The sequence below is a fragment of the Lacerta agilis genome, chromosome 5 (genome assembly GCF_009819535.1).
Source record: "Lacerta agilis isolate rLacAgi1 chromosome 5, rLacAgi1.pri, whole genome shotgun sequence".
NCBI lineage: Eukaryota > Metazoa > Chordata > Lepidosauria > Squamata > Lacertidae > Lacerta > Lacerta agilis.
Window position 1 is genome coordinate 45440100 of NC_046316.1, and position 72089 is coordinate 45512188.

Consider the following 72089-nt stretch of genomic DNA (forward strand, 5'->3'; position numbering starts at 1 on the left):
AACTGTTTCTGAAGTCTCTTTTATGACCAGGCACTGTTGTTTTCAAATTCCTGTTAAGCTGGAACTATTATTATTTGTATGTGAAAACTGATATACACCATGAGTATGTACATAGTACCTTTTCCTCACCAGTAAGTCATTCCTACAAACTTCTGCACATCTGGGAAGGGCTTCGAAGCAAGTGTAAACCATGCCACCTCTTCTTTAAATAATAAAGCACACATTTTTATTTAATACATGCACAGTGTATGTGTGAAGTATGTGGATCCAGAGTATTTGGATCATATATTTTATAAATACATTGGTGTTTTGAATCTTGGCAGATAAGACCCTTTTAAATATGCCGGTTTTACTCTCCTAGAACCAGACAGACCTGCTAGGACTAAAAAACAATCATCAAAAGACTGCCTTTGTTGCTTCCATAAATTTGCAATATTAGTATGAATTCCCTCCTTGTAAAAAAAAGGACAAAGACAAAGTAATAAAGGGGCAAATCAGAGATAAAAGAAGTAATTTACGATCATTGGATGCTCATTACATCCTGCTGCCTCTTTGTTCTTCTGAGAAAGTCAGCTTTAAAGTTTGAATCTAAGCAGAGGATCCGTTTCAACATCCATAGCAAATGTTCTGCACATCCCTGAACTACTGCATTGCAAAACATTTTGTACAAGAGACCATAATTAAGCGAGAGACAGAGGGTCAGATCTATCTCCTGCTGACACTAACAACAGGAGTTCTGATATCTAAGCTCTACAGAAATCCAAGTTGAATTAAAATGGTTGACCCATGTTTGCAGAATTTTACAGCCCTGAGCGTGCTCCAGGTTACTACAGACCGGTCAGAATGACAAGGAGAATGTGAACTCTGTGATTCCGTTTATATAAATATTGTATTGCTTTTATTTTAAATATTTAGTAACTGCTAGCTGGGGCTGATGGGGATTGTAGTGCAAAACCTCTGAAGGGCACCCAGCTGGGGAAGGCTGATTCCCAAAGACACAGGAATGGATATATGGAGCTGCTCAATACAGATCTCCGTCTCTCATCCCCCCTGGTTCTGGCTAAGTTGTCAGCTGTTTTATCAGAGCTGTATGAGAGAGACTGTCTTTATTTTCTTAATGAAAGTATGTTATGCAAAAATATCCAGCGTTTCATTTTTCAGGAAGACCATAATAGGCAGCGTATGTGTCTCACAGGTGCAAAATCACTGGTGTTTTAGCCTTCCTGTGTTTTCTTAAGTGTTTAGGGCAGGAAGGGTTCAGTGGTGGTCACAGTAGTACTTAAAGGGGAGGGGAGGCCATTGTCATTCTGCAATTAGACCTTTGGGCAACAGCTGACATTTTACAAGCCTGCTGCACTGCCAACACTTGCAATCAGCTGCACCATCAAGACAGTGAATCATATGCTGCCGTCTGAGACAAAAGGGTGGACTAATCAAAACCTGCACAGGGCTTAAAATTCCAGGAAACTGGCAACCAGTAAAGGAGGAGATTCACCGCTGAGTGAAAAGCTTAAGCAGAAGATGAACATTTAATTATGTGACTCACTTGTTACTTTGTTCGATGTTGACGAGATGTTTAACGATAGACCTGAAAGGCATCCCAGTGCACTGCAGGCAGGAGCAAGGGTACATGGCAGGAATGACACCTTCAATCTTTCACAAAAGGCACGCCCTTCTAGGTCATTGCCATCTGCTAATATTGTCCCAAATCATCAGACACCCCCCTCAAGCATCCCCAAGCATGACACCACTTAGCATAGTCCTTTGCACAACTTGGAGGCATGTACAGAGATGCTGCTTCTGGCTGCCCTACCCAAAATAAGTTCAAGAAACAGGAGAAGCCTTGGCTAGCAGGCTGAGGGACCAATGACTTGCAAACAAGCTCTCCACACTAGTTGCGTAAGAAAGGGAGCTATTCCCAGACCCCCTTTACTTGTTGTAAAAACCATAGCTGCTGAAACCCTGCCCTTTTTCTGGCTACCCACATAGTCACAGAGCAAAACCAAAAAGGCTGTAGTGAAAATGTTTCTCAGTCCATCATTTGAGCACCTGGCATTAGTCAGGTATGCTTTTATCATAAGCATCTTATTAAATGCATCAGAGTTTATCATCCCTTATGGAGCAAGCACTGAGCCAATATTTAAGTCACTTGTTGAAACTGTTTTAAGATATGACGTGTTATATACAGTCAGTGTTTAATCTCTACTGGCATGATCCAACCAAAGCATTTCATTTCAGTGGAAGAGAGTTATAGCTTAAATACCTCCCATTAAAATCAATGAGACCGTAGGCCTGCTTTATTCTGACTGACTACTGTGCCTTAAATATCTAACATACCTGTGCGTGACTGGAAGCCCAACCTCTGACCAGAATCCCCTGTCTCTGGTCTCAGATCTTGATGTTGTAGGCAGTCAGCATTCAGTGGCAAGGGAGGTATTCCTTGCACATGCTCAGAAATGCTCTTGCCGGCTCTGTATTTCAAAACATGCTATATAACAATATTTGAATAAATGCTGTTTATATACATTATACAAAATGCGAACAATATTTAATTCCCTAAAAGAAATATGAACACAACAATATACATGCTTATTTGGAAATAAGTTCCATTGGGTTGAATTACTTCTAAGCAGGGTGGCCGGGTGAAAAATGGAGAAAGGGCTCTTGTATCTTTAATAGTTACTGAAGTTCTCTCTTTTATACAGCTATTAAAGGTGCAGGTGCCCTGTGTTCTTTTTTACCTCATCAGCCTGCTTTCAACTTGCACAGAGTTGCAGCCTAACAGCACACTCCTATATATGCCTATTCAAAAGCAAATTTCTAACTTTGATGAGACTCTGAGGTAAGTGTCTATAGGAGTGCAGCCTAGGACCTGTATATTGATGCCCCAATATCAGTATACAATAGTTTAATGAAGATTAAATTCTAATTCTCCTAAAATGCATTTTTACTTTTTTTTATTCCTCACATTGTCTTCTAATTTTAATTATGACCTAGACTATAAGTGCGCACTCTTGAGTTGGCAGAATATACTGGGTACTTCTACATTGTTTCCCAATAACAATTCTGAATGAAAATGTGCTAATATTAAGAAGAGTATACTAAAGTACTGAGGGACGTGGGTGGCGCTGTGGGTTAAACCACAGAGCCTAGGGCTTGCTGATCAGAAGGTCGGTAGTTTGAATCCCCACGACAAGATGAGCTCCCGTTGCTCGGTCCCAGCTCCTGCCCACCTAGCAGTTCCAAAGCACGTCAAAATGCAAGTAGATAAATAGGTGCCGCTCCAGTGGGAAGGTAAACGGTGTTTCCATGCGCTGCTCTGGTTCTCCAGAAGCGGCTTAGTCATGCCGGCCACATGACCCAGAAGCTGTACGCCGGCTCCCTTGGCCAGTAACGCGAGATGAGCGCCGCAACCCAAGAGTCGGACACGACTGGACCTAATGGTCAGGGGTCCCTTTACCTTTACCTTTATACTAAAGTACTAGCCAATTGTTTTGAAAATTGAGGGCTTTGCTGCCACAGAGCTGCACCATGGCTCTGGGCCTGTTGTTGTTGTTGTTGTTGTTGTTGTTGTTGTTGTTATTATTATTATTATTATTATTATTATTATTATTATTATCACCTCATTTCCCCCAAGTAATGGCTTTGTAAAACACTGCACCATGGGATTTACCTGCAACATTAAAATCAGTTAAGGTCTTTGCATGACATTTTATGCTTACAAAAATAATGATTCCATGAGAATACTGAAGCAAGGGATCAAAGAATAACAGTTTGTGTCAGAGGATTCCATTTGGTGTTTTTATTTTTTATTTTTTACAGTATGTCCATGAGCAATTTGTGTTTTCAAAACTATTTATATGTTTCAGTGATGCCATCTGGTGGCCACTGCTAAGTCTGTCTGATGAGCCAACTTGTGTTGCACATAGAACACAAGAAGGATAGGCATTTGGAAGCACGCAATATAATTCCTTGGGAGGATGTATAAGAAACCAAGTTATTGCTAGGGTGGTCCCTCCCCACCTCCATTCCAGAACTCCTGTGCCTTAACAGCTGCTTTGTCCAAACCATCTAAGGGTTGCCGTATGTCCGGAATTTCCTGGACATAGCCAGAATACTGCAAAAAGTGTCAGGGCAGAAACTGACTAAATGTCCAGGAAGATTTTGCCAGTGAAAAATGGTGCTTCCCCCATGTGCTGCATATTTACAGTGAAGATGGAGTATTCTGATATCACTGTGCATTCACAAAGTTGATATGGGGTTCCTTAATGCACCATATGAGGGACCCAGGTGGTGCTGTGGGTTAAACCACAGAGCCTAGGGCAGGGGTCTGCAACCTTTAAGACACAAAGAGCCACTTGGACCCGTTTCCAAAGGGAAAAACAACAACTGGGAGCCGCAAAACCATTGCAACATTTAAAACAAATATAACGCTGCATATATTGTTTCTTACCTTAATGCAATAATAATAAATAACGTATAGGAGCCAATGCAAAGTATAATTAGTAAAAACAACAAGAATAAGTTATTACTTTTTTGCATTGACTCAGGGGTGTACCCAGGATCAAAACTAGGGGGGGGGCAAGTCATGGTCGTTCAGGTTGTGACATTTCAGCACGGAAAGGCGAATGAAACCAAAATTTTAGGGAAATTATATATAATTATAGCAGTGCTTTATTACAGTAGTTATTACAATTATTTGCTTGGTTTTTAATTTTTTTTATTCTAGTTACATGTCTTATACCAGGGGTGGCCAACTCCCAAGAAACTGTGATCTACTTTCAGCAGTGATCTACCCCCGTTTTTTGGGGTTCAGCTCAAAGTTGTTTTTTGGGGGGTGTGGTGGGTGGGAGAGAGGGCTTCCCCCTCTAAGATAGGTTGGCAAGCGAACTAATAAAGAAAGAAAAAGGGGGGTGGGAATGGAAAAGTGGGGTGGAAAAATATAAATTGGGAGTGGGGTGGGGTGGGGAGAATATCTATTAAAAATATGTAGTAGTTTAAAAAATAAAAATAAAGGGGGAAAATCTTTTTCTTCTTTTTCCTTTTTTTGAAAACAAAAACAAAAGGGGAAGAGAAAAGAAAAAGGGGGTATAGAGGGAGAAAAGGGTAATAATAAAAATTCAAATAGAGTGGCTGCAGCAGCTGTGGGGGGGGGTTGTTTGTTTTTCGTTTGTTTGTTTGTTTTAAAAATGGGATTTCTCCCCTTGGATTAAAAAAGGAGGGGAGGAAGAAAAAGAGGGGGGGTGGGAGAGCAAGGCAAAAAGCCAAAAAGCAAAAAAACAGGTTTGGGGGGGAGGAAATCACGCCAGGCACTGCAGCGCGCCGACCTCGGGGCTCCGGGCCCCCGAGCCGCCCTTGGGGCCGTCTTGAGCATGTACACCGCCCGCAGCGAGCGCTGGCGAAGCACCGGTTGGCGGAGGTTTCAGAAGCAGCCCGGATGTTTTCGCTGCCGCCGCCCCAAAGCAGCTCTACTTCATCCTGTCGGCGACCATCACCGCCCTCCCGTCACGGCGACGCCTGGCCCGCCCGCTCCACCCTCCGCGCGGCCGCTCAGAACAGGGGCCGCTCCAATCGCCGCCGCCACCTCCCACCGCCTTTATTATCCCAACTCTTTTCTCTCTCTCTCTCTCTCGATAACTCACAAAGCCCAGCTCCTCCTTCTCCCCGCCCTAACGCCACCCTCATTGGCATGTTCCCCTCAAACAGGAACAGGCATCCCGGCGGCTCATTGGCCGGACGAAGCATCGCTCTCCCGTGCCCGCCTCCCGCCTTCATCCTCAGTGGCTACCTTGGCGGTAAGGCCCCGGCTCCGAGCCTATGCACCAAGGCGGGCGATCTGTCCTGCCAATCGGCACGCCGAGGTGGTAAAAGCTCAGCCCTCCCCACACGCTTATTGGTGTGAAGAAGTCGCTTCCTCTCTCTGGGAGTGGTCAAGGTGGACATCAATCTTGGGTCTGTCCTCGGGAACCCCGAGAGGGCTGAGAAAGACCACCCAGCTGTTCAACGTTGATGCGGATTATTCATGGGTTTTTTGGCCCTTTTTTTGGCCGATAACCATTTAATTATTATTGAAAGGGCATTGAAAGGGGGCATGCCGGAGCCGCGGGAGACCTGTCAGAGAGCCGCATGCGGCTCCGGAGCCGCAGGTTGCTGACCCCCGGCCTAGGGCTTGCTGATCAGAAGGTTGGCGGTTTGAATCCCTGCCATGGGGTGAGCTCCCGTTGCTCGGTCCCAGCTCCTGCCCACCTAGCAGTTCGAAAGCACATCAAAGTGCAAGTAGATAAATAGGGACCGCTCCGGCGGGAAGGTAAACGGCGTTTCCGTGCGCTGCTCTGGTTCGCCAGAAGCGGCTTTGTCATGCTGGCCACATGACCCGGAAGCTGTCTGCGGACAAACGCCGGCTCCCTCGGCCTATAGAGCGAGATGAGCACCGCAACCCCAGAGTCGGACAAGACTGGACCTGCTGGTCAGGGGTCCCTTTACCTTACCTTTAATGCACCATATAACAAATTATGCCTACAATGATGCACTGTACAGATTTTTTTTAATGGACAATAGACTTGCCTGCAGGCATATGGTATAATATGTAAGACTTTGCACTTCTTCATGTGTGCTTTTAAGCTCACACTTTATGAGTCAGCTTTGGGCACCTCAAGAATAGCCAATGAGATTACATCAGGGATGCAGTTACTGTAGGTGTGAAAGCAGATAATGGTTTGATGTGGCCTGAAAGCACTCTTACAAAGGCCATAGCTTTGGAATTACAGTGCAGTTTGTTGTTGCCGTTTGGGTGAGAAAACAACTTCTCTCAAAATTAGAAAATATTGCTATGAGATAGTGAGGCTGCTGTTCCTGCAGGAATCGCTCACTACCGTCCATCTTCCCTCAGCTATTTGGCCATGTACCAAGAACAAGAGAAATTTTTTTATGTGCCTTCTGTAGCAGGACTGGAGAAGGAGGAGACCAGGTCACTTCACCACTTTCAAACTATGAAAATAGCAGGAGGGGGGATGTGTTTGCCTTCCAGATCATGCCACAAATTCATTCTTTAAATCAGCAGGTTCTGAATAATGTTTGTAGCAGGCCCTCTACTGAATTGGAAAAGAAAAGGCAAGTCTGATGTCCAATGAATGTTGAAAGATACAGGACACATTACAGAAAGTGCTCCTTCATGCTGGGTGCAGTTAAACTATGGAACTTACTTCTGTGGGAAGCAGTGGTGGCTACCAACCTTGGATGGCTTTAAAATAGGATTAGACAAACTCCTGGAGGAGAGAGGGCTATTGAAGTCTACTAGAGCTGGACCATAAACAAGGCTGATCGACAAAGAATGGATGCTTTTGAATTATGGTGCTGGAGGAGACTCTTCAGAGTCCCATGGACTGCAAGAAGATCAAACCTATCCATTCTTAGGAAATCAGCCCTGAGTGCTCACTGAAAGGACAGATCCTGAAGCTGAGGCTCCAATACTTTGGCCACCTCATGAGAAGAGAAGACTCCCTAGAAAAGACCCTGATGTTGGGAAAGATTGAGGGCACAAGGAGAAGGGGACGACGGAGGATGAGTTGGTTGGACAGTGTTCTCGAAGCTACTAACGTGAGTCTGACCGAACTGCGGGAGGCAGTGGAAGACAGAAGTGCCTGGCGTGCTCTGGTCCATGGGGTCATGAAGAGTCGGACACAACTAAACAACTAAACAACAACAGCCATGATAGCTATGTTCCGCTTCCATGGCCAGAGAGGTAGTCATGCTTCTGAAACCAGTTGCTGGAAACCACAGGAAGAGAGAGTGTTCCTGTGCTTGAATCCTGCTTGTCAGTTTCCCACAGGCATCTGGTTAGCTACTGCTGTGAGAACAGGACGCTGGACCTGATGGGCCATGGGCTTGATCCAGCAAGCCCATTTTATGTTTTCATGTTCTTAAGGCACATATACAGTTTTTCCTAATGAAAACTCCAAGTTGTTGTTGTTGGCATGTGTGTTGTTTTTTTTAATGGAACCGAGTGAGCACAGGCCTGAAAAGTCCTTCAAAGGTGTGAGCATTGCAACAACAACAACAAAACAACGACAACTTTTGTCCATATACCAGAAGTTGCATATTTGTTCACAAATAGGCTCACTATATTTATTTCCTCCCTTGCTAGTGGGGGGAAAAATCCTGCTTTGTTGCTCCTTTCAAATAGCCCACTTCTGCCCTCCTGCAGGGATCAAGATAGCTGGTTCATAATGGAAAGTGCTATAATTTGAAACCTTTGCATTCTTCTCCCTGGTGCTCGCTGGAAGGCTCCAGTGTGTTTGCACAATGATCATAATGTGTATTTATTAATGGAAGCACACAAAAAATGAATGCTCTGATAAGACATTGGCCTTTTTATAAATGCTGGTCAAATGGCTATGCTCCAAGATGTAATTTGAAAAAATAAAGGCAGTACAGCTGGAACACTTTCCATTTGGACAATTGCATGCTGCACATGCTTTATTTGCAATGCTTTTTAATTGCGTCATTTGGACATGGACAGACAACAATGCTGATGTCACCAGACTCTTTTATGTTACTAAATTGGCCAAATCTATGACATGGACATACTTTAATAAGCCATGCTGCAATCTATTTGCTACCAAGCCATAAATAGGTTTTCATTACATATGATGCAGATGTGATAGATACTGTAGTGGCAGCCATAGAAAAATGATTAAGACAAGCTGATTTAAAAAAAAAAATATGAATACATCCACATTTTGAAATTTGATGTTAGTTCTTAATTTAAAATTTATATTCACTATGTGTACTATGTTGGAAAAGATGGAGGGCACAAGGAGAAGGGGACGACAGAGGATGAGATGGTTGGACAGTGTTCTCGAAGCTACTAACATGAGTTTGGCCAAACTGCGGGAGGCAGTGAAGGATAGGCGTGCCTGGCGTGCTCTGGTCCATGGGGTCACGAAGAGTCGGACACGACTGAACGACTGAACAACAACAACATGTGGCTTACACTTCAATTAATCAAGGGGTGGGGGTGGGAGATTTGGCTAATGAAAACAAAGCACTTAAGAACATATGCTGCAGGAATTTTGAGCTAAGTAGCAGTAGATTTGGAACTGAACAAGATACTGATTTAAAATATTTCGTCAAGGACCTACCTGGAATAATTTTCAAATTATAATTTAGAATCTGTTGTACCATAATAATGTGAAATGAAAGCACAAAATATAATTCAGCAGATTGGATCCAAAGAGAAGACTTGCCTTCCACTCATGAGAAGGCATTTCAGGGTTCAAATGCCAACTTGGCCATGAAGCTCACTGGGTGACCTCAGGCCAGTAACTTTTCACTTTTTAAACATATTACATACACAGCCACTACTGAAGGAAATGGTTTAATTTCTTGCAGACAGGATGCTCTTTCTTAAGACAGCTCCCTGTTTATCAAATGTTGGGACCGTACCCAAAGTGGAAGCATAGTTTCCACCGGTTGAAGTTGAAACGTGGCATATAGAGCAAATCAGAAACTCCTAGTTATCAGTATTGAAGTATGTTTCTGCAGGACAAAACCACCTAAAATGTGAAAGCCTTCACCTGAATTAACACTGTTGGCCTTGTTTACATTTTAGTCTCTCAGTACTTGACCCATTGTTTGAAATGAATAGCAAGGCAAGCTTATGGAAGAGTAGTTACTGGTAGGTAGCCGTGTTGTTCTGCCGTAGTCGAAACAAAATAAAAAAAAATCCTTCCAGTAGCCCCTTAGAGACCAACTAAGTTTGTTATTGGTGTGAGCTTTCGTGTGCATGCAGATAGAGTAGTATGTGCCATCTAGAAGCACAATCCTCTAAACATGTGGTTGTTTCTTCAGACCCTGTGTCACATATGGCAATAGGCAGCAGTGTCAACACTCACTTATTCTTTCCGCAAGTCAATGAGTTGCTCCTTCAGAGCACTCAGCATGGAGCCAGCCAACAGCCAACATAGCATAAAAGCCAAGCAATTCTGCTGAAGCGGAGAATCAAGTATCATCAGCTTTTAGAAGAAGCTTTTCTTGATTATCTTGTTTCCATGGAATTGCGGATACATTCAGATGATCTCCCTCCACCCCAAGACATAATCACTTTTACAAGAGCATTTTGCTTCCACTACATGAAGATGTTTACAGCATACTTTTATTTGTTCATTTGCAGCAGCCCTTTATTCTTCACACAATCTCAGGCCAAGGAACAACATTAAAATACAACAACATAAAATATTTCATTTAAATACAACTTAATGTAAAAAAACAACAACCCAACACCAAGCAATGTGCTAGCAACATAACCCCATCAGCCAAGAGAGGGCACTAGTCTAGTGGCTGTGTGAATAGTCACATTTTTATGTGGAGCTGAAACTTTATTATCATGGGAAAGGAGGGCATTCCAAACTGGAATGCCACTATTCAGTGTGGTTCCCCCCCCCCCAAAAAAAAAATATGTTTAGGGGTACTCTCATTTTCTTACTCATATTGAAATACTGCCCCTCAATGAGGCCAAACTTAGATTCACAAAATATTTAGGGGTATGTGTACCCCTGCGTACCCCCAGAAAAAAGCACTGTCACTATTGAGAATGTTCCTTTCCAAGCCAATATCAGGCTTTGACACAGCTCTGTTAAGTCAAAGAATATATTCTATTGTACGTTGCTGGTGTCTTCCTGGGAGGAACTATCCTCAGAATTGTGGTGATATTAGATCAAGTTCCATTCTCTTTCATTTCCACATTATTGTGAGAGACACTTCAAACCGTTGAACATGCTTGTTTGACATTTCTGACATTAGAGCTCAGTGGAAGAGCACAGATTTATGTACAGAAGGACCCAGGTTCAATCATGCCTGAAACCCTAAAAGCTGTGGCCCATCAATTTAGATAATACTGAGTTAAATGGGTCAATTGTCTGGTTCAGAATAGGTGTCATGACCCCTTTGGTTCCACCAGGATGTGTCATGGTTTGGCTACCCCAGATGGACAAGGAGAAAGAGCCGATGGGGGGCTGGAAGGCTGGCACAAAGAGATGGAGAAGGGAAGTCCTCTGCTTGTGACTCTAAAAGTCAAAGAAAGAGAAGCAGGTGGACCAGCTCTCTCCCCTGCCCCTCCAGGGAGTACCAAGCCTCATCAGGGAGCGGGCAGCACTTCAACCAGCCAAAGAGAGGGGCAGAACAGGAGGAGATGGCAGTGGAGCTGGAGGAAGAGGGACAGGATACGGTCTTGTCACTGAAAACAAGGTGCCACCTTCTTTGGTGGGTTCAAATGCACCCAGAGAGAGCACATGTTTGCAAAGCAGGCCCACAGAACAAGAGTGTGTCATGAGGAAGCTCAGCCTGCCTCGTCTTTAAAAGTTTGGCAGGAGGGACGTGTTACCTGTCAGGACGTCTTCGAAGCCTCCATTAGGTTATGGATCTCTTAGAATCTAGACTTCTGGACCTTGGGCTTGCTGCTGAGCCTATACCGCTATTAGTCTTTCTTAATTTTATTATTTATGTGCCACCCAACTGACTGGGTTGCCCCAGCCACTCTGGGTGGCTCTCAACAAAATATTAAAAACACATCTTAAGTGTTCCACACTTCTGTTTGTCCTGTGCCTAGAAAGCACGAGTCCAAGTGGTTTCCCCCTTGCCCTGCTCCTTTCCCAGAAAAAAACCTGCTCTTTTATGCTAAATTGCAGCAAACGTCCATCTGGAGAAAATCCCCAATTGCTGAATGAGCGCTGGACATTCAGCGGTGGTGTTTGGGGTATGTGAGTCTGACAATAAGGCAGCTTCTGGTGCGCCTATGGCATTCCATCTCCCACCCACGCCTATTTTCAATTTTCCCTTTCCACTAGGTTTAGTTTGTTTTAGTGTTTCCACGCCTAAGGTTTTTTCCTAAAGGTTTTCTTTTGTTTATCTGCAAGCCTTGGGGTTGCACCAGGTCTATTGATATCTCCTTCTTCTGTGTGTATGGTGCTGTTTTGGGGACTTAAGGGTCCATACTCAGTGCCACTTCAGAGGGGCCACCCACATTTACATCTCCAGAGTAATTTCAAGACAGCTTCATATTTACCTACGTTTTCCTGGAAGCACTAGTTGAGCTTTGGGTGAAATTGTGTGCATTACTTTTCAGTTATATCAGGGCAAGCTTAGAGGCATTGTAGAGCGTAAGTAAATATCAGGCAACCTGAAAGAAATTCATAAGTCACTCCAAACAGTGCTGTTATTTTGGAACAACAGCTGCCAAATGAAACTAAAGATTAAATACCTAGAATGGTGTGATGCAGGCATAACCTTTATTAGTATTGTTTTGCATACGTTAAAGCATATGATAAATTATTCATTAATTCCTAGCAATCAATCATTATTGAGGTTACTGAAAGCCTGTTTATTTAAATACTCTTTGCTTAAACTATAGGAAACAAACATAAAATAACTGCTTTTATTGGACAAATGTCATTAACAGTTTGCAAAAAGATCAGGAACTCAGAATGTGGATTTTTATTTTCTCACTTCTTACCAGGGGTGTGGTGAGTGGGTGGTTTAGCAGGCCCCCTCCAAGACCCACATCTTTTATGCTGGGCCCTAGATCTCTGGACTCTTTTACCATTAAAAACAAACTTTTAAAAATCTGCTTTGGCTTCCATTGAATGTAGTGCTAAGGAACTGTCCCACGAGCACAAGGATTTCTGCTTGTGCAGTGGGACTTTCTTCCCTCACAGGCCCCCTAAATCTGTTCTTGGGGTATCCCCAAGACTCTGGGGCAGATTTGGGGAGGGGCACACATGGGGGGAGGGGGCAAGTCCCATTGTGCAAGCATAAATCCTTGCACTGACAGGGCAATAAATTAGTGCAATGTTGGGGGGGGGGCTTTGCTTACAGGACATGCTGGGGATACTGTGAAGCACAGTGGCAGAGAGACCCCAGCCACACCATCTTAATTCACTCAGACACCTAAACTTGCAACTATACATATAAATTAGCGTATGCACATGTTGTACCAATTTGTGGAATGGGCGTGTGTTGTTAATCTCTTAAGTACCTAGCAGTGCTCCTGCTTCTTATACAGGGAAAACCAATTAGCTCAACTGTAAAAGGAGTCCAGCATAATCAAATGATACATATTGAAGAACTGCCCACTTGTACTGAAGCAGGGTTTTAAAAGTCAGAGCAGTGACCCTACCAGGAATACTTCACTGACACGAGAGCCTATATACCTAGTTCTGCACTACTGAACTTTCCGACAATCAAAATGTACTTGTATATAGGATCTGTGTGACAAACAGAATCAAACTCACTTTCAAGACCAAGTGTAAGCATCATTTGGGAAATATTCATGCATTAGGATGACAACACTTTTCTGTGATCAAGTTTCATTGATTTAATCTTTGTAACAGCCCTGCTATGAGATGGTGGTACAATGGTACCTCTGGTTACGTAATTAATTCGTTCCGGAGGTCCGTTCTTAACCTGAAACTGTTCTCAACCTGAAGCACCACTTTAGCTAATGGGACCTCCCACTGCTGCTGCGCCGCCAGAGCACGATTTCTGTTTTTATCCTAAAGCAAAGTTCTTAACCTGAAGGGTTATTTCTGGGTTAGCGGAGTTTGTAACTTGAAGTGTATGTAACCTGAAGCGTATGTAACCCGAGGTACCACTGTATTTCACTGTGAAAATGAAAGAGGTTAATGAGAAGGCACCAGTTTGTTCAGCCAAGTTATCATTGGCAAAATTTGATATAAGAATTTAAAGTGTTTTTCAGACTGCAATTTTACAGAAACAGTGACAGTGCATGCCCAACTCTGCCTCTCTGAAAATATTATAGTAACTGCAGCTAGAACATCATATCAGATTAGTTGTGCACGCAATGACTGCTAACTCAAAGCAGGTGCATGCCTGGGGGGAGGAATCTTTGCTGTTTGCAAGGTGAGTTTTCATTATGTGCTTTAATAACAGGAGTACTGTACATTGTTGTGAAATAAAGGTTCTAGTGATAGTACTGAAGGCAATAGAAGAAATGCATTCACTATGCTTATAAAGAAAAATTGCGGTATTTATGATTTTGGGTGGCTGAATGGGAAATTATTGGGTTGTTTGGGGTTGTTGTTGTTGTTGTTGTTTGCTCTCAGCCATGTTTCATTTCTCCAGCTCTGGAAGCATGAGAATCAGTTGGCCCTTCACCTCCACATTCCACAAAAGCTATTAGTAACACACACACACACACACACACACAATTCTGAACACCATCCATTATCAGCAGAGCATAATATATAGTTGAGCCATTAAAAAGAAGATCAGGATGTGTGAGGAGTGCTTAAACTCTATCCAAGTGTTCTCTGCAAAGTAACAAACAAAGATTGGACATATGCAGGAAAATTTGACATATCCCTCTCACCCACATGTATTTTCCAAGGAACACATTATGAAAAGCTTCATTGGGGCGGGGGGCGGGGTATGAGACTTTGTTATTCATTCAGTGCCTGGCAAACCAATTCAGTCTTCTCTCTTGCACCAGGCCCAGGGGTGGGAGTGTTCAGTCACTTCCACCCAGCTCTCCTGGCTAAGCTAGCCTCCAGCCTTCTGCCACTGATGAAATGTTGCAGGTTTCATTCCATTGATGTTATTACCCTTCTGCCTACGAAATGTGCAGGTGTGCAGCAGTGCTTCCTACGGGATCTCCTCTACCCTGAAATGGAGTATTTTGTAGAGGAGGGAAGCTGCCCTAGGATCTGTTCATCCTGAGCCACTGCTATTGTGTGGTGGCACTGGGCCCAGTTGAAGCATCAGCTCCAGGCTGGCACAGCAATTTTGCTGCCTCCCTCTACCTTCCATGTCAGCTGCTATGTGTGTCGGGGCTGGAGATGTGGCTGAGGCCCTGTTGCTTGATAAAGCCTTGCCGCTTGGCAGCCAGGATTAGGATTGCACCCTAAATGCCACACTACTCAGTATTAGGAGCAAGTTGTGCCAATTAAAAGGCTTTTTAGCAGAGGCAGCCAGAGAAAAAGAAAGGCATCCACTTGGTGACAGTGGTGAAGTGGCCAAGAAGGGGTTGGTTGGACTGGTTTAGTTGCCTTCCTTCTCTCTCTCATGGGGCAAGCTGCAGCCTAGGCTGTCATGGTGCTTTTCATTAGCCTTGGTTGGTTTATTATCTGTGGCTTCTCCTGCACAAGGCTAGTCTGGCCATAGTTGCCCATGCCCTGATAACCTCCCAATTGGATTCCTATAATGTGTTCTATCTGGGGCTGCCTTTGAAGACAGCAGTTTGGAAGCTTGAGCTGCTACAGCTGCCAGGATTTTAACTGGCACAGCCTATTCAGGTCATATATCATTAAAAGAGCTCAACTGGCCGGCTGCCCACTTCTATGCCCACTCAAAGTGCTAGCATTGACTTTTAAAGCCTAAACAGCTTAGGATCCCGGGACTTGCAGGAGTGCCTTCCTGCTTGCACTCTCAGATCATTAGCTAAGGTTCTTTCCTGTTGTTCTTTATTTTCTTTAGCAAATTTCAAAAGGAAAGTCCCACCTAAGTGCTGAATGATACAAAAAGTTACATGAAACAATATAAAATTCAAACGTGAATACTATACTGTCAGTCAAGTAACTAAGAATACAAAACTAGTCACATTTCAGGAAAGCTTGATTAAACAAAAGATATTTGCTTATAAGTTAATAGAGATGGAGCTTGCTTGATCTTCTTTGGCAGGGAGTTCCATAACATCAGTGCTGCTACTGGTAGAGGTTTGTCTGTTAGGGCAAATGGGCAACTGGCCCACCAACCTCAGATTGCCCTCAGATTGTCCACTTTCCTACTGCCGACCATTCAGGGGATGGCCTTGCCTGGCAGTGGCTTCAAATTGTTTAAGGCTTTATATACATACTAACAGCAGCACCTTAAATTTGACCTGTGAGTCCAGAATTGGCCTCCACAGTTACTTACGGACACACTGTTAAGACCATATTCGGCTATGAGTGATTGCCAAAGAAAGAAGAAGAAGAGATTTGACCCAGTACCATATTGGCTTATTGGCAGATTTTTCAAGCCTAGGAAGATACCTGAGTTTCCAGTGACAGACACCTGTAGGAACATCCCCCAGTCTGCATGCCTGCACTTTCAAAGGTCATGCAACCCTTCCAGAACAGACAGCTGGCCTATCTTCTGACCACAGAAACCACTTGCCCACAGAAGCTCTGTTTTGCCAGGATTCACTCAGTTTCCTAGCCTTCATCCAGCCCACCAGAGGATCCAGCCCAGAGCTTATACAGCCACTCCTGGTTCAGATGAGACAAAAAAAAAAAATGACCTGGGTGACATCAGTGAAGTGAGTGATAACTGGAGAGGAAGCTCTCTCAGCCATGGTGCCCCATTCATGGAATTGCATCCCCCAGGAAGTTCACATGGAAGTAATGTTGCCATCTGAAACTGCCTTGGTTACCCTGGTTGATAACCATCTCTAGGAGAGACAGAGGGAATGTAACATGGTAGGTTCTTCTGGATTTCTTCTCAGTGGTTTTCAAAGCCATTTGCCATGCTTAGATCAGGGACAGCTGAGAGAAAACCAGCTTCCACAGGAACCTCTTCATCCGCCAATGTCCATCAAGGAGTTCCTGCTGTTATGGATGACCCCTTAATTGCAGATTCAATTGTCTATATTTTAATGAAATTGTTTTATTGCACATTTTAATTTTGGATGCCTATATTTCTATGATTCTGTATTTTTTTTATATACCTGTAAACCACATTGGAGCCTTTTTTGCACCAAGTGTTATATAGCTTTATTTATTAATTAATCAATCACCATCATATTTTAGGTGCCAAACAACCCCCTTTTTATTATCCCAGGCTTTTAAATTTTAAGCATTTTGAAATCTTACCAATTGTCTGTTTTATTTTGTTATTTCAATTGTGTAAACTTACATGGAACCAATTCCAGTAAGATGTGGTATATTAAAATTGTAAATATTTCATTGTTATTATCAATTATTCTAGCTAACCACTGTCATTGCCAATGGAGGGGAGGGGAAACAAATGGTGGATATGTCCACACAATTGTAAATATTCATATTTAACAGCGAGGCACCTTCTATATTACCTAGTGTTCCAAATAATAGTTTTGTTCCATCAGTTTTACTCCTTAAAGGGGAGGAATGCCCCCACTATCATTTGTGTTCAGCTGCTACATAATCATTCCACTAGTTAACAGCAGATCCCACTGTCAATGAAAATAATCACCCATCGTGATTTTCCATTACTGAATCAAAGATGGAAAAACAAAAGCATTTGCAATAGCCTGCAGCAGCTGCTCATCAACATGAGTTTGGAACTGATGTTACTGCCTCTCCTTTTAGTTAGATGGACATTCTTCATACCATTTTTGGTGGGGTATTTTTCCGTCCAATGCAGCAGATCAACTTTTTGTACAGAGAAATAAGCCTGTCTTGTCCCAGCTTGAAAGCGATGATGACGATTTCCATGCCGACCACAATATAAAATGACAAAAACAAAAAGAAGTTGGGGTGTTCCAGAGCAACGTCACCAAAGCCAATTGTTGTTAAGGTGATGAAGCAGAAATAGAAAGCGCCTTCGAAATTCAAACGGCTTTCCCAACGCGGAAGGATGGCGGCAGCACAGGAAATGTACACAAAGACAATGAGCATCATCAACCAAAATGGCACATCCAGCTTTTCTACTCTTTTCCCTATATTGTCAATATTGTCAATCATGTGGTTCATCATTGTCCCTGAATCTAGTTCAGGGCATGAACTCCATCGTTCAAATTTGCCAGATCTTGGTGGTGCAAGGAACTGGTTCTCCCTGGCAATAAGTTGTTCAAATATTTCAACATTTCTTTGCCCAGGTTTTATTTTCAGTGAAGAATGATGTCTTAGCACTTCTTTGATATTTAAAGGTTCATGAATGACTACTTTGGTTTGCCTGAGTGCTAATGATCCAGATTTTGAGCCTCTCTTCTTCTTCCAGCAGGATGCAAGAGAAAGTCTGGCTAATATTTTTGACTGTAGTTGTCTCCCTTTATTGTAAGATGTGGATAATATAGATGAGAGGATGTCTCCCATATCAGTGAGAACTAAGAACATTAGAGGGATGCCAAATAATGCATACAGCATACACAAGTATTTCCCGGGTCTTGTCACAGGGTAGGTATGACCATAACCTGAAACCAAACAGAATTAGAGAAGCACAATTTAAATTCCATTTGATTTGTTTTTTCACTGGTATGTCAATTAAATCCAAGCTGAGGAAATATGCAAAGAATTTCTTCCCTTTATCCAATATTGCTTCCCTGCCACCCAGAACATGAAGTCTAAAAACAGACAGCTCTACTACATTCATGTATTTCCATTGTATGTGACAAATAGTATGCAGAACTTAGTTTTCCTACCTACAATGCAAGACAAAATGGTTTATTTATGTCCCCTTTTGTGCATTTTTAAAATTCTTTGGGAAAGGTTGTCACCTTTTGTAGAGTTTATCCTTAGTTTCTTCATGCTTGTGTGCAAATAACAACATTCTTCCAGTATATAACTTGGGTATGTTTTGCTCAACTAAAGGTTGACTATTGCTAATCCTTGGTTAATTTTTCTTTTTTTAAGTGCTGGTAGGTGATTTAGCAAGATGTTAGCATACCTCAACTTCATCTCATTGTAATACACTGGTTGAATACAACACAGGGCCAGCCCAAGACATTTTGCTGCCTGAGGCAAAGGGAAAGATGACACTTCTCCCATTCCATGCACAGAAGTTGATCAAACTTGTACAGTTGTACCTCGTGTTGCATTCGCTGCAGGTTGCGAACGGCATGGGTTACGAACGCGCCGAACCCGGAAGCAACGGAATGGATTACTTCTGGGTTCAGTGGGTCATGCATGCGCAGACATGTCAAATGACATCACGCGCATGTGCAGACGCGCCAAATTGCGACCCGCGCGTGCGCAGAAGCGGTGCTGCGGGTTGCGGACTGCTCAGGATGCGAACGGGGCTCCAGAACAGATCCTGTTCGCATCTAGAGGTAGAAGAAGAAGAGGAAGAGTTTGGACTTGATATCCCGCTTCATCACTACCCGAAGGAGTCTCAAAGCGGCTAACATTCTCCTTTCCCTTCCTCCCCCACAACAAACACTCTGTGAGGTGAGTGGGGCTGAGAGACTTCAAAGAAGTGTGACTAGCCCAAGGTCACCCAGCAGCTGCATGTGGAGGAGCGGAGACGCGAACCTGGTTCCCCAGATTATGAGTCTACTGCTCTTAACCACTACACCACACTGTACTTGACTCTTACATCTGGCAATGGGATAAAATTATCCACCCCATCTGACGACAGCAAGCTACAAGGTTCTGCCTGCTCCCTTCTTTTTAGTATCTGTTGCCTGAGGCAGCTGCCTCACTCTCCCTTAAAGATCTAGCAACAAAGGGCAAAGTGTCAACAACTCACATAATGTCAACTTGCATTAATAACATTCCTATATGTTATGATTATGTTATGATCAGAATCCTTTCCTCCTAAGAACTAATAGAAAATCGGGTTGGGGGGCACAGTGATTCCACATTGCATACAAAGTCCAATATGAAGATAGTAGTTTATGAGGAGATCTGTCACTACGTATGCTACTTAGTTCATCAAGAGTTGTTAGCAAACCAAAGGTTTAACAGCACATCTTATTGGTATCTACCCAAAAGCATGTCGCACTGAGTTCAGTAGGACTTACTCCCAGAAAAGTTGTTATAGAAATACGTCCCAAATACTGCATGCATTCTTGCTACTAAGCGTCCCTACAGTCTATAGATTCCATTCTCAACTCTACAGTCAACATGATGTGTGGCCTTGAAGCTTGGAATGCCTTTCCCTCCTTACTTTCACACCTGGAAGCAACTAATAATGTAGACTTCAGGGATTGGCTAGAGGAGGAAGTTAATTGCTATAATTTAAATGTATGGAGTGGGTTTTTTCTTTCTTTTTCTTTTTATCTCTTAATGATAGTAATCGAAAAGGCTTAAGCCCAGACTCTGGGATTTTTTTGGGGGGTGGGGTGGGGTTGTTATTTGTAAAATACTTTAACAATACAGTCCACCCAAATACTAACAAATTCTGCCTGAGGTTACAGGCAACAGAGAGTGTGTCCTCCTTTCCTATCTCAAATAAACAAAACAAAACAAAACAAAAAACCTCAGCAAATAGATTGACGTTGCTTTCATGATTTTGCTGGCTTGGCTTGACTTCCTGAATCCAGAGGTATTTGCCTTACAGGCACCTTCTAGTTCATGAGCCAGGACAGTCTGGATTGTGTATATGGATTGGAACAGGAAGGGGAAGAGAACTGGTGGAGGGATAAGCCTTCTTTTGGAGCAGGGAACTATTTTGTTGTTATTATTCTTTCCAGCTTTATGATAGTATGAAATCTCCAGTGTAAGTCTACAGCTGGACAAATATTCTTTTATATGTTTGCTGCTTTAAGATAATGTTGAAAACCTGCTGTACTAAAATATCTTCACATTTCTTGGAAGTTTTCTTTCCCTGCAAGATAGATTCTTATTTTTCTGCCTCATTCACAACACCTGTACGTTTCCAGTAATTTTAATAGTCAATGTTATTTATTCTGTTCAACATATAAGGTGGCAAATACCCAACATATGAAATTTTTATAATGATTTTTTTATTCTAGGTTAATACAAATGTACTTTGCTGCAGCTGCTAAGAATGTCATATTCAAACTGGATTCCTTTATTTGTTCATTTATCAATTTCCCCCTAACAGGATTTGAAAACTAGTATTTCACTGGAAGTATTTTTTTTTACAATCAACTTTTTGATACTTTAGTTATAGAAACATTTCTACGGCTTTTCTAACTGTGAGGCTACAGCATGGGGGAGTCAGAATGGGTAAGGTCACTCTGCATGAATTACTTGCATCACTACAAACTCCATTTGCATGGTTACAGAAGCAAATCTCACTAAGTTTAATGAGGCTTATTCCTTAGTGCAAGGATGGTCAACCTTTCGTCTGTCTTTGAGAGTAAGCTATGGTGGGCTGAATGCCAGAAATTGGCATGACCAGAGCTAAAAGTGGACCTAACCCCCCTCCCTCCTCGTCTTTCTTCTCTCTCTTCCACTCTTCTGCCTGCACAGGGGGATGGGGACAGATGGCTCTTGACAGACATCTGATCCAATAGCCTAAACTCAAAAGCTTTCTGCAACCTGAAGGCCATAAGATCCAGACACACCTGCCATGCTCTACCCTAGCAAGTGCATTGAGGGTTGCAGCCTCAATGACTGCTGTGGGCCATCTGTTAAACTGATTCAGCCCATCTCATTTGGAATGCTGTTGCTGGATTGCAATGTATGGTGTCAAAAATAAAATGCCTTATGGTCCATTTTAATCCTCACAGCAGTCTAGGCTAGGCTGAGATGGTAACTCCTCTGATGCTCATGAAAGGTCTCAGTGAACATCCCCTCTTTCCCAAACTGTTGTCTAAACAGTCTGGAAAAGAATTTTTAACAGAAATCAATGACAAACTATAATTGGCCATTAACTCCCAAATCCTTATTGCCTGGATTCATAAGTGACTATGAATCAAACATGCACTGTCTTGTAATGTCAGAATTGTTGACGATAGCAAAAATGATAATTGCAAAATGTTGGGGTAGTTCCAAAGTGCTCCCAATCAAGAAATAGGTTGCCAATGTATAGCAAGCAGCCACAAAGTGAGGAGGGGGGGAGAGAATGCAGAACGGTGTCGATCGCGTCTTAACTTTTGAAAATGATCAAATGACATCAATACTAATATTTGTATTTTATTTTTGTTTAAAAATGTCATGTATTCATATTTCTGTTATGAGATAACTTTTGGATTTACCCTGCTGCTTATTTTACTATAAATTCAATTACTAAAAATAGCAATGTGGCATTTGTCAGCCACAAATGAATTAGGTCCCTATTACTGTGAATCTTTTGGTAGGCATATGTTACTTAGATGATACTTTCTTGAAACAGTCATCTTAAATGACTTAGCTAGCAGTAGAAGACTAGATTCACCAAAGCTCACCTTTCCCCATATGATGTACTACACTGGAAGGAAAATGCAAATGTTAAAAACTAGCTTTGCTCCTTGCTAAGGGAACTCCAAGTGTGCTTTTTCTTGCTCCTTGAACATCATTAGTTGCCCACATAATATGTTCATTGAAGTGGCCCATATAAGTTATTGTCTTTACCTCAATCTCAGGAAACAAACTGGGGTATACAAACTGATGACCTGAAGATTCATTCATTCATTTATTTATTACATTTATACCCCACCTTTCCTCCAGGAAGCTCAAGGCGGCATACATGTTTCCTCTTCCTCCCCATTTATCCTCACAACAACCCTGTGAAGTAGGTTAGGTGGAGAGGTAGTGATACAGTGAGCTTCATGGCTGAGTGGGGATTTGAACTCCAGTCTGCCAGGTCTTAGTCCAGTACTCTAAGCACTATACCATACAGGCTATCTGTGCATACAGGGGTAGAGAATCTATCTCTTGTGCATGCATCGCAGGAATATACATAGTGCACATAGCCTAAGCACTAAGAGAGGCATCAATGCTCTGACACTGAAAACAAATAATCATTTATACATTATGCACTATGGCGGTTTGAGACTAGTGTCCTCCTGACCTGGTTTCCTCTTCCTGGTTTGAGGTAGTGGCAATCATATTTCACTGAGAAAAAAATGTTTTTTTTTCTGGAGGAGGAGCGTCCAATTTAATTTGATTATATACCAGTATATTCTGACAGGAGATGAAATATTATTATTAGCAGCTTAATTAAATATGAGGGGTGTATGGGGTGTTAAGGGAGGGGTAGTACCTGCGGTGGGGGACACGTGGTTCTCCTTCTGGGGTAGTTTGTCCACTTTGGTCCCCACCCTGCACTCAGCTCTCACCTTAGAAGCTGTCAGCACGTGACAGCAGCCATACCCCAGGAATGACCTTCAACTGGCTGGCTAAACCAGGTGAGGGTAGCCAATGGGTCTCAAACCCTTGGTGAGTTAGGGACTTCTCCTGCACGTGAAGACAGGCGCTGCCAGATTGAGTGGACAAGACCAGTAGTGGGTCCAACGGTGAAGAAGGGGGTTTCTGCACATGCAGTAGAGGGAAGTGAGGGGCATATGGGGCTCATCAACCTGGGAAGGCAGCCCACCTAGGAGAAGGGAAACTCTGATCCTAAACTTCTGCTGCCTTGTGGGATATCTTTGAGAGAAGAAAAGGCTAAGGACTAAACCCTACACAAATCCTGAGTGGAGTCCCTAAGACAGTTGGATGGCATCTTGTACACCTCCTTCCGGCAACTCCTGCAGCAATGCTTGTGCCAAACATCTTGTCTTGTCATCTTGGCAGCCCTGGACCTCCATACACACTGCCCTGGTTTGCGCCCCAGGGGAGTCACTTCAGTGCTGCTAGCACGGCAGTTTGACTTGCGTGTGCCCCCACAGGCACACTCCATTGTCTCTTGAGATAGATGGAGGCCAACAAAATTAATACTAAGGAACATTTCCACCTCCATCGTTCTAGCTGGACACTGAGATCCAGCTCTGAGGGCCTTCTGGCGGTTCCCTCACTGCGAGAAGGGAGGTTACAAGGAACCAGGCAGAGGGCCTTCTCGGTAGTGGCGCCCGCCCTGTGGAATGCCCTCCCATTGGATATTAAGGAAATAAACAACTACCTGAATTTTAGAAGACATCTGAAGGCAGCTCTGTTTAGGGAAGTTTTTATGATTGATATTTTATTGCCTTATTATTATTATTATTATTATTATTATTATTATTGATCTTCTGTTGGAATATAATTAAATATGAAGCAAATATGTTTTATGTGTGTTTTATCCTGTTCTCTAAATGTTGTTCATGGACAAGATTAGTAAAGATTTGATGTGATGTGATTTGATTGGGAATTAAAATATGAAGCACAAATCTTCAGAATGTATATAAATTAGAGACACACATTTACACATAATACTAACTGACATAATAAAGTTATATTAAAATATTGCAAATATTATTTTTTTAACATCAATAACTTTAAACTTTTTTCAAACAGAAATGTAAGAGGATTTCTAGATTTGGTGTGCCTGGGGGACCCTCATGAGCCACACATCCTGTACTCCCTTATATGGCTGCCCCAATGACATCATCGGGAATAATCCTGGAAGCTTTACCCCATCTTTCTATGGGAAGTTTCTGCAGCCAATGATGACTTAACTTACTTGTTTGTTTCAGCTATTTTTATAACACTGAAGAAGTACCTTCACGTTGTACATAAAAACTTTATGAGAGGTCCTTGATGTAACTTGCAGTACAATCACGTTTTCTCAGAAGTAAATCCCACTGTATCCAATGTGACTTCCTGTCTGATAAATGAGCATAGGATTGTAGCTTTGTAACCATAACCCCTGTGTGTGTGTTTGTGTGTGTGTGTGTGTGTATTTGGAAGTAATCTCTCTGAGTTCAACGAGAGTTACTCCTATGTACATGGACACTGACATTCACCCTCAAATGCCTATATTCATGGTGTAATGGAGGTAACTTTGGGATTCTGGTGGCATATGCTGTTGCTGAAGACGCTATAGGTCCCCATCGGGATTTATTTATTTCTTGCAGACATGCTGATGAGCTCAATTATCTTAACAAGTCAAGTGCAAAATACTTTTGGAAAGCCATACTTACCCACTGTTGTGAACACAGTGCAGCAGAAAAAGAGAGAGCCCAGGAAGGACCATTTCTTTTTAGGGTCACCAAACCATTCCCATTCAATTGTTTCAATCAGCTTACGTGCTTCTTCCTTGAACTCATCAAAGGAGATCTCATTTCCTGTTCATAAGAAAGTGAGATTTAGTATTAAATAAACTGAAAATTATGGTCCTGGGTGATGGACAATAAGTAAGGGTTATGGACCATTGGGTTATTCAGCACTGACTGGCTGGCTGGCTGGCTTTTATTGAGGTTTAGCTTTTTTAAAATGAGTGCACACACGCCTCTCTTCCAGTGCATCATTCCATGGAGAGGAAAGTAATGATTGGACTGGGGGGGTGCTTATGATCTGGCAGCTGTTCTCCCCTAATTCTTGGGTGGAGTGGGGGTTTCCACTCTAGCTGGTGTTGAAATAAATGCAAACAGCACCTGCTTGGGGACACAATCATGTGCTTTTACATGGTTTCCATAGCACTGAGTGAAGGCATGGAGAAAATACTGAGGGGTGATAGAATAAAGAAAACATCATAAAATTAAACCTGAGATTGAATTTAAAGCATAATTTTAACAAAATGTTCCTGAAAAATTTGGATCTTAAATATTTTTTTCAATAAATTATCACCATTGTTCCAAATCCATTCTTTCTTAAAATTCCTCAAAAAGGACTTAGTGCTTCTTAGGATTTGTACAAAACATGTATTTAGGATTGTAGCATTGTAGGGCAGGCACAGTACATCCTGTACAGTACAGGTACAGTGATTGGTGTGAAAGAAAGCCTCAAAATGATGAACTGCTTTACTGGAACCAAGGAATCTGTTTCACACCAAAATGTCCATTCATGGGCAGTGCCCCACAACCCATGACCAAGATTGCAGAGTGAGAAAGATCTACACAACAGTGAAGTCATAAAATGGGGAAGAAGACCTAAGCAGCAGCTGTTTTCATAAACCAGAGTTAAGTATGATGTTCGGAAACTGGGAGAAATCCTTTCACATTAAAACAAGCAAAAAACAAACAAACCACCCAACACAGCATATTGCAGAGTCACAGGTGCTCAAATATATTCAGACATTCAAAAGGACAAGAGAATTGACATCTATTCTGTGAAATAAACTCGGGTTAATACATCTCTGCCAATGCTACCTGTGCACATACCTGATGAATTCTTTGACAGATTCCAAAGCTGTCGCATAAAAGTCTGATATGCTTCTGTTTCATTGCTTTCTCTGTTGCCTTCAACGTGAGAAAACATGAGAGCACCCAGCAATGCGTAGATCACTAAGGAACAAATGAAGCAGACATGAGGGAAGACTGTCCAAAACACTTGGTTGCAGGACTTTTTCTCTGTCTGGGAAGGCGATGGTTCTGTCTTCATCTTCTCAAAACTTTGTCTCGGCAAAAGCAGACTCAAGAAGGCTTCGGCACTCCTGCGAAACCTCTTCCGCTTAAGAGGAATAGAATACACTGTTTCTGTTCCATGCTTAAAGCGCTCTTGATATTATAACTGGAGTTATCCTCACAATACCCAAAGGAGCCTGGAAAGAGCTTGCAACCAATCATGTCTGAGAAATATCTGTCTGTCAGATGTTAATACATTGTGCAGAATGGCTATTGATTTCCACCAGAGCTATAATGCATGCAGATGACAAGCTACAGTACAGCCTCTCCAACAGTTACGTGATATTTGAAAGGAGGGGATTGTTTGGGTACTGTGCAGTATAACTTCCTGCGACCTGCCCTCTGGCAACAACTGAAATGAAATTTCCAGTAAGAGAAAGCAAACTGCAGAGTATAGATAATGGGTGCAGATAATGGATCAGAATATGATCAGGGGGTGTCCCCAAGGAGTGAAGATGTAGTATCTACTGTGCTTCTGCCATTGTATGGATTAATGTCTATTTCCCAGGGAATTCAAAATATCACTCTGCTTTGCTATTCCTCCCACCCCTTCATCCTGGCTTTCTGGGTGTTTGCTGCACCAAGACTGCAGTTCTAACAACAACAACAACAACAACAACAACAACAACAACAACCCCAGTAACCTGGAAATAAGCCCCATTGAATTCAAGTAGTAGACATGATTAGGACTGTGTTGTAGGTCAGTATCCTGTGTATATATACAGATTAGAATGCCTTGAGTGCCTTCATTATACACCTTTAGGTGCCAAGTGAAAACATTCCTCTTTAACCTGGCCTTTGGCTGATTGCCCTTTTAAAATGTGTTCTGGAAGGGTGGGTTATTGAGTAGAGAAGAGAATGAGTTGGGGGGCTCTGCTGTGGTGGAGCCCCAAGCTATACCCAAGTGGACAAGAAGATTCCTCCAGACAGTCTCCCACCAAGAGTAGGCAAAATAAAAAACCCCAAATGGAGTGTTTGCAGCAAGGTACTGGACAATTTGGATACACTCCATCCAACGGGAGGGGCTGAGCAGGTGGAGGAGGTGGAGGAGAAGCAGGAGTCAGAGTTAGCATGACACAGTCTTGTTGCCAGTAACCAAGTGCTGCCTCTGTGGACTGGATCAGATGCACTAGCCCAGACACAGCATGACTTCGAATGGTCACGTAAGTGAGAGAGTCTTGCAAGTGAGCTCACCCTGATTCATATTTAAAAGCTTGGTGGGAGGGGAGGGGAAATTGTTGAGACATCTGCACTGCTTCTGCTCAGTTCTGTATGTGTTACCTTGGGATCCCAACTTCTGGGCCCTGTGCTTGCTGCTGAGCCTGTAACATTTTTAGCTGAAATAAAGATCCCTTTCTTATTCTCAACTAAGAGCCACTGTTGTTGTGTCTGGGGATGAGAGTGTGACACTTGGGAAGAGGCCTGAAAGACCACATTCAGTTCCTAGGCCTGGGAATTCTACTCATTTCTCTCAAACCAGGTTGCCAATCAGTGGCGGAGGAAGCCGCTTGGCCACCCAGGGCAGCAAACCTGGCAGCACCTGGGGGCATGGTTTGCGTCATGACACATGTGTCATGATGCTGCGCATGCGTGCTACAGAGCAGCGCACGCCGGTGGCGGACGGGCTGCGGGGTGGGGTGGCCTTGCTCCACGGCTTGCTCACAGGCCACCAAGCAGGTTTACAAGCGGGCTGCGGGGCGAGGCTGCCTTGTTCCGTAACTTGCTCGGGGTTTTACCAGGCGGTGGGGCTCAGCTTGGGCGTTGTGGAGCATGCCAAGTGTCCCCCCCCCAGTGGAACCCGGGGTGCCCTGCCCCATCGCCCCCACCTTCCTACGCCACTGCTGCCTGTGACTATTTGCTATGTGTTGTTGTATCTCTGATAAGTTTTTGTTTTGTTTTTTGTTTTTTTGCTAGGACACTGTTCAATCTGCTCCTGAAAGCATCCTGATGTTGGGATAAGAAGATTTTGAGTAGCATTCTGACTGGGCACAGACTACCTGACCCATTCCTGAGCATGGTCCAGTCTACATGGAACAAGAAACTGGGTATCTGTGCACTCCTTCCCCATGTTCAGGTCTGTACACTAATAAAAGGTAAAGCCCAACACATTTTCAAAAGTCTGTTTCATTTGCTAACACAGAGATGTTGTGCTATGAAAATATTCTGTGGAAATAGGGGGAGGAGGATTACTGCGGACAAGCCTAATTCAATTATTCCGTCAGATAAGTGCAAATTAGAATGCAGGCAGTTCTTCTAATTTTCTTGGATCACAGTAGTTCAAATTAGAAAGCTCTTTCTTTGGATACTGAAAGGCTTTTAGATAATCCATAACAACTCTCCCTGCATTATTTTATCAATGAGCTGTTGTTTAGGTGTTCCATTATAGTCAACTGCTGTACTTCCAAGCATTAAATGCTCAGATTTCAAGTCCATATAATTTATACATATTCTATACGTCTTCCCTTCCTTCCCATCACTAAGTGATTCATTGGGGGAAGGAGTAAAAGGAAAGGGGCAATGATTGCTGCTACATGCCACAATGTACTCGAGGCATTCCATTAAACAAGAACGGCTGCATGAATCCCCCATCCTCAAGATCACTGAAATGAGTGGGCAGGTTGACAGGACTTGGAGATCAAGAGCAGAAGCAGTGGCAGATAGCATGGTAGGGTGGCACCATGTGCCTGTCCTCCTGTCAGTCATGCCGCTGCTGCTGCTGCTTGCCAGGACATAGAAAGGGAGGAGATAGGTGGTGGTGAGGCAAACGCATTCATAATAAACAAATTTCAATAGTTTGTTGGGAGGAAAATGAGAAACTGGGCAGGGCAAGGGCAATGAACTGGAGTGGATAGAAATGTGGACAGGACCACTCTGGGCATCACTGTTTTGTTGCAGGTTCAACTTGTATACAATCTAAACTGATGCACCATTTGGACAATCTCTGATTAGCTGTTGCTTTGATGCAACTCACTATCTCCATGTTTTGGGGTTCCTGTGGTCACAATGACCAGATATTAATGCTAAGACAAATCTGGGTACATAAATCAATATTGTCAGGTTATTTGTCCATTTCATCTTTGGAGCCATTATCCCAGGCTCACACCTTACAATATAAGACTATTATGGTGAAGATTATGTGTTACCATAAGGGCAGATGGTACAACCTGAAACCATATGGTTAGATGTGACAGAGCCATAGCCAATAACCAAACAACAGCATTTCATTTATATGGACATTGATTTTCATCTCTTATTTTGATCTTCCTTGCCTGCTGCTCTCTTGAAATATTAATAGATGGGTTATTGTATCTTCCATTAGGCATTGCTGGGCCAGGATAGTAGCTTTTCAAGGCATTCCAAATGACCAAAAGCCAACACATGCCCATTAACGTTACTCTAAAATCAATGGTCTTGAGCTCACATAGCCCAACGCTGGTTTATGACCATGAAATTATATTCCTTTTTTTAACCTCTTTTGTGGCCTCTGTTCAATTATATTAGTTTTTTAAATAATACAGATATAAATAGGACTTGACCCAGAAGTATGACCTTTTTTATATATCTCACAATACCTTTAAATTACAATTCATGCTTTCCCGAACAGTTTTTATGTGTGATGAATTATGCTTTACATCCTGAATATAAATTAACTAGACTTCTTATAGAGCTGGAAAAATAATGAACAGGGGGAAACAGCCAAAGGTGTCTTTCAGTTACCTTTAATAAATATTCATCTAAATGGATGTCTGAACCAAGTCATCTGTAAATGCTTAAATGGAGGAGCTGAATGTTGTTAGACTAACAATAGATGTGCATTTTATGGAGTAAAGAAGCTCACTGTGTTTGTGTTATCATAAAGGAAAACCTTTTACATTTAGATATAATATAATTCTGTTGGGAGCTGCCCAGAGTGGCTGGGAAACCCAGCCAGATGGGCGGGGTATAAATTTATTATTATTATTATTATTATTATTATTATTATTATTATTATTATTATTATTCTTATTATTATTATTATATCTCATCAAGATAAGCTACAATCCTAAACCTGACTTTGTTTTGTGGTCTTAAATACTATACCTGCTTACTTTGGAATATGTTCTACAGGGATATAAGTGTGTTTAGGACTGAAATATACCATTCTCAAGATCTAGACAACACCAGAAAATAAAAGGAAATTATTTTTTATGTGTTTGTGCTGGTTGCATTTGAACAATTTAGATTCTTTTCTTTTAAAAAACAAAACAAAAACAAAACCTTATTCTATTGATACAGTGAGTTTTATACTAAAATTATTCAGCAATAAACAATGAGTTGTATTGAAGAGTTGACTGGGTTAAGAATCTGTTTTTGATTGCTCTAAGCCAGGGGTAGGCAACCTAAGGCCCGTGGGCCAGATCCAGCCCAATCGCCTTCTAAATCCGGCCCACGGACGGTCCAGGAATCAGCGTGTTTTTACATGAGGAGAATGTGTGCTTTTATTTAAAATGCATTTCTGGGTTATTTGTGGGGCACAGGAATTTGTTCATATTTTTTTCCAAAATACAGTCCGGCCCACCATGTGGTATGAGGGATGGTGGACCGCACCCATGGCTGAAAAAGGTTGCTGACCCTTGCTCTAAGCACATCACATTGAAGGCAGAAGGAATCTCAAGCTCAACTGGTAATAGCATGAATCTGCTTTCTCTCTCTCTTTTGGATAAATTTGTAGAGAAGACAATTGACAAGGTAATTGTCCAAAGCATTTTTGAAGGTTAGATGTTGCACTTTATAAGTTATTGGGTGAGATGTATGAGCATTTGTACTAGACTGGACCCAAGGTACTTGTCTTTAATTGACAGGAAGAGCCTATGCGCGTCTACTCACAAGTAAGTCCCACCGAACTCAAATGGGTCTTGTTCCCAAGCACACATGTGCAAGATTGCATCCTTTGCTTCCTTTTAGCAAACAATGCAATTGAGAATAAAGGATTACACCATTAAGTAAGAATTATTTAAAACCTATAGTTTTGCAGCACATGCAGAAAAAGTGAAACATCATTGCTTCTTCTATTTCAAAATCTCTATTTCTTTCTCACTCTCTTTCACTGGAAAGATTTGCTGGGTAGCAGCAATGAACAGGGCAAGAGTCTCCAAATGACTAAGGGGGGGGAGACTAATTTGCTTTCCTGCCTTAGAAATCTAAATGAAAGCCAACATACTTCCAGAAAATGGCACTACACTTCCAGAAGACACACTGCTTCCAGAAAGAAGAAGAAGAAGAAGAAGAAGAAGAAGAAGAAGAAGAAGAAGAAGAAGAAGAAGAAGAAGAAGAAGAAGAAGAAGAAGAAGAAGAAGAAGAAGAAGAAGGTTCCATCTTTTGGTCCCACATTCTGGTGTGAGCCAACCAACTTGCTCCACAGCATGGAACCAAAAAATATGTGTCTTTTGGTCCTGTACTCTGGCACAGCCCAAACAAGACATCTGGTGTTGGGATCAGAAGCCAGGGTAGTTTCTGTAAATCCGGGGTGTCTTCCTTAAAATGGGACAGTTGCGCAGTATGGGGTACAGTTAATGTTAGCCACTGAGATACTGGCTTAATCAGGGAAATCTTTCTTTGAGGAGGAATGCAGCATCCACCTACTTCTTTCTCCTTCTTCCTATTTAACCTGGCAGAAGAGGATCTTTAAATGCCCCGTGGCACCTTTGTTTAATTTAATGCTTCTACAAATATTGCTCTTAGGTAAATTATTGATGGGCCTTATTGAGGAATGCCATTTAGAGTATCAAGGGCATATCCCACTATGCCAAGTTTTGTAGTAGCATTTAAAAGAGCCAAATGGGAATGGTGGTTTTGTGCCACTATTATACTTAACAGGGGGATGCCATTACTTCATCCTGAAATTGCACACAATCCTATCTTCATACTCGGGTCACATTTCTGCTCTACAGCACCTGCCAAGCATTGATGGTGCTTAGGGAACAAGTTTGTGCTTGTGGATTTAAATAATAGCAAGAACACCCCCAACTCTTGATGCAGGATTCATTCCCAATGCAGGTTAACAATCTGAAGAGAGAAATATGCCTGCTTTTGACACAAAGGCTTAAAACTAACGACCTTTAAGACCAACCCATATTATTATTATTATTTATTCAATTTGTATACCGCCTTATACCCGTAGATCTCAGGGCTGTTTATAATACAAAATTACAATATAAATCAATAACAATTTATTCGACCGTCAGTCAGAACACAATCATCCATACAAATTTTAAAAACCTGAGACAACTCAGAGGGGTTTACACTAAAACATACAGTAAAAGTAAATTATACATAAAAACCCATATCGATACCATCGATTTTGACCTTACGCTGTTTAAGGGCCAAAAAAAGAAATTTGGCCACCTCAAAAGTTGTGGTGCCAGTAAAATTATTCAGCAAAAACGAAACCTGACATTCTCCATCTACCAGGCTAAGGTGGCCTAAGAGTGGAGCTATCAGTTTCTGTCTAAGAGCAACATAAAATGGGCAGGTCAGGAGAATGTGTTCGGTTGATTCAACCTTTCCCAAGGCACAGGGACAGACCCTCAGAGCATATGGGACTCCCTTATATCTTCCCAACAGGACCTCTGTTTCCAGGACGTTTAATCTTGCTGCTGTGAGGAGTCTGCGATATTCTACATATTGGATTTCCACCAGGTAAGGGGCTGGTGAATTCCGGAAGATCTGCTCCCCCAAAAACATCCCTGGTTTCACACAAGCAATGTCCTCTTGTCTTGCAATGTCCCTCAGTCTTTGAGAGATCACAGCTTTGGCATGAGAGAATGTCATGGACTCCAGAAAGAGCTGTGACAGTCCGCAAGTCTGCACTTCGTTTAAAATCTCTTTTTCCCACATAGATTGGAAAAAATTACAATATAAAAAAACACAAATAAAAAAATAAACAGAGACAACCCAATAATCCCCCCCTTCCACAAAACATTTAAAAAGGCATTGGATGTCAATCAGCCAAAGGCCTGGTTAAAGAGCAACTTTTCGCCTGGTGCCTAAAGGTGTAAAATGAAGGCGTCAGCCAAACCTCCTGGGGGAAAGCATTCCACAAATGGATAGCCAGAAAGGGCCCGTTCTCCTGTTGCCAACCTTGGGACCTCCCATGGAGGCACACAAAGAAGTGCCTGAGAGGATGATCTCAGGTTCCAGGTAAGTTCATATAGAAAGAGGCGGCCCTTGAAGTATTGTGTGATCATGACCTGTATGTCCACTGACACCATACAGAGGGACAGGGAATGTGATATCTACAATGGCTGCCTGAGAGATAGTGACTTGCCCAAGAGTTTCTAGTCCAAAGTTTCCCACCAGCCCAGTGCTTCCCCTGCCCTTCTCGCCACCTACCCTGCCCCCATCTTAGTCCTGATAAGCAGCAGTGCCATCACAGCCAAGAGGGTAGTACAGTGACAATGCCCCAGCTCGTGTTCCACAACTCCATGGGGAAGAAGAATCCCCAAGCAGTTGTTGTTGTTGTTCAGTCGTGTCCGACTCTTCGTGACCCCATGGACCAGAGCATGCCAGGCAGCGCCTATCCATTACTGCATCTCGCAGTACCTCCCCAAGTGATCTCCCCAAGCAGTACCTTCTGAAAATACCCTGACAAGAGCCACCATACAACTATGCCTCTGAGACCTGTTCCTACCAGGGATGGCAATGGAAGCTGCGAAGGGGTCTAGCAGAACCAATAGCCTGGGGACATCATTTGTGAAGATACCGGTAATCTAGCAGGACAACTGGAGCCACCTCTACCCCAATGCCCAAGCTAGAAATCAGATTTTCCAGGCCTCAGAAAACTGGCCTCACTCATTAAACCCTGGACAATGTCCAACCCTACCATTAGGCAGATTGAGGCAGCCTCTTCAGGAAGCTGATTTGCACGGCTAATGAGAGTGAAACAATCACTTCAGGAAGCTGGTAGAAGGGCAGTAAATTGTTGGTCATCTAATTTGTTTGCATTGGAGGTTTAAATTATTATTATTATTATTATTATTATTATTATTATTATTATTATTATTATTTCAGAATGGGGGTTAAGAGACATTTGTGGGATTTTCTGCCTGATGGATGTCAACATTACTTGACTAACCATGAGTACTATGCATGTTGATTTAACATCCCTTTCAAGGCAAAATGAAAATAATCATATTGTCAATATATAAAGCCCTGAACAACTCAGGACCAGGTTACCTGAAAGTCCACCTGGCCCTGCCTAGAACTGTAAGATCACTTCAGTCATATGGGGAAATTCTTCTCGGCTCACTGCACCCTATGAAATAGCATAGGGCAGCGATCTGAAAATGGGCATTTTCTTCTGCTGCCCCTGTCCTGTGGAATGCCCTTCTCTCTGCCATATGTGAAGCAACAACCATCATTAGCTTTAGACATCTTCATAAATGTAAATGTAAATGTTGTACAAAGTGTGCAACAGTTGTACCCTGGAAGGAAAATCAGTTTTGTTTGCGGTTACTCCAAAGTATTTCTTTGCTGCATTAGACAAAGATGTATCCTTCTATATCATCAAATGTTTATATGAGCAAAAGTGATTAGCTCAGCAGGCCCATTCCATTAGAGAGCCATTTCACCTACCTGTCTGCTTCACCATTATTTTGTATTTAAACATTTGGAACTGAGTTCTTCTGAAGCATACCACAAATAGTAGGAAGCCAATGGGCCATTTAAAGTTAAGTAACAACAATAAATTGCCTGGCACTAGTCAGTCTGTGGTGGACTGTGGCCAGATTCTGACTTCAGATTTACACTGAAGCTACCCAGTGTTTGATGGTGTAACAGAAACAACGGAAACTTTGCAGGACTATTGATGAGCTATTACCAGAGTATTTTTCAAGATTGTTTTTTCACTTTGGCTTATTGATTATTCCCTCTAGCTTGTTATGCATAGAATCAATGGTGACCAAAGAATAATACGTGGATTCTGACCTGTGCTGGATTATCCATTATTCTAAGCATTCTTCAGTATAGGACACCAAGTTATATAATGTGTAAATGTGTCGTTTTTGTTGCCTCCATGGGATCCTTTTATAATTTTTTGCTGTTAAGATTCATAATGCCCACCCAACTTCATAAATCAAAGCACTGTAGCCATGTACCCACCTGGAAGTCAGCTTACTAGTCAGGAACGCTCCACAATCCCTACATGCACCATCCAGCTATTTTCAACCTTTTTTTGACTTAAGTAAAAAGAGCCACAAGAGGGCACTCAAGGAACACATGATTTGTTAAAGCAGGCTTTCAGGGAAAGGTGGGGAAGGCCTCATTTAAGATGTTTCTATGACACACTCTCTCAAAAATGATTTGGCAGGTGCAGAATGCAGAAGCCAATGTGATTGTTCCTTTTAGTTATAGGAAATGTACAATTCTGCATGAGCATCACTGGCTGCCAGTTTGTTTCTGGGACCAATTAAAAGTTCTGGTACCCTTTGGAGCCCTTCGTGGATTGAGTTCAGGACATTTGCAGGAGTACCATCTGCTGTATCTAAGATACCACAGCTTGGTGCCCTCCTTTTATTTTGGACTTCCACTCCCATCACTCCCATCACTCCATGGCACTAGGGATCAGGGATGGCAGGAGTTGGAAACCAAAACATCTGGAAGGCACCAGGTTGGGGGACATTGTTCTACACCTCAAGTAGCTCAGCAGCAACTTACACCAAGGGCAGCCAATGCAGTGCCGTCCCATTGTTCTGGACTCCAACTCCCATCAGCCCCAAGGAAAATGGTATGGGGTAATGGGAGTTGTAGTCCAGCATCATCTGTAGTGCACCGCATTGACTGCTCCTGACTCATCCCTAGTGCAAGCTCTGTGGGAGGCTGTTTTGCTTAAAGACACAATATACACAATAAAGCAACCAGATCGTGTTTAAGCAGACAGAGTACTGAATATGTCAATTAGACTTGTAATTGCTGCTTTTCACTGCAGTTGAAACTTATTTGTTTTTATGGCTTATTGGATGGCTTTGTTAATTGGATTATGGCTCTTTGATATTGCCATTCCTTGCATTGGGAACACTTTGCTTTTACTGAAAGGCAAGCTAAAAAGTTTCTAAATAGACAAATAGTGCATGCTTGACTGAGAATTGACAAGTCAATCTTTTCTTTTACAATATACTCAAATGGCCGCTAACCATCTTCTTCATGTTTGGCCCTGCAAGTTAGAAGTGTGGCCCTGTTAATTGTGTCATTTCCAGTTTAACCGGAGATGACACATTAGAGAGTAAAGCTCACATTCCAAAAACTATCACAATTAACATCACTTGGAATTAACAGCATTCATTGCTTTCTCTGATCAGTCTAAGATGCCCTAGCTTTAATTTGGTTTTACACAGCTTGTGTGTTAAAGGCGCACAATGTTTGTGTGTGGATTCATCTCACTCTCTGGAGGGGTGTGGGCTTTATTAAAAGAAAGAATGGGCCCCTTTTCTTGTGCCATATGCGTAACATACCAATTCAACTGCCCTGTAATATTTCCAGTCTATGGCAATAATGCATGTATTATTCAAAAGCCTATTCCATCCCATTGCTGCATTAATCTGCAAAATAAATAAATAAAGCCATACACAAATTCATATTTAAATGCATATTTGTCTCATGGATATATGGATTTCTGAATATATTTGATCCTAAACTGCACGTGCTTAAGATGTTTTTGCATGTTTCTCAAGCTGAAAAGCGAATTGCAAAATCCAAGGAAGTGCAAAATCTTATGGGCTGTATTCGAAGCCATGTATTAGTCCAGGAGGTATAAATACGATTAGTTTGCTTCTGGGTAGACAAATACAGTGGTACCTCGGGTTACATACGCTTCAGGTTACATACGCTTCAGGTTACAAACTCCGCTAACCCAGAAATAACGCTTCAGGTTAAGAACTTTGCTTCAGGATAAGAACAGAAATCGTGCTCTGGCGTTGCAGCGGCAGCGGGAGGCCCCATTAGCTAAAGTGGTGCTTCAGGTTAAGAACAGTTTCAGGTTAAGAATGGACCTCCGGAACGAATTAAGTACTTAACTAGAGGTACCACTGTATAGGATTTCACTGTAACTGTGTTTAGGATTGCAGCATAACAGAGTTGTCAGATACAAAAGAAGACAGGTCTCCTGCACTTTTAGAAATGAGAATTTCAGCCAGCATAGTGCACTGTGCAATCTATACTTGTATGTCCATTCAGAAGTAAACACCACAATATTTAATTGAGCTTACTCTCAAGAAAGGGTGCACAGAATTGTTGCTCCCCACATAACCACCACTATGCAGTGGAAGTTGGTCCATTAGGGCAAATGGGGCACTGCCCTCAACCAGTCCCTGCCTGCCTACCTTCTTAAAGGTAAAGGGTAAAGATAAAGGGACCCCTGACCGTTAAGTCCAGTCATGAACAACTCTGGGGTTGCAGCGCTCATCTCGCTTTACTAGCCAAGGGAGCTGGTGTTTGTCTGCAGACAGCTTCTGGGTCATGTGGCCAGCATAACTAAGCCACTTCTGGCAAACCTATTTATCTACTTGCACTTTGCTAGGTTGGCAGGAGCAGGGACCGAGCAACAGGAGCTCACCCTGTTGCGGGGATTCGAACTGCCGACCTTCTGATCAGCAAGCCCTAGGCTCTGTGGTTTAGACCACAGCGCCACCCACGTCCCTGCCTACCTTCTTACAAACAGCCCAAAGGGAGGCACTGCCTGTCAGTTTCCTTCTCCTTGTTCTCAATGTTGTCCCTTGTAGAACTCAGCAGGGGAGGGAGACACATGAGTTGGCTCCACCTGTTGTTCACTCTGGCCCCGCCCATCATTGACTTTGGTCCCACCCACTGCCAGCCACCCTGTCTTGCTTTCTACCAGTCCAAGTGGGCACCATCCACCACTGCTGCTGTGTGTTGCTTACAGAATATCACTGCCACCCTTTGCTTAAGTGAATATATTATAAATAAATGACTAGACTGAATCTAATGTTTATGATCATGGGCAAGGCCTATAAGGAAAGGATCCCTCTGAAGTATGGGAATCCGGTTTGCTTTTCTGCCTGCCCAAGCTAACCAGTTGTGCAGATTCCATCAGGACTAGCTAGAGGTGTTTCAATTAGTCCCTTTGTTTATGGTGTTTAAAGCTAGAGTGTTGCTGATCTCATTGTTCTTATTTGTATCACGTTTGTCTCAGCTGGAGGGATATTGTGCAAGGCAAGTTGGAGTCCAATCTAGGAAGGAAAATGTTCAGAAGTGTTGAGAAAAAGCTCCAATTTTTCAAACAGCATGCAGATCACTCCTCCGCTCATATTATTAAATTCTAATTATAGCCTGTTGATCCCCAAGACGGTGCTTGTTGGTAAATCCATATATACTGTTTCTCAAAGCTTGCATGTTTCATTTCTTAACCTGTTGACGCTTAGTTAAAAAAAAAAGCAAGTATTGCATATATATGTGAAAACAGGCTCAGGTTAGATGTGTGACTTTATTGTGATGTGTACTGAGTTAGTGAGAAATTCTGGTACTAGAATATATAGATCATTGCAGGCAGTGCCAGTTCCAGGCTTTGGGAAGCCTCTTGGACAAGATGCTTTCAGTGGACCACCTGTGGCTGCTTCCACTACCCACTGAGTTGCCCTCTCCCTTTGGGCTCAATTCACACAACTGCCTAGAGAAGAAAAGCCAAGACAAGTGGAGGGTGCTTGGGGAAGGGCCATAGCTCAGTAGTAAAGCATTTGCTCCCCCAGGTTCAATCTCCATCATCTCCGGATAGGGCTGGGAATGTCCCCAGTCCAAAACACTGGAGAACTGCAGCCATGCATTGTGGACAACCCTGGTGGCGTAGGGCAGCTTCCTGTGTTCCTGTGCTGCCCTGTCTCCTTGTTCTTGTCCCTGCTTGCTTGCCTACTCAGAGAAGGCAGGTCAAAAGCCAATGACGATGAGGAGAAGAACAAAGTCAGGAGGTCCCAGGGCTTGGCAGCCAGTGGGCCCCCTGCAGGGCTGTGGACCTCATCAGAAGCCCAGGGATGCCACTACTCCTCATAGGCTTATGGAATGTTTTAATCACCTGTGAGGGTGGAAGGGCCTCCTCATTACTTTCCTCTCTCCTCCAAAGCTGGTGATGCAAGGGTAGTAGAGGAAATCAAGGCACTTCTGCTCCTGTTGCAGCTGGTTAAAGGAGATAGCCAAGACATCTCTGCTTTCACAACCTCCTCCCTTGTACTCCGAGTCCACAGTCAAGTTGCAGCAGCCAGACAAAATCATCTTGTGCTGCCCATCAGGATGCTGCGTTGCATAATAACTGAAGAGATGGTAATTGTTGTAAATTTAACAACTTGTGCTTGAGCTCGCTTTTATTCTTCCCCCCTCCCCATTCCTTATTCCTTGTGTGTCATGTCCTTTCTTGTGTGAACACTCTACAACCAGGACACCAAAAACAAAACAGCAACAACATAGTCGTGCAAGCCACACCTTCTGAAAATCCCACCTTGACACAACTGCTTAAAGTGCAGAGGAGCCCTGTCCTCTTCTCCTCCCTAGGTACCCTCCACCCCAGTTAAGAACCTTACTCTGCATCTCAAACAAGAATGTGACAGTAACAGGAAACTCCTGACTCCATCCAGAAACAGTTAGGCACAGTGCCAACCTTAGAACACTCTCCACTCAATTGCTGAACTCTGTTTTATCTGGAAAAAAGGCATTGATGGTGGGTGGGTGGATTCTTCAAGCAAAATCCCACATCTCTTTTGAGTCTCATGGACCTAGCTCAGTCAGTAGAGCATGAGTCACGTAATCTCACGGTTCTGAGTTCGAGCCCCACAGATTGTAGGGGGTTGGACTAGATGACCCTGGTAGTCCTTTGCAACTCTACCATTCTATGATGAAGGCCATGAAAATTTCTGCCACAATAAATTTTGTAAGATTTTAAGGTCCACGGGCTTCTTTGTTGTAGACCCTGGTATAAATTAGCTCTTTAGCCATACAGTTCAATGAGCAGTTTTGACGAAGTCTTTATCTCTTATTTAGCAAATCCATAGTGGATCTTTGTTGTGATTAATTATAGAAACTTTGCCCTTTGAAAGTACATACTGTATCGCAGAAATAATTAATTGTCCCACAAGAGGGCGCCTGGTCACTTTGAAGATTGTCAGGATGGAAAGAACTTCCTCCTCCTTCTAGTTGACCACGTCAAGCGGGATGCGTAGAAAGTGCAATCAATACAGCAGTTACTACGTTTTTCATTTAGTCCATGTTAATTAGATAATTTAAATTGTTAATTAGATAATTAACATTTAAGAGATAGACTAGTTGTATTTAATGAACCCTATTTCTATCTTAGTGCTGTACCTGAAAAATGAGGGGACAAGTAACAGAACATTGCAGCATATCTCCACTCTGTAACAAAGGGCCAGGGATCCTGGTGCCCTGCAGATGCTGCTGCCCCAGGCTACAGCTCCCATCATCCCTAACCATTGATCATACTGGCTTGGGCTGACAGGAGTTGGTACTCCGCAACATCTGGAAGGCCACAGCCTCCTCATCACTGTCTGAACAGGAATACTCCTATTCAGGGTTCAAGTCATCTACATCCATGTCTTCCTCCAGAATATAAACTGCAAGGGACTCCATTCACTTTCCTCCCTCTCTTTCTCAATTCTTCCTTTTCAAAGCACGGTGCTGATAACACTAGGGTCATAGGTGTTCCTGCATTGCCAGGTTGGATCCCTGCATATTCCTGCATTGCAAGGGGTTGGACTAGGTGACCCTAAGGGCCCCATTCCAGCTCTACCATTCTATGATTCTATGAAATGGTTACTTCACATACACCAAGGATGCCAATTCTCTTGTTTATCACTGACCCTGTTTCGGCTCTATTTCTTTCAGCACCAGGGCACTATTAAACTGAGTGATATGATTTGCCCACCTTCCAGGGTTGTTGTAAAAACCCCTGAGATAAGATATGTGGAGAATTACGAACATTTTAAATCTGTGGTATAAAATGTTGTTGTTGTTGTTATACGAAATGGCTAACTATTGTTAAGTTAAAGAGGTCTGCAACCCTAAGCGTTCTTACTTGAGTGTTAGTCCCATTGAAATCAGGATTGGACTTAGTGTAAAGCCACAATCCAATAAAGAGTTAAGTGCACTTAAGCCCATTGATGTCGATGGACATAAGTGCACTTGGCTATCAGTTGGATTGTGACCTAAATGTATTTTGCCAGAGAGAAAAACCGTAGAAAGACTCTGTATGAAACACTGAGCTTTTGGCTATTTCATATTCATGAACCAAGTCAAGCATTCACGCATTTCAATAAAGCCAGATTCCAAATGGACACCCTTTTGCAGAGCTTATTAAATTTGTTTCTTTCATCAATTCATACTTCGAAAGTCTTGACTGAGTGCATCATCAATTTATACTTTGAAAGCAGGTTAAAGCAACAGACATTGTAGAAGCAATAGTCAGCAACGGTCTTTTAAAAATTGTGTGGTTGAATACTGAACGAGTCCAGGTTACCTGTGTTTAAAAGGAAAGCTTAAAGAAATTATCATTCACATTGAACTTGAAATTTTGAATGGAGCTGATGGATGCATCACATTCTCGAACTGCAACCCTCAAATATGCTGTAGTTGCTCTCTTTTCATTGCAGTTCAATAAGAAATTTCAATAAAGGGTGGCACAAACTATGACAAAAGTTATTATCTCGTGCTTCATTTGGTGCAAAAACATGTACAATTTCAGAAATCATAAGGGATTTCCAAGTCCCTATTTACAGAAGAGTGAACTCAGCCCCACCTTCATGGCAATCCCAGTTCTCAAGGAGGTCATAAAATTATGTGGTGCCAACAAAGGGAATTTTGCAAAAGACACCAACAGTATCTGGAAGTCCAGCCAATGTGTCAGTTCGGAGACAGTTTTCATCTGTGACACCATAAAAAACCCCACCAGCCTCTGATATTATGTGTTCTTTGTATCATTTCAAAAACCGTAGAATAGAAAGCAAAATAGAACAATCCTAAAACAGATTGTACAGTGTGCTCTAGCAACCGTAGATTTTACATTTGCAGTATTAGATAGGGTGAAATGTTTAGTCAAGGGCTGAGGAAACTGTGGCCCTTCAGATGCCAGACTCCAGCTTCCATCAGGACCACCTGACATAGCCAATGTTCATGGATGATGGGAGTTGCAGTTTCACAGCTGGAAGATAGCAGGTCTCACTTCCCTGGTTTACCTGACTAAAGCTGCAATCCTATACCCATTGAACTCAGTGAAACTCCCTTCTCAGGAGTGCACTGCCAGCAACATTATATAAACAATGGGAGGGACTACATTATTCACCTCCTTATTCACTGCCCATTTATGTAAAATGCCCCGAAAATTCGCCCCATAACAATTCATGTTTGCAGCCAGAAGAGCTCTTCTTTTCCCTGACCCGAAAGGCAGGCCTCCGCTGCAGCTGCCGACGAGCCTTAAGGACAGCGGCGGCAGCTTCTTTCTCGCGCTTCTGCTCTCCCTCGGGCCGGTGCAGACGCTCGAGCGTTGCTGCGGGGAGATGCGGGGACGGAGCGGGCGCCGGTGTGTCTTGTGAGTTGAAGAAGTGGCGCCCTGGACGATCTTTCCGGGGTGGGGGGCGGGGAGAGAGACTTCGCAGAGGCCCACCACGTGCGTGGCGATGCCGGCTTCGGCGCTTCAAAAGGGCAAAAAGCGAATTTCATTTTTGCAACTGTTCTTTTTCGAGCTGGTGTTTCGAGCCTAGACGAGAAGGGTGGGAGCCAGGGGGAGAGTATAACCAGCAGAAATGGGGTTCGGTGTTTATTTCCCCCTTGGCGATTATTGAGATCCTGTCAGGTTTTCGGAACTGAAGAGAGCAGTGACCCGGGCGTGATGCCCCCACAACTTTTAAAAAAATACCACCTTAGTCACTAGTTCTGACAGCTACCAGGGGGCAAGTTTGGATTAAAATTGGTGGTCGACAGCGGGTAGGGCTGAATTCAGTCAACGCGCCGCACCCCACCCCGCACCACCACCCAGCTAGTTCTGGGAAGTGCTGGAAAGCAGAACTCGTTAATGCAGGATCGCGCAGGTATCTGCGCATGGGACTTGGTTTGTCGGTATGCTAAATCAGAATCGTAGAGTTGCCAGGGTCATTTGTTCAACCCCTACAATGTAGGAATATTTTGCCCAACGTAGGTCTCGAATCCACAACCCTAAGATTAAGAGTCTCATGCCGACTAAATATGATACCTGATTCGGAGGTTTTGAGATGGATAGATTTATCCCGCCAGCCAATTAAACTTTACCAGGAAGGCTTGCATTTATTTATACTGTAGTACATTGGCGAACCCATTCTGTATGAGACGATTGGAAAGCTTCTTCCGGGCTGTTTTAGCATCTGATCGTTCATTCACACGTGCAAGTTTCCTGCGTTTGTCATGAATTGTCCGTATGCGAAACCTGCGTGCACGCACCGAGGCCAACGCGGTCGACTAATTTCTAGCTAAAGATGAGCTTTTCTCCATGCTGGACCCATACAATGTTTCTTAATTTTCTTCCACAGGCGACAGCGAAAGTGGAGCCAGCCTTTATGAGTTTACACCAGAATAGAGGTCGAGAAAACAATACAAACTTCACAGAGCAGGAAGTTTTATATTGGGGGGGGGGTAGGCGCTCTGTCTCCAAGTTCCTTACAAAATTCCTTCTTTCCTACGCTAACTTGGAGGGGGGAGGGGAGTTTCTTAGTTACTCAAGTGAGACAAAGATCGTCTGCACATACTCAGTGGCTCGCTTCATCTTTCCGATCCGTCCTTATATATACAAATATTTAGCCTTGAGTCTTTAGATGGGTGTCGGTGTTGAGACCTGGCTCTCGGCGCTGTGTCCCGTGGAACCGAGCCAAGTTTAGGAATTCTGTCTGGGCTGGAGGAGGAATCCCCACTTAGGGGCAAAAGGAACTGGGACCCGGAAGAGTGTCTGCTGAGCAGAAGAGCTGCTAAGCCGGGGTGACTCCTGGGCGCCTAAGCAGCGTCGCCCTCGCCCAAATTCAACGGAGGCGTTTCTCTCCCTCAGTGCAGATAAGGAGATGCTACGCCTCTTCAGCAGGGGATACGGGGGTGGAATAGGGGCTAGCAATAATAATACTTTGCTGTGTGTATGCCGCCCGTCTGACTGGGTTGCCCAAGCCACTCTGGGCTGCTTCCAAGAAATTATAAAAAAAAACCCACAGTAAAAACAAAGATTAATTGATTTGACTTTGCCAAAGCGGCACTTTTGGCTGCTTTGCAGTTCCTTATTTCGTAAAAATAATATTCATGGTGGAGCAGGCCTGCTAGCCAAAGCCTCCATGGGCAGAGGCAGTGTATCTCTGCATAGCGGTGGCGCTGCATTGCAGGAGAAGGCCCATCATCATGCATGGGAGCCCTGCCTGGTCGCTGCTGAGTGCTGAGCTAGACAGACCTGCTCAGCCTGAGGAAGTAGGTGGAAAGAGTCTTCTTGTTGGGTTTGCGGGTTGCGATGGGATTCTAAAAAAAGACACAAGCAACAGTCTCCTAAGGCTTTTGGAAAGGTGTGTGTGAAAGAGAAGGGGTGAGGGATTCCCGGGATTGTGTTTCCTAACCGATACTTTATTAAAGGCCATAGTTTCTTCAAGGGCGAGTCTTCTGCTCCCATAGTTCCAGAAATAACGTCGCTGCGCGGGAAAAAGGCGGCATGCGAATGGAAACGACTGGATCATTTCAAGGACAACTTGCTCAAAAGAGAAAGCCTGCGCAGAAGTCACCATCGCCCTTAGCATCACGGCACACGGTACGAAGGTAGGGCATTCATTTGCTAAGGCTGCAATCCTAACCCAATTCACCTGCGAGTAAGCTCCCTTGAATTCAATAGGACTCTCTTCTGAGTAGAGCTAGTTAGGATACAGTGGCTACGTTTTATTCTAAGCTGTTACCAGTTAGATGTTTATATAATAATCATTCAAAATAATCCACCCGAGATTAGCGCCTGTATTATAGTAGATATTGAATGCTGCAACAGATATAAAATTCATAAACCGTGTATACCCTTTACCAGAAAGGGGTGGAAGGAACGCACAAAACGTTTAGCACAGATTTGTTCTTTATTTATTTTTTTAAGAAAAACAAACTTTTCATAACTTTCCTTGTTTCCATACAAAGACACAAAAATCCTAAATGGGGATCTTATTTTCCTCCCAAAATAGACCAAAAAAAGTGGCTCGTAGATACTAATAAGTAATGATCCTGCAATTTTTTTATTCCTCGATTCGAAGACAGACAGAACAAGGAAATACCATTTGCGGTTAACAATAAATATAGAGGCGATCTTAATTTAAAACAACAACAACAAAAACAACCTGAGGGCGTGTGTAAAAAATGTGGAGAAGCTGCCAACGTACATTGATGCAAAGGCGGAGGACAAGTGTTGCAACAGATGCTTCCGACCAAGTCCCATTAAAACAAAAATCAACACCTCCTGCTTTCGAGTAAACATGGTTAGGACTGCGCTGTGGAAAATGAAAGTAAACACTGCCTAGATGCAATTTACGGGGAAAGTAAGGAGCTAACAGTAGAAAACCAAGATGATGCGACACTGATAGAAGTAAAACCTGAAAGTGGGTCTATAGATCTGAAGATGGGTGGAGACAGCACGAAAGAGCGATGGGCGACTGCGCCACAGTTATGCGTGAACTCGGAGGGTGCGAAAGCAGACGGGGCGGCTGAGGGAAGGGAGCGCGTTTGCTGCCTTTCTCCGACGTAGGAGGTGCCGCCGCCCCCTTCCACCTGGGGGAAAGTGTGGCTTGGAGGCATCCAGTACCCCCGGGCAGGTCTCTATGTGGCTGACTGGGTACCTGCCCATGATCCCCTCCCTCGCACTCACGCGCAAACCGGCTCGCTCCAGTTCGCGCAACTCGTTGCCTTTCCATCGAACAATCCTCTCGGGCGGGAGGGCTCCGTCTAGCTAGCACTCAGTCTCGCGGCCCAGCTGCGCTGCCTACGGCGAGGAAACGGCGCTCGGGCCTCCAAACGAGGATATTGATGACTGAAGAAGAGGAAGGTGATTCGCGACGGGGTGGGCTGCGACCGATCGAGCCCCCCTTCCCCCAATAGATGCACGCACCCCGCTCTCCTGGAAGAAACTGACCGAAGGCTTGCAATCCTATCCGCTTACCTGGGAGTAAGCCCCGCTGAACTCAATAGGGTTTACTTCTGAGTAGAGATGTATAAGATTGCCTTGGAAGAAACAGACGCCCGACCTCGTCAAGTTCCATAGCCACTCCCACCAGGCGATTAAAGAAAAATGCCACACTTTGGGACAGGAGCCTAGGCGACTGGTACCTGGCTGCCTGCCTGCCCCCCTCCCCTGACACGAGGCGTGGAAAAACACCCGGAAGGAACAATGCGGAGAAGGCCAGGGGTCAGTGGACAGAGCCCAGCATGCAGAAGATCCCAGGTCTAATCCCAGGCATTTCCAGACTTGAACCCTAGAGAGCTGGTCTCAGTCAGTGTAGACAAAACTGCGCTGGATGGAGCAGTGTTTCTAATCAGCAGAAGGCAGCTCTCTATGTTGTTCTGTGGTCTGTCTCCGGATTCGTTGGAGTCTATAGTATCTTGGGTTTCCAAGCATCCGAGGACTCGCCACGGAGGGAGGGAGGAGAGAGGTGGCGAGAGGAGGAGCGGGATGGGGGAAGTTTGATTTCTTATTAAAGTGAGATTTCATTTCAAAGGCTTGTGGTTCTTTTTCTCCACTACTGTTTTTTCTTTTAAACTTTTCTTGTCAAGGCAACGTGCTGTCGTCGAAAGAGAAGGGGAGAGACGCTGCTTTTGACAACTCCAGCTCTGTGCCCTTTACGCCCTAAAGTTTATGGTATCTCCCAGTGCTTTTTTCTATTAAAAAAAATGTTTAGGGGTACTCTCATTCTGACTAGGGAAAATCACCATTTTATAGTTCAAATCAGGAAAAATAAACACAGTAAGTGGACAAAAGTACAAAGATTCACAAAATGTTTAGGGCATGCGTACCCTGCGTACCCCCCAGAAAAAAACCACTGGTATCGCCTATATAGTTAATTCAAATGGGCGTGGGAGACTGAAGGAATTCTTCCTTGGCGATCACTCGTAGCCAAGTAAGATTGTCTTCCATGAACAGTGAGTCCCTAATATTAAGTTCCTGAGCCATACTGTTAGGAATTTTTTTTTTTTTAAGGACTATGTAAGGGAATAACCCAGCACACACTTAACTTCCAAGTCCCATTGAACTTGATAGGGCTTACTTTTGAAAAGACACGTACAGGCTCATACTGTGAACCTCAACATTTTATTTAAAAATCAAGGTAGAGTGAGGTTTGGAACTATACTAGGTGAAGGATCACGGGCTCCCATATAAGTTTGCCCGAGATCGACCCTCAAAGCCTGTGGTTTGATCCGCAGCTCAGAACCATCCGATTGGCGCTGAGACCGGAGATAGGATCTTATCGGTGTTGGCCCCTTATCTTCGGAATTGCCAGGGGTGAAGACCCCCTAGGATCTCCTCAGTGCTGGCTTTCGAGCAGATTACAAAACTTTCGCGCATTAGTTGCAAATTGGTGGGTTTTGTTTGCTTGATCTGTGCTATTCATTTATTAAGCGCCGCAAGCTTCCTTGTGAGAATTTTGCTGTAAAAGGAAGGATATAAACGGACAAACAAATAAAGATGGATGTAGGCTTCTAGAAGGGCCGTTTTCCAGCCCAGAGCCCGCCCGGATTTTCCCATAAGTAAGTCGCACTGATTTCAATGGGATTTTTCAATGCTCCCAAAATAGAACACAGCCGGATCTGATCCAGATTTGTACACCCATGAATTGTGGCTTGAGATTGCGGAGACTGAAGCGCAGTCCTGATTTGATTCACAAGTGAATTTGATTTTCTGGAGCTTCTTCCCATCGGTTTGTATCCTGCCTGTGACTCAGGTCACCTTGACCGTTCTGAAACCTTGGGCAGAAATCCCAGACCCCTGTAGAATATAGATACACGGGCCTACTTCTAGGGTCTTACTCTGCTGCACTTGTTATGCGAGCTAAAACTATTTTTTTATGTGACGAAAGTTGTGCTTCAAGACCCACTGTCCTATTCCCCGCTCCCAACAATTCCGTCTTCTTGTTGATATTCTGTAAACATTTAGGAGATCAGAACAGCAAGAAAGCAACGACGCCAAGCGCGGAGGTGTCTCTGCAAAGCCTTGTAGAGGGTAAGAGATTTGAGCGAACAAGGCAGTTAGCTAGCAGAAGCGCGCGCCTCACTTGACTGCAGTTCGCAATCGCGATGGCAATAATGGCTGCTTGCAACCTATTTCTGAAAGTTCAGATAACGGTTCAAACACGGAAGTTTACACGGGCGCGCACAGGAAGCTTGTTCTCTTTCACAGAGAAACAGAAAAGCATCTGGGGTGTGTTTCTCAATACCATATGTTGTTCGCTAAAAACAGCGAATAGTTCCGCTGAAACCTTTAAAGATTAACACATTTATGATGGCCAAGGGTGCTAACTTGAATAAAATATTTGGGGAGGGGGAGGTAAGTTCTGCCCTGCATAATTGATCACATGATGTGGTGCGCACACACCATTTGAATGATAATGCCCATCAACTTTGGGGGGCAGCCCCTTCAAATGTTTTATTGGGGGGAGCAAAGACCCCTCTGTCCATAGGAGTTGGCTCCTATGATGATGGCAGAAGTTCTTCTGAGAACTTCGTCAATGGTCCACTTTATTGTGTGCAAGAACAACGTTAGAATTTGATTCCAGTTGCTTACATCAGCATTGCCCTTCCATCTCTCTCTCTCTCTCTCTCTCTCTCTCTCTCTCTCTCTTTGTGTATGTGTAGCCTTCTTCACCCTCTTTTTATGCCTGGGGCTCAGCCTTACCTTGTCTGTTTGGGTCAGTTTCAGTTTGTAATATTAACTGATGGGACCTCAGATTTTGGGAAGCCCACCTTCCCTGGATAAAGGCAGGTGGAAGAAGCTGAGTCTAGTCGGGGGATGGGGAAGCTGTGGCCATCCATAAGTTGTTGGACTTTAGGCTACGTACACATTATTACTTAAAATCCAGTGAGGTCATTTCCCCTGCTGCATTTCAAGTTGCTTTCTTATGTTGCTGTACACACCAGGGAGGCAGGGATTTCTTCACCCAATGCACAGTACTGTACCTGTTTTGTTTCCCTTTGCCAAACTCCAGTTCACTGAAACTGTCATTTGGGCATGCACTGTCTTCTGGGCATGTGCAACAGCTGTCTTCGGTGTACACACCTCAGCTTAACTGCAGCTTCTGCTTTGGATTGAAGCTGAGGGACAGTGCATCCAACAGAAGCATTTCTCAAGATGCTACAGGACACAGGTGGATTGTGGTAGACATCATGTGTACATGACTTCAAATACCATTGGTGTGAGCACACTGGACTCAGAGTGTGACAGCCAAGAAGTGCCATGTGCAGCCTGCTTCCACTTGGTTGTGGCTGTTTTACACATTATAGGATCCAGAGAGTCTTTCCCTCAAATAACTTGGTCATGGAGTATGTTAAATCAATTTAACAAATGTTTGGACGCTATAATACTTAGAGGGAGAAGTAAACTGAAAAGCAAAAAAGTAGTAAAAAACATCTTTTGTTTGTTCATGCTACTCAAGCATTTGCATGCATGCATATAATTATATGGTAGATATATTTTGTTTGTTCTTGGGTATCCATACCTGAATACCTGAATGTCTTATAAGCCAATGTAAGGCATGGCCCCAAGGGTGGGTTTCTATTTATCACTGGAGAACTGTGATACAGTCAGCAATGACTCACAGACAAAGAGAGAGAAAAGGCATTACAAATATAACATTATTTCCAGAGCTTATGTTTCACCTAACATCCCTTTTAGCATAACCATTAAATGGAGGCAGTTCGTGTAATTGGTCAGCTGCAAGCCACTGAGTAATGGAACACAAAGCCATAAATTGTCCAGTGATGTACATGCATGAATCATCACAAGGTCCACTCAGAGTTATAACTGAGATAAGCTGCCTTCCTAGAGATGTCAGGCCAATCATTCAGTCAGTCATGTAGCTGATGTGTATGTGTGGCAGAAACATCTACTGTGTGTGCTATGTAGAGGCGCAAAATGGAGTGGGCGGGTCATAGGTCATTTACTATATTCACAATTATTAAAACAACACTTTCTTTTCCATGTGTGTGTGTGGGGGGGGGAATACCTGTGCTTGCAAAGTAACTGGTGAAGATACATTATTTTAGGTGCTCAGGGGCTTAGTAAGGTATAGCAAGGATATCACTGTTGCAGCTTCTCATTGCCCCAGTGTCTGTAGTGTAACAAATAAAGTGAAGTCAGCAACTGAATACTGTTGGTGTGGAAGGAGCAAAGTGGGGACGTGTGATTCCAGTTCAGGAGGAGACTAAGAGTGGGTGATCTTGACTGCTTTGAAAGAAGCAGTTGTGAGCTGCACCCTCCCCTCCCCCCTCCTGCCACCACAAAGAAAACCTTCTACTGCTTGGAACCAGAAAATCTTCTACTGTACTGCTTAAGATTCAGCATCTCCCCTTTTAACCTGCCCGAGTACTGAGATATATTCAGAGAGGTCCTTCTCCAAATGCCTTTGTCTTCTGAGGTATTGTGATGATGGCCAAGGAAGGTGCCTGTTCAGTAGTGATGCTCTTTTTGTGCAACTCTCTCCCCAGAGAGGCACACCTGGCATGGAGCCTTTTCTCCTTCCAGCATCAGGAAAAGACCTTTTTGCTTACCCAGACCTTTTGGTCTACTTTTGTATATGAATACTGGTGATCTCCTTTCTGAGTCTGCTGCTGTATAAGTTATTGTATGTACTGTCATTTGGTGGCTCATTACTATGTTATCTTATATAAGTGTAAGTCACCCTAGGAATTCTATTCCATCAGGAGGGTAGGACATCCAGTTTTAATTAATGCACAAATTATGTATATTATAATCCAGAACTTTACATTAAAAATAATGGTCTAAAACTCTCCTGAATGAGCTACTTCCGTTTGTGTGGTGTTAGTTGCTGCAGGGAGGGGAGGAGGAGGCACATAGAACTGGCTAGTTTAAAATAGTGTTTTAAACTCATCACCTAGAACAACTTCATCAAATGGCACCTAGAAATCACAATGGTAGTAGAAAAGCAATGACTTTGTCATACTGTTTCTGAAAGCTATACCTCACCCCCATATCTATGATATGGACAAAAACTTCATTCATGACTCCAAGGCACTGCATCATGATAGTAATGTCAGGCTAGCAGTCCACCTTCTCCTGTCTGGTAGGCAGGCAGAACAAATATTTAATTTGCTGCTGCTGCTGTTTTTAATTTACCAAACTGAAGAGTACACATACCACATGGTGGCCATTTTTATGGCTCTGTCGCTGAACAGCTTTGCATGCCATGCCTGATTCCACACTGGGGTATTTAGAGTGGTGTGAGGATGAATGTTAAAGCCAATGGGGCCATGCAACCCGCTTGCTGTTAGCTGAGCCCCCAAAACTCGTGCTTGTTGTCTCACAGGTGAAGATGCAGGAGCAGGTGGATGTTAACGTTGTGTGGAATGGCCTGTGTGAGTTTCAAAGGCATTCTCCTAGGCAAGGAAGCAAGAAGGCCCAAAGGTGCAGAGGAACAAACAGGAAAGAGCAACAAAGGATGCAAGACAGCATCACGCTAGTTAAAAGTGGGAGGCAGAGTGGTGCAGTTGCCAGCGTGTTGAGGAAGCATAATAGTCAGCCTTGAGTAAGTATGTCTCATGACTGTTGAGAAAATATGATGGGAAACCTATGTTGACTGAATAGTGCTATTTAAAATGGTGTTAAATAATAACCTACATCAAGGTGGATGACTTACCTTTCATTACCTTTGGACTCGGTGACAAAGTACCTGCTAGTGACTGTCTTGCATGTTATTGTCCTACTCTTTCTTTCATTTTGTTCAATACAGTTCACTTTGCATACAAAGTGTGTGGGGGGGTTGGTGGTAAATAATACCCTACATTAGAGAAACTGATCGTATATATGATCATTTATGTATAAAAATAACTTTCATTTAAACTCTGTCAGAGGAGCTTTTTTATATTGCTGTTCAATATATATCTAGAGAGAGATGCTTCATCTTTGACCTTATATTTTTTTTTAATGCATTGACTTCACATTTATTTTATACAGCAGCTGGGGGCCATTATGAAGGTGACAATATACCACCACTCTTGCTTGCTGGCTTCTATTGGATGAAGTGCTTCTATTACATATGATACTGTGTACAACAGCACATGGTAACTAGTAGGCTTATTTGGCAAAATAACAGCATCTTAGTAATTTTAAGGGTCATGTTGATATCCCCCTTTCCTTCTATGTAATGGAGTGTGTTTAGGATTGCTGATTTTGTCCCTCTATTTCTAGAGTAGGTTAAAGCACTAGGCATAAGTGGAAAGAGTTTGAATATGCCATCTTGGTCAGATTTCTTACAGAGCTCTTTGACTGAGTGGCTTATAATCTTTCTAAGTAAGTAAATAAAATGAAAAATTTAAAAAAAATCCCAACTAGTATGTTCAAGTGACTGTTTTTTTGTTTGTTTTTTTGTTTTTTTGCTAATGTGCACATACTTGGCTTTCAAACAGTTGCAGAGGAAGCCTCTCCACTGCCCGGGGCGGCGGAGCGGAGGCACCTCCCTGGGAGCGGGGTGTCACAACGTGTCGGATGCACTACACATGCCCGGAATTTACAGGCATGCTTAGTGTATCCGGGCCGGCACTGCTGCTCCCATGGCGAGCCGGTGAGTGAGCGGCGGGTCGTGGGGCTGCCCCGTCTGTCTGTAAAGAAGCATGGACGGGGTGCCAGGCAGCAGGGGAGTGGAAGGAGGGGCCGGGGAGTGTCACCCCCTCCTCTGGAACCTGGGGCGGACCGCCCCCTACACCCCACCCTTCCTACGCCACTGACTCCAGCTATGGGATGATCTCCCCTAGAGGTGTGCCTGCCTCTCACATTATTGAGTTTCAGGCACCAATTAGAAACGACAAGAGTATTCCACAGTAATCCAGTATTGTACCACATCATCTCGTCTGTATCCTATACTATTTAATTCTTAAATTTCTATGCAGCTCTTCCAAGGGAGCCCAGGGCAGCAAACAACAAGGCAGGAGAACAGAACAATTGGATCTGGGAGAAAGGAAGCACCCTCCATTAAGGATGGAAAAACAAAGCGTGGTAATGACAAATGATTCCTCGTTTCACTCTCTAACCTAACTCCACCTCTTAATTAGCATTGCCATAATAAAAGAAGAGTGTAACTGCAATAGCTGCGAGTACAGATTCAGCCTTGATCTCTATGAGAACAAATGGTTTCATTATTTTTAAACCAACATAGTCAACTCCACTCATTTGTTTGCCATTGTCCAAATGTTAGTCCTTTTATGGATGTTAACAACTGCCTCCCATTTAGAGCACAGCCAATCTTAACAGTTCAGGTGCGTTACATGGCCACATTTGATGAGCCTTCCTTTTAATTTGCTCAACAAGATTACTTTGCTATGGCATCAAGGCCTTCGTGCACTTCTAATTCAGCTCTCTCTTTTTAAATAATTGAATCATTATTTTCGCTGAGGACTAAATTCCTTTGGTAAGTAATTTATAGACACATGTCAGGTATATTGCACCGAAAACAAGCTGCATCTTCTGCGATGGTTAAATGTTTACACTCAGGCAGGCAGCTGTCTGCTTTCTCAAGGAGAGCGGCCTTCACCAGTCTGGTGCCGTCCAGATATTTTGGACTACAAGCCAGGTATGCTGGCTGGGGCTGATGGGAATTATAGTCTAAAAACAACTGGAGGACGCCAGGTGAGGAAAGACTGAAGCAGAACAATGCCTCTCTCTGGAAGCACATCATCAGACGGTCCCAGTCTATGAGGACGCTAAGATATATGCTTAAATTAAGTGACTATTTAAGGACACCCTGTGATTTCTCACTCTGACTGCCTCATATTCCATCCCTCTATTTTAGATGTTGCAGTAGTAACCAACTGCTGACAGAAAAAGAGCATAGATTTTTTTTTTCTTGTGGGGAGAAGAAGGTTCACACACTGAATAACCTGGCAAATAGAAGTTGTTGTGGTTTTTTTAACCTGCTTTACTGATTTGAGTAAGCCTGATCATGTGGTTCAACCCTAGCTAGGTCACAAGAAAAAGACACCCTGAGAGTTGGTGTTGAAGCATAGACTATACTGGGATGGAAAGCTCCTTAAGGCCTGATGTTTCGCTGAATCCCAAGGCTTACTGGCTGTGGGGTATGGCTGTGCTGCCAGATTTTCTTTGGCACAGCTCAAAGTATGTGGGCACAGGAGAGGTTGTACTCATACCATTGTTCTGAGGCTTTGAGCCAGGTTAATGTTGCCTGAATTGATGCTTTTGAATTATGGTGCTGGAGGAGACTCTTGAGAGTCCCATGGACTGCAAGAAGATCAAACCTATCCATTCTCAAGGAAATCGGCCCTGAGTGCTCACTAGAAGGACAGATCCTGAAGTTGAGGCTCCAGTACTTTGGCCACCTCATGAGAAGAGAAGACTCCCTGGAAAAGACCCTGATGTTGGGAAAGATGGAGGGCACAAGGAGAAGGGGACGACAGAGGATGAGATGGTTGGACAGTGTTCTCGAAGCTACTAACATGAGTTTGGCCAAACTGCAAGAGGCAGTGAAGGATAGGCGTGCCTGGCGTGCTCTGGTCCATGGAGTCACGAAGAGTCGGACACGACTGAACGACTGAACAACAACAATGTTGCCTGAAAAAGGAAATGCGATGTCTTACATAAATATCTGATACTATGTGTGCCCCCCAAAAAAGAAATTGCATAAAATTTAGATTTGCATAAAGAGAGATGTGACACCCTCATCCTGGAAGTTTTTAAAGGTTCGGGGAATATCATACAATCCATTCTTGCCATCTTCCTGCCATTGTGTCAGATTAAGCCCTGTCTGAGAGTTTCCTAATTTACACTCACTTGTTTAGAGTAATAAATACGTAGATCTCATTTTACTTAAATGCATTAGTTCCCCAATCCAGCAACCTTATTTAGCTAAGTGTATCTCCTATCTAAGGCACGCAGGGATATTTATAAAGCTGAAATTCTATGCAAAATCTGGTGGAAGATTATTTTATTTCACAGAACAGGGATTCATTCAAAGTACAAAATACAAGACGAAATAAGTAGGTACAATAAGGTACAGTATATTTTCTGATCATTATCGCATCTCTTTCATGTTCTAGCTCAATTACAATTTATGCAGTAAATAAGCTCTGCATTTTAATCATCTACTGGAAATGGATCAAATACAAACAAATGCTATTTTAAATACTGTATCAGAATAGACATCACATAGACATGTCATTAAAATCTTGGGGCAGCAGGAGGGGACCAGAATTAGATTTTTGTGCAACAAGACTGTGAACTGAGCTCTGATAGTACAACAAATTAGGAATTATTTGTTCCAGTCAGCAGTACAACACAGGTTCTGTTATTTACACTTTCCTGGGCTGAGCATATTCAGAGAAGCATGCTGTTCCTTAATTTTATAATACCTCCACCCAGTCACTATTTCGCACCCAGCTCTGGTTGCTTGACTTTAAGGTTCTAGTAAAAAGATGGTGAAGATCCAGCAATCCTGACATCTGCTCACCTCTGAAATAGATCACCTTAGAGCTATGATTCTGTATTTATTGAAGAAGGCCCCTTCGGACAAATTCACCAATAATGCACTATTATTGCGTCAAGAACTTGTTGCAAAATACACTTGCAATGAAGCAACAGTCTGGAAGAGCCTGAGATTTTATTTTGAGATGTGCAGGGGCTGAACATTACCACACCTATTCAGTTTGGCACGCTTTCACTATGACCTTTTCAGCCAGCTACACTGAAGCAGCATTTTTTACACAATATTTTAAACAATATTTTGCACACTTCAATAAATGATTAAAATTTGCAAAAGCCTGGAAACAGCAGATTCCCCTATCGAGCAACTGTTTCCGTCATTTTGCAAAGAAATTAAGCAAGCCTATAATCAATTATAATGAAGTGCTATTGAATGGAAACATTAATATAAGCAAAAAATAGCATGTTAGCATGCTATTTGTTTTTAAGATAAGCATGCTGCTAAATGACTTGCTCAGGTGAATTTTCTCTCTCCCGTCTATGTGGCACTGTTATCCCCAATAGCATTGATGAAACACACCTACACACAGAAAACGCTAGATTCACTGACGTGTCTAAAGTCTTTTACAGTTTTACATAGAGGTTACAGCAGAAGAGCAATGACTGGTTCATGCTAAAAGTCCCTAGTCTGGAAGAGAAACTTCAGTGAGTATGCAGCAAAAGCAGCCATCTCTCTCTCAAACCATCTTCAACTATCTAAAACGGGTAACCAACATGATGCCCTTCAGATGTTTGAGGACTACAACTGCCATAACTCCAGATCACTGGTGGTGCTAGCTGGGGCTGTTGAGAGCTATAGTCCAGAACATCTGGAAAGCACTACCTCAGCTACCCCTGTTCTAAAACAAGGATGGATAATTTGTACTTCTCCATATTTTGTTGGACTGCTATTCGCCTCATCCCTAACCATTAGCTATGCTGGCTGGGGCTGATGGGTGCTGGGGTCTGTGAAGATCTTGGAAGGCCACAAGTTAGCCACCCTAGCCAAGAAAAACTCAACAGCATATTGTCTGTCTCCGTCTTAAATTTATTAAGGTGTCCATCTGCTAAGTCTTTAACATTAACATTTATATGTTGTGCCAGTTGTATGTCTCCAGGAATGTAGTTTCTACTTAGGAAGAAATTAGGTTTTCCTCTTCAGAATTCAGGAACAAGCAAAAACCAAAGGCAGCACCTGACCTAACTAAGCAATTCTTCTCAGGGCAATTGTGAGAGAAAAGCATTTGTGAGCTGACAGTTAACAAAGCGAAGAATGCATTCCACACAGGAAAACCTTCTATTCTGGCACTCTTGTGGTCACCTGACAGATGGGAGAAATAATCCAGAAATTCTAATATTAAACAGGTAAAATAAGCTAGGATAGTGTTGTGAAAGAAGCAGTGGCTCTGAAAGTTAAAGTTGTTATCATTATTTGTTAAATTTATTAGTTGCTTTTTCTTTCCTAGGCAATTCAAAGTGATTTACAAACAAACCCACAAAGATACATTAAATTTCAGTTCCTTTTGTTTGGGAGAGGCAAACCAAACCCCTTGCATAATATCTAGTACCAAATACAACCTATAAATAACATGGCCAAACAATTGAACAGCAACCTGTCACAATGGGTGCTTCTTAGCTTGGAGAAAAATATGAGGTTGTGGCTGAAGGATGCAGCAAGTTGCTCCTCACCTGCTTGTTGCTCTGAGTAGGCGGGGGTTAATGCTGCAAACAGTCTGCAGTCGCAGGCAGACTCTGAAGGCTTCTGAGCCAGTGTGGTGTAGTGGTTAAGAGCGGTAGACTTGTAATCTGGTGAACCAGGTTCACTTCCCTGCTCCTCCACATGCAGCTTCTGGGTGACCTTGGGCTAGTCACATTTCTCTGAAGTCTCTCAGCCCCACTCACCTCACAGAGTGTTTGTTGTGGGGGAGGAAGGGAAAAGGAGATTGTTAGCCACTATGAGACTCCTTAGGGTAGTAGTAAAGTGGGATATCAAATCCAAATTATTATTATTATTATTATTCTTCTTCTTCTTCTTCTTCTTCTTCTTCTTCTTCTTCTTCTTCTTCTTCTTCTTCTTCTTCTTCTTCGATTCCAGCTGGCTCAGTAACTTTGGAGTGAGGGGAATGGGGGAGAACATTCTGCAACAGGTAACAGGCTCCACTTCCAACTTCTCCTCCTCCTTCAAATTTCATAGCTTGCCTTTAAAGGATTATACCTTTGACTCCTGATAGGATAAGCCAATGAAATGAAGACTTTTGTCCTGATTTGACCCTGAGAAGGCTGGGCTCTCAGCTGGGACTCATAAGGGCTCAAAACACAGGAATTAACCAATGACAGGGCAGGCCCAAGATGTTTTCCTGCCTAAAGGGAAAGACAAGGTGGTGCCTCCTCCTATTCCATGCCCACAAGCTGATTAGATTGGCAGTTGAATCATACACAGATCTGTCCTTCAGCAGGAATAGCCTGGAGACCACCATCACTGCCCTGCTGAATCTACTGCATAAGATGGTCACCTAACTTTACCTAATGACAGGGCCAGCACTCAACACAGAAAGTATGTAAGGCTGACAGCTGTAGACCCCTTCTAAACCATATATACAGATAGTAACCTTTCTGAGGCATGAAGATAGTATTTTTCTTAATAAAGAAAAACGATGAAGAAAGGCAGTTAAGCTATGCCATGCCACATCATCTGATAAGCAGCAAATTCTTAACAAAATGGTGCTTGATCAAAAAGGAGAAAGAGGGGGGGGAGCAAAAAAAGGACAGAAGGAAGGAGTTGAAAAAAGAGATGGATGGGATCCAGTGATGAGCAAGTGGGCTTCCACTCATGCAATGGAACTTCACTTTCCTCTTCTCCCTGCACCTCCTAATCATGTCCACAAAATTTAGTCTAGGGATGTCTCTCTAAACCTCTGGAGCATATTTTGAGGATTCTTGTGGGGGGGGGGAGAAAGATGATGTCCCACTTCAAGAGTGGAAGCTCATTCTGCTGGCGTACAGGCAGCATTTGATTCACCCCCATATACACAACATTCAGCTCTATATGCAAAACTTTGCATCCTAAAATGGCAAATGGCAATAGCATCATTGCCAGGAATTTAAGTGGTAGGCAAGCACTAAACCTATGACATATTCTTCGTGCACTTTGAAATTTGAGTCAGGATCTCATAAAACTATGATAAGAGTTAGACTTAGTTTCAAAATATTCAGCTATTTGAGTTGAAACAGAACCATTGTCCATATCCCCTGTTCCACACTCCTTCACATTCCAATTTTTAAGCAGCCCCTTCACATTGTTTCATGCTCCCTTTCAGATACAATTACCGGTAATGCAGCAGAAAACTAGAAATTAGCATCCAAAAGGATATATTCCCGTACTTCCTGTAGTGCCATTAAAGGTAAAGGGACCCCTGACCATTAGGTCCAGTCGCGGACAACTCTGGGGTTGCGGCGCACATCTCGCTTTATTGGCCAAGGGAGCCGATGTACAGCTTCCGGGTCATACGGCCAGCATGACTAAGCCACTTCTGGTGAACCAGAGCAGCACACGGAAACGCCATTTACCTTCCCACTGGAGCGGTTCCTATTTATCTACTTGCACTTTGACGTGCTTTCGAACTGCTAGGTTGGTAGGAGCAGGGACCGAGCAGCAGGAGCTCACCCCATCATGGGGATTCGAACTGCCAACATTCTGATCAGCAAGCCCTAGGCTCTGTGGTTTGGACCACAGCAAGGGCTGCCTGCTGGGCTCTGTAAGTTCTACAGCTGCAGGATCCACAAGGGGTCAGCACTTGGAGAGGCCATTCCATGGCTGCACACAGTAGGCATGGAAAAATGGGGGTTGGGGAAGAAGAGTTAGAGAATCAGTCACTGGCTCAAAGACTGCAGATACCGGTAATAAATAGATAAAATGTCCAGCAGTGGAAATGACTTGACCAAGGGTTATATAACTTCCCCCAAGAAATGCCAAAGCTAGGCCAGAAGTGACTCGGGGCCTAGAAGATCACACAATGGACTAAGGTGGATGAATGTGTTGAAGTTTCTTGATTTTCCTGGTTCTGGTTCTGTGGCAGTCAGCACCTGACAATAGGTGGCCCCTAAGTTATGGGGTGGAGCTGATGAGACTGTCTCACATTTTCCAAAATCAAACCATCTGTTGTCGAAAAATTGTGAACATACCGGTACTTTGAACAGAAGATGCCTTGTGCCCATAATGTGTGGCATTATGAATAGCTTCCAACTTACAGCAGTGTCTTGCCTGATTAAACAGCCATTCCATTATGCAGCTCATTTTAAAAATTGCAACAGTTGCGGTAGAATCGCATCACAGCAAATCCTATAATATATGATGGGAGAGTGCACCTCTTTTTCCAACATATAGTTTACTCCCTTTTAATTCAGCCTGGAATTTATTCACATATTATGTTGAGGAGATGGGGGGTGGGGCGGGGGGGGGGGGGGGAGAGAAGTGTTTGCTGTCCAATATACATTTTACAAGCCTGATTGCCACCATCAGGCCTTCTCTCATTCACTCATACCAAGCAAAATAATTCTAGACTTCACAGTCTTTCTTTGTACATATATCCTACCACACCTATAATCAGTCATTTCTATTCCTGCTTCCAGGAGCTTTTCAGACTGCCAATAAATATAACTTATGAGGCAAGTGACCCAAATGGAATGTGGCATTAATGGGGGGTTGGGGGGGGGTCCCTGCCATAATTATATTTCAGGGATATGCTTTACATTTTTTAGACCTCCTTTTAAAATAAAGTATCCAAATGATTCCTTTTGTGGCTGTTTTAAAACTGCAGCCACAAATTCAGAAGAAAGTGATGCTGATGATACATGCAGCAGTTTTCTGGTCCTCTGAGAGTTCTGAATGTTCAGAGGCCATCAGATTATTCCACAAATGTAGCGTGTTGCAAGTGCTGTGTGTTGCCTTGCACTTATCCCTGATCAGTGTCGCTTCTTGACGTGCTGCCCAGTTTCCCAGTGTGCTTATGTCCCTCTGTCATACAGCAGGATAACCCCAAACTGCCCTGAAAATCCTCCACAGATTTTAATAAATAGTGCCATGGGCAATTCTCTTCCTAACCCTGCTTTCACACTCTCTTACAAGTCATTAGGAAGTATATTGAACTATATGAAGTGCCCATTTGAAGGATGAGTCAATTAAAGATAATGAAATTCTCACAGCTCCAGAGCCAGAGGTCAAAGCCAAGAATTTATCGTAAATGTAGACTTCTCTCCTCCTCTGCCGCAACAACAAATAAAGTTTCCTTGCCTTGTCTCCCATTATGAAGCGAAATGAAGAGATGGTATGATAAAATGACTTTGTTGCAGATATCCAGATACTGAGTCTCATATTTCTGAATTCTTACACAGAATACCTATGAGTTCTTAAGGTGGCACATACTGTATGTTCTTCAGAGAGCTTGCTCAATGGATTCACTAGAAGAGTAACTGTATGGAACACAAGGTGATGACTCCCACTCATAAGAATTATAGAGTCCATGTCAAGAGCAGCCCAGGCCCAGAAATGGCTGAGACTTGATGAGAGAAAAATTTGGAGTCCAGTGTGGCCCAGCACTTACTGGGGCCCTGGAGAAACAACTTACCTCGATGGACACTCAAAGGCTACCAGCACAGAAGCTACACCCCCTCAATGGGCAGCTAGTGACCTAGATGCACAACTTAGCTCCAGCCCCTCCATCATCACCCACACAACCCCAAGAATACGGATGTATTCATTTGTTTAGTAGTTTAGTTAAAAGAATACTGCTTAGCTGACTTTTAAAAGAATCTCTATGTGGTTTACATAAAAACAGTAAGAATTTCCTAAAAGTGAAATGAAGGAAAATAAAAGGAACGTAATGAAAAATATTGTGATAATCATGGATACTATAGAGCTCATTTTTGCAACATAAGCAAATATATGTTTACCATAGCTCTTTCGTTGTTATTAGTTATATTATTTGCTTTTTTATGGAGGAAAATTTAAATAAACTGCACAAATACAACTGAGTAGTGTTCAAAACCAAAAAGTTAAAAATTAGGAGTCAGAGTCTAGGAAAGCTTAGGTGAACATATATTATAAAGATCTGTTGAATGGTCATTATTGTCTCCACTTCATGAATTACCCAAGGGAGGGCATTCCTTATGATGGGTGATCTCACCAAGAAGGTCATCTTCTAGGTTGCCTCCAAGTGATGACCATCAGAGTTTCCTCAGAAGATCTTGAAGATTTGCCGGCACAGTGGGGAGGCAGTCTGCTAGGTATGCTGATCCCAAGGCAAACATCTCTCAGATAAAATCGAAAATTCTTTCTAGTAGCACCTTAGAGACCAACTGAGTTTGTTCCTGGTCTGAGCTTTCGTGTGCATGCACACCTGTAACTGCAACTATGGAAGGAATCTCTCAGATAGGGTTCCCAAATTCAGCTCCCAGATTCTAGATGAGGACCCAGCTATGCATAGTTGAAGCCTTATTTAGGGGGTATCAACATGTTGAACTTGAAATATAAGGGGGGCTCAAGACAGTTCATTCCCAGATGAAGTGGGTGAATGAATGTAAGGGTTTCAACTAATGAATCAGATTGGATGGTCTCTTTACCACCAGTTCAGATATACAAAAATTATCTGCACATGATACATTCATGTGGAGAACTTAGTGAAAAGATGTAACCCACCCATACTATCCATGGATAGAGCCATAGGTGTGCTATTGGATATGATTCTATGTATTCTTTTCCACTTGTGACACTATTCTGCCACTAGTATATGAGGCATGTGTGTGTGCATACACAATGTGACATTCATTGTGTTGGCGTATGGTTAATGTAATAAATAAATCCATTTCCCTAAATACTTCTTTAAAGCATTTGTTCCAGTTTTCATTGGAGTTCTTAACAGCTTGTTCTGCAGTTTGGGGCTAGTGAAGAACACTGAGCTAATATATTCAACTATCTACACTGATATGGCGCTCTCTCTTTTATGTTGTAAATAGTTACGAGCTGGAGAGAGGCCAGCCTTATTTGTCTTCATTAAAATTGAAGATGTTTAGCACATGCAGGCTAAACAGAATCCAGAGGTTTAAACAGAAGGGTTTGGGCTCAGAATAAATCTCATTAGATTGTTTACCTCATAAGAGCTTCACCTTTTATACTGGGCTAAATATATGTAGGTCTGAGTCTGCAAGTAGATAAACACATGTTCAAACACTGTTGTAAAAATGCTGGAACCTACTGGATTTTTCATGAAAAAATGGTCATTAGAAAAAATGGAACATTTCTGATAGGGTGCATTCAGATGTGGGGAATAATGCGTTCGTTTTCCTGATTATAATGTTAGGCCTTCCATCCCATTTAACAATGTTCCTTTCATATTGCAGCACCTGTTGTGTTACAGAGCTTTGGCTTTTGACTGATATAGAGGCATGTTGCTGCACTAAATTTAATTCACACCACTGGGCTTGGTGTGACACAACCACAAACATCATTGGACAACATGGCTACTCCCCTACCCTTTCCGCACATGCCTGCTTCTGTTCCCCCATGAGTCCCCCATGAAAACTGAAGGAAAGAATGGTATAATGCCCCAAAGTTTGTCACTTTACTCCCATGCTTTTCTGGTCCTGTTGTTGTTGTTGCCACCTGTCTGTCTCGAGAGACAATGGAGTGCTCCTCCGGGGGGTGAAGTCAAACCACTGCAATAGCAGCCCCTTCGCCTGGGCTCAAGCCTGAGCAGTGCGCATGGAGATCTTGGGTTGCCCAGATGACAAGGCCCTCCTCTCGGCCTCGCTGATGTGATCCAAAGGAAAGCAGAGCAATATGTCTGGCACCAGCTTGGCTGCAGGAGTTTCCTGAAGGAGGCATACAGGGCGCCATCCAACCGTCTTAGGAATTCCACTCTGAATTGGTGTAGGCTTTACTCCTTTGCCTTTTCTTCTGCCAAAGATATCCCACAAGGCAAAAGAGGTTAAGGGGGCTGTAAAGTAAAGTAAATTATCCATCAGTTATGGGTGCTTTTGTTGAGATTCCTGCTTTGCAGGAGGTTGGACTAGATGACCCTTGGGATCCCTTCTACCTCTATGATTCTATTATTCCTGGAACCAAACAATATGGAAATGAGTGTTAAACAGGAACGACATTTATTGTCGTTTATTGAAGTGGTTTATTACATCGTTCAAAAACTCAGATATGATGCAGGCTTTGGAAGTGAAGGAAATGTTGGGGAAATGGAATCAACTGCTGTGTGAATGTAGCCATAGCCATAGTCAATTTATTTATATACCATTTTTTTAAAAAATAGTGGGCCCAAAGCCGTCCTCAAAAAAATAAATAGGCAACAATAGAAATACATAATACATAGCTGAAGCTATAATATCACTACAACGTAACACTAACAATTCCACTGGTAACAATTCTCATTTACAAAACATTATGAAGTGAGCATAAGCTTACTATTGTCAATTAACAATAGTCAGTATTTAGCACACGGCCACTGCTAAAGCGAGGAAAACTATTTGGAGGTGATTATTATGTAAAAGAGTATATTTTTGTGATTTTCCTAAAACAAACACGGCATGATTTATAAGGTTGGTGTGTTTTTAGGTATGTAACTCAAGTCAAAGAGACAAATTGAATGCCACCCAGTGACTTGACTGGGTTTTGTGCTAAGCCCATAGTACTAGAGCATAATGATCAAATTCAAAATATTTTGATTTAAACTGCATAATTGAGCCAAACAACTCCATCTTTTTTTATTATGCCATACATGTGGATAGGAACATAACTGAAAGCATGGGGAAAATGTCATAAAGACACCCACACACTATTTTACAAATATAATTATAATTTCTCCTTCAGGTTTATAATAGAACAGGTTGCCAGGTTTTCTTTTAAAACGCTTGTGGCATTTTTTACAAGTATAAAATGCAATTTTCTCCTATTTGCCATTATAAAAACATAGTGCTTCCCCACAGACTACTAATACAGGGATAGTCTCCAATCTTACCTATGTATGCATTTTGCAAAGACTAGAAGCACCAAGAACAAGACCGTGAGATGCAAGGACCACATTCATGTAAGGCACACAACTTGCCTATACAAATGCGGTGCTCAAATTATGGGGGAGGGGGTCAGCCCCTTACCTCTTGTCACAGCTGCCTGAGCTGCTGTTTCTAGAACAGCATGAGAGATTGGGAGAGTCATACTTTGGCTAAAACTGGGGAAGTCATGGGGTGGGGCTTATGGGTTTTTATTAAGGGCCCCCTTCCTTGTCCCCATAATTCAAACATGGATGAAAAGTTTCATGGAACCATAGAATTGTAGAGTTAGAAGGGACCCCAAGGGCCATCTAGTCCAACCCCCAGCAATACAGGAATCTCAGCTAAAGCATCCATGATAGATGGCCATCCAACCTCTGCTTCATGTGGTCATCTTTTCTCTTGGCTTATACCAAGTCAGATAAATGGTCCATCTAGCTCAGGATTGACTAAACTGGCTAGCGGTGGCTCTTCCAGATTTCAGTCAGAGTTCTCTCTCAGCCCTGCCTGGATATGTTGGAGATTTAACCTGGAGGTCCTTCTGCATGCAAAGCAGATGCTTGACCGTTGAGCTGCAGCCCTTCCCCTTCCTGCTCTCGCATTGTTTAACAATAGCTATCAGACTTTTAGAAGACATCTGAAGGAAGCCCTGTATAGGGAAGCTTTTAATGTTTGATGTTTTATTGTGGTTTTATCATTGTTGTGCTGGGGCAACCTAGTCAGATGGGCAGCATGTTTGTTTGTTTGTTTGTTTGTTTGTTTGTTTGTTTGTTTGTGACATCTTTGGCCATTATGCTTCCTTGTTCACAGGTTAAAGACTTTGCCCCACCTCAGCCAAAGGTCAGATTGGTCCATCACAATTGTTTGCAGGAAAGCATATATAGGGGTGCTGCCTGCTGTAGTGAAGGGATACATTTTGATGTACAGAAATTCATCATGATAGCTTCTATAGCTACACTGCCAAGGAGAGTAGAAAAATGCAAGGAGCTTCATTTATGCATTTGACATAAGGACCAGCTGACAGTCATAAAATGTTAAATTGATCTCATTCTCTCACTTCCTTTGTGCAAATATGTCAATGGTGGTGGTGGTGGTGGTGGTGTATTATTTGTACCCCGCCCATCTGACTGGGTTGCCTCAGCCACTCTGGGCAGCTTCCAGCATATATAAAAACATAGTAAAACCTTAAAAAGCTTCCCTATACAGGGAATGTACGGAAGTGAGAGCTGGACCATCAAGAAGGCTGATCGCCGAAGAATTGATGCTTTTGAATTATGGTGCTGGAGGAGACTCTTGAGAGTCCCATGGACTGCAAGAAGATCAAACCTATCCATTCTGAAGGAAATTGGCCCTGAGTGCTCACTAGAAGGACAGATCCTGAAGTTGAGGCTCCAGTATTTTGGCCACCTCATGAGAAGAGAAGACTCCCTAGGAAAGACCCTGATGTTGGGAAAGATGGAGGGCACAAGGAGAAGGGGACGACAGAGGACGAGATGGTTGGACAGTGTTCTCGAAGCTACTAACATGAGTTTGGCCAAACTGCGAGAGGCAGTGAAGGATAGGCGTGCCTGGCATGCTCTGGTCCATGGGGTCACGAAGAGTTGGACACGACTGAACAACTGAACAACAACAAAACATACAGGGCTACCTTCAGATGTTTCCTAAAAGATATATAATTACTCATCTCCTTGACATCTGATGGGAGGGCATTCCACAGGGTGGGTGCCACTACCAAGAAGGCCCTCTGCCTGGTTCCACCGTAGTAGAACTTGAAAGCCTCGTTATCACCTCATTTACTTGCCAGAGCAAGAAGAATCTGTATTCAATTACTCTGGCACTCCAGCAGATGACACCACCACCACCACCACCACCACAGCTGATCTAAAAAGCATTATGGAACAGAAATACCCAGAATTCTTCTTTCAGTGCACCCCTTGCTGTTGGGTTTGTGGGCCAGATGAGTGATGCAAACAGTGCTGGTCATATGAATTGGCTCTTCCATATGGGGCCTACGTATGCAACTGCTGCACTTTGTGTAACTGCAACTCAAATGAGGGCCACGGGAATTCTAAATATCATAAGCACACACATGCACATGTCCAATTAAAATGTTTAATTTATTGATCTAACTGATCAATCCATTGAAAATGCATCTCCCCTTTCCAGCATAAAACTACAGTGCCTATAGAACATTTTGTATTGCCCTCCATTAGGGTCTCATAATTACAATTTTGAATTTTGATTTCTTTATGCCAGTTATGAACTCATCTCATCCTGGGGGATTGAGGGGCACATTTAAAATAACAACTGAATAAAAATAATATTAAAATGTTGTATTCACATATAAAATACTGCATATTATTTTATTATTCAGACATATTAACTGAATGTACGTCTAATGTCAGTTACCGTCTCAACAAAATATTGCAATGTTTGCAGCATTACTGGAAATGCATCAGGCCCTTTCACACTGCCATTTGCGTGTGGTTGCTTGCATGGACTCCAACTGCTATCAGCACCACCCAGCATGGCCAATGGGACTTGTAGTCCAACAGTATCTGGAAGGGCACAGGCTCCCAACCCCTGCCCAAGGCAGATGGCTCTTCTCACATACAGGCAATCACCTCCCACTTACATATACATGCTGAAATCCAATTTCTTCTTGTGTTGACTCCCCAAAAAGTCTGGGGCTGGTATGTACAGTAATGTGAAGAGGTGACATGTCCAGCTCAACCCTGAATTAATTTCCAGGAGAAGTAAACCTTAGTGCTGTTCAAACCTTAGTGTTGATGGAGCTTAGGGAGCTGTCTCTCATATATATATATATATATATATATATATATATATATATATATATATATATATATATTTTACAGTATTGAGTTTCCATTTTATAATATTTAAAAACATCCTTATTTGTTATCTTAACTTTTTGCTCATATGAGCCAATTGACTTCCCTCCTTCCCGCCTCAAGGTTTTCATAATTCATTTCTATGTCATAGCATTTGTACCTCTTCCGATTTACATTTCACTTATTCCTATTATCACAAATTTTAAATAAATATAATAAGGTATTAATCGTTAACATTACAAGTCTTTTTATATCAACCCTGCTAGTGTTGTTAATTGTTTACAATTGTCCTTCAAATGTTGTATAAATTTACTCCAGTCTTGTTGGAAAGATTGATCACGCTGGTTTCAGATTTTCCCAGAGAGCTGTCTCATCCTGAGCAAGGCGATTGGTCCAGCTAGCTCAGTGCTGTCTTGACTGACTGACTGCAACTCTTCAGGGTTCCAGCCAGGGTTTCTCTCAGCTCTTCCTGGATATCCTGTCAGGGATTGAACCTGGGACCTTCCTCATGCAGCTCAAATGCTCCACCACTGAGTTTTGGTCCTTCCTTCTACAAGGATTAGATAAATCAATGGTTACTAGCAACAATGGCTATACTCTGCAGTGTGCTTCCAGTTGCTGCAAACCGCAGGAGCGGAGATTGCTGGTGTGCCTGGGTTTGGCTTTTGGCTGGTCACTGTGAGACAGGATGCTGAACTAAATGGACCACTGGCCTGATCCAGCAGGTCTCTTATTATGTTCTTTGCTTTTGCTGCTCAAACCTGGCACACAAAAAGCCCAGCTGAGAGGATCTGTGCCTTGTTTCCCTTTTTTCAGGTTCATTTTCCTTCAAGAGTATGTCCATATGTTCCCTGCTTTGACCTGCAAAGCTCAAATATACAACTTGGGTGTAGCTGGGTTCTCCCCTCTTCCCCCCCCCCCAGTACTGCTGCCCCCTCTGTACTGTTTCTTGTTTTGCCGTTGTAGTGTCATTTTTAGCTAGAGAAAGTTAAAAGCCTTCCTTCTCCAGTCCCCCCTTATAAGACACAAGCAAGGAGCCTAAGAGGGTGGGGAAGGATGTCTAACTAAAATGCCTGGATTTGTGTGAAAAGTTCCCTCGCTTTCTTTCTCTAGCCTGGCCCCTGGAACTCTTTTGTGAATGGGGCCAGTGCAACATGTGGCCTTTCACCCCGCCCAAGAACCAATGCCAGACAGCCACACTCAGAGGATTGTTTGTTAATAGTCCAATTAGATAATTGCCATCTTTCACTCCTTTCGCTCTACATTTCCCATAAAGGCATGAATAAGGAGAGCAGCATGAAGAGGGCTTCTGCCCTGCAAGGTGACAAGAAAGGCTGAAGCATGCTCTCTGCACAAAGCCATGCGCTTGAATTGAATCATTGTAGCCTAATCAATGGTCTTATTGGATTACTGGCTGTTGCGGTTCTCAAAGATATTGTAGCAGAGACAATGAAATAGCTAGGGGGAAACTTCTCCCCTCCCTCCCTTTAGTAGATCACGCAGTTGAGATCTCCCCTGCTCTCTCTCCCTCTCCCTCTCTCTGCTCTCTCTCTTTATCCCCCTCTTTCTCTCTCTTTCCTGGATCTCTCTAAATACAAAGGAGGCTTTTTGAACACACACACACACCAGTCTAGGAGTATGCTCTGCAAATGTTGTTCACTGTGAAGGTGCAGAGAATTAAAAGGAAGGAAGGAAGGGAGTGGACCCAAGCCAAGTCTCTGAATTAAGGAGAGGTAGGAGTTTTAAGATGGCTGGCTGTGGAGATAAGTGTTCAGTAGGATTTCTGCTATTTGGCTGGCGGTGAGTGGGGGTGGGGGTGGGGAAGGGGCACCAAGGCACATCTGCTTTCTTGGATCACTATAATCCCCCACCAAGGAAAATGGCTACTTTTTAGTTGTTGGTGGTGGTGTTCCTTTAATGGGGTGACTTGGCGGTGGCTGTTTGTTGAGGAACCGAGACTCCTTTCCCACAGCTTCCACGGACTCCGCATCTATATTTGTTTCCTTGGCCGTTTAATTCAGACGTATTAGGCATGCCTCCTCGGATAAAACCACTCTGTAATCTGGAAGGGTCAAAGGCAAACTGAAGAAAGTTAATAATGGCCGCTAATGGCTCCTAACAATTCAGGCTGAATCTTGTCAAAAGTTTTTTTTTTTTTTCCCTCTCCTCTCCTCTCCCCCCTCTTCTTCTGGAAAGTCTCAGTCGTTTGATTGTGTGTTTCCTGAAAGCAAGGCCAATCATTTCAGTTTATTCACTGGCTAAACTCGACTTGATTGGGGACAAGCATACAAACCACCCATTACGATGTGATATATTATCCAAACAATTTAGTGTATTCATGAGGTAACCTAAATGTGGAGGCTGCAAAATTACCCGTAATCAATTGAAACAGCGAGTGCGCGTCCCTCTGGGTGTCTAACAACCACATCCCCTTCTCTGTAATAAGGGAGGCATTAAATCATTTTAGAGTTGCACTGTTGAGTACCTGATCATTGGGGCGCAGGGAAGCTGGACACTCGCACTAGGACGCTGGGACGGAGGAAGCTGCTGATTGCCTGCCTCTCGATCAGAAGAACCGACCTCTCGCCTTCGAGGGACTTGGCTGTTTACTCTCCGGTCTGACCACGAACCGTGCAATACCCAACGCAGACTTTTCTTCCCTTGCTTCCGACCCCCCCACCCCTTCCAACCTACCCTCCCTCCCTCCCTCCCTCCTTTTTTTTTTTTACTTTTTAAAAAACCATATTGCACTACATGTTTGGGAAACAAGACAAAATGGACGTTAGATGCAATTCTGAGACCGAAGCCAACCGGGTCTCCAAGAACGGGCACAATAAAGAGGGCAAGGAAAGCAAAGGATGCGAAGGAAATATTTCGACTTCTTTTTTGAAGGATCCACAAGGGACTTTCTCGTCTTCTGGCGGCTCGGAAGACTGCAGCAAAAACAAATCGAGTTCCGCTGACCCGGATTATTGCAGAAGAATACTAGTCCGAGGTAGGGGGGAGTTTGCTTGTATTTTTTTTTCTTTTCCTTTTTATGTTGTGTCTGCGTCTGGAAAATCCCTGCTAGCGGATTCTTGCTTCTGTTTTGTTTTTGTTTCAAGCCAAGATTTTGCAATGTTTCCTTTTTTATCTATTTATTGTGTAGAGCCATTTCTTTCTCCACAATTCCAGGGGCATTTCGGGGCATCTAGTTTTGCTGGGATCTGGTAGACTTCCTATTTTCCCATAGCTCAGCATCCCAAGCCTTGCAGCTCAGCTGTGGGGATTTCGTGACTTTCTTTTCCCCACGTACCTCTCGCGGTCGCTTTGCTTAATTGTTTGGCAGCTGCTTCTCTGCCCTGGCTTCTACCCTGCAGACATTTCTTTCAATTTTTTTTTGCGTTGCAATGCTGAACAGACAGACAGACAGATAGGTACCTGGGAGTAAGCTCTACCCGACCTAATGGGACTTGCATCTATACTCAGAAGTATAGGATTGCGCTGCCCGGTGCCTTTGGGGGAAGGCTGCTAGTTTGACGTGTCAAAAAAGGGAAAAGCGGGGCGGGGGAAGCGCCCTTGTTCCGACAGGGGCTAAAAGGTAGACGGGTGGTAAAGCTTCGTATCAAGAAAGGGTGCTTCTGTTTTTTTGCGAGCCTTATGCTCTCCCCACTCTTGTTAAATTTCGGCGAGGGACTGGGAGATTTTGCTTTGGAGCCCGCTTTACGTAGCCACACCGGGAAGCGGTGTTTATTTAGGTTGGATCCGTTCCGAAGGCTGGGTTGAGTATTTTGGAGGGTTTTTTTAAAAAAAAAAAAACGGTGTAAAGTTTCCTTTCCAACTGTGATCATTTTCACAGAGTTTACGTTAACTATAAAAAACCCATATAAACTCCTTCCTTTGATTCAATGTTTAAACCTTCCCTTAACTCTACTGTTTGGGGGTTGTTTGTTTTGCATTGTTATTTTATTCCTTTGTGGAATATTCTCCTCCCCTCCCTCTAAGTCCGCCAATGCAATAATTTCACAACATTCTTTTTAAGTGTCTGATTTAAATTCCAAAAGTTTGTTTGCGTGTGATAAACGTAAAGAGAAACTTCTCCTAGAATAAAGGGCCCGGTAAACAATAATTAATCCTGGCGCGATCGGTGGACCCCCTGGAAAGCGATCAGTTTAAAACAAAACAAAACTGGAGTTCCTTAGGCTTCGAGACTAAAGGTGGGAGGGTAAAATTGTGGGAAAGCAAGGCTGGATGAGAGGGAAGGCAATTGGAATTGAGGAGGTGCTCATAAGATGTGGAGAGCTTTTGCGGGCAGGGAAAACGGGACCAGGCTTTTTACATGGAAAAAGAGTTCTTGGGTCCTTCAGAGAGGGCGGGGGGAAGACTGCCA

At 43.1% G+C, this 72089-nt stretch overlaps 2 protein-coding genes across 2 annotated transcripts in view; one reads left to right on the top strand and one right to left on the bottom strand.

The window, feature by feature from the left end:
* Nucleotides 1-17022: 17022 nt before the first annotated feature.
* Nucleotides 17023-26061, bottom strand: KCNK18 (potassium two pore domain channel subfamily K member 18). The gene is made up of 3 exons (XM_033148102.1): nt 25871-26061; nt 24692-24835; nt 17023-18157 (listed from the first exon to the last, which is right to left on the bottom strand). Exons 1-3 carry the CDS (start codon nt 25965-25967, stop codon nt 17349-17351), a joined length of 1050 nt encoding a protein of 349 aa, XP_033003993.1. The 5' UTR covers nt 25968-26061; the 3' UTR covers nt 17023-17348.
* A 43469-nt stretch (nt 26062-69530) lies between these two features.
* The window catches only part of VAX1 (ventral anterior homeobox 1), an 8434-nt gene continuing 5875 nt past the window's right edge, over nt 69531-72089 (top strand). The window contains exon 1 of the mRNA XM_033149553.1: nt 69531-70715. Within this exon, the coding sequence (XP_033005444.1) occupies nt 70475-70715 (241 nt within the window). The 5' untranslated portion in view covers nt 69531-70474. The remainder of the gene's footprint in view (nt 70716-72089) is intronic.

What these genes read in the sequence shown, in the direction of transcription:
- KCNK18 (XM_033148102.1), bottom strand. Translation starts at nt 25,967, where the DNA reads ATGTTTTCTCACGTTGAAGGCAACAGAGAAAGCAATGAAACAGAAGCA. An exon ending in TCTGTCAAAGAATTCATCAG is followed by an intron (nt 24,836 to 25,870) that starts GTATGTGCACAG and finishes TCTTATGAACAG; the next exon opens with GAAATGAGATCTCCTTTGAT. An exon ending in CACTGTGTTCACAACAGTGG is followed by an intron (nt 18,158 to 24,691) that starts GTAAGTATGGCT and finishes GTTTGGTTTCAG; the next exon opens with GTTATGGTCATACCTACCCT.